Here is a 69,585-nt window from a genome sequence, read left to right on the forward strand (position 1 = left end):
TAACTGATGGTATGTTCATATTTTTCTATTATTAGTATTTAAAAAATATTTTTGTTGATTTCAGAGAGGAAGGAAGAGGGAGAGAGAGATAGAAACATCAACGATGAGAGAGAATCATTGATTGGCTGCCTCCTGCACGATCCCACTGGGGATCAAGCCGGCACCCGGGCATGTGCCCTTGATTGGAATCGAACCTGGGAGCCTTCAGTCCACAGGCCAATTCTCTATCCAATGAGCTAAACCAGTTAGGGCTATCTGTATTTCTTTAAATGTGATTTCTCTAGTTCATTGTACCTTATTTCTCTGTCTCTTCCTTAGTTCTCTGTCTCCTCTTGGGAGTTATACATTTTTACTAGGAACTCTTCTTCAGTGGGAGTTGTTTCCGTGGGAGTTGTTTCCCCGAGAATTAAGTTGACTGGTCTGCGTAGGTCCCCCTGTTGTGAGTCAAGAGTTTGGCTATTATATGAACAGCACCGAGCATTCAGATAAAACCAGAAATGGGGTGAAAAAATGATCAAATGAATGTGCCAAGGCCGAAAGGGTTTCAGTTTGATTAGTTCTGATTTTTTGCATGTCTTCATGCAAATTCATACAACACATTGAGCAAGGTTTGAGGTGGGTTTCCTTGCCTTTTTGCTGCCTCCCTGGCCTAGAGGGCAGGAAATTCTAGTTTCCAGTGTATGGCCTGGCTCTCACGTTTATGAAAGGGCCCATTTCAAGGGGCTGATGTTGCCTGGGACTCTGAGCTCTACTCCCAACCCTGGTCTCCGGAGGGAACTCCTCTATAGGTCACTGGGTTTAGCTCTTGCTCACTACACTGATTTTGAATATTGTACTCATTTCTCCTATCTGGGGATTTCCATTCTTAATTTCAAGTTCAATGGTGTATTTAAAAAATTTAATTTGGATTTATTGTATGATTTTGTGTGGGAAAGGGAACTTCAAAAGTCAGTATAGTCTACTGTGTTGACTTTTATAGTCTACTGGGTAGTAATAAGAGGTTCATCATATTGCTTCTCAAGGAACACATTTTTCTGAATTACAGATAGTCTTTCACTTTTCATGAATGTATTATTTATCCCATGCTTTGTTCCAAAACAGAATGTTAGATGTTAGTGTATGAATTTATGATCTCCTTATTTGATTATAAGGTATGTCAATAAGGCATGGAGCATGTTATTTTGATTTGTATACTCCAGAACTTCAGATGCAACACCAGCTTAATATGCATTGAATAAGGATTTGTTGAAAAGGACACAAGGGAGCTTTCTAAAGTTTTCCTAAGAACTGGTATTTACTAAGTTCAAATTCTTTAAAATACAACTTAAGACAGAATTTCTCCATTTTTATTTGATTTCAAGACAACTGTTAAATATTTAAGTATGCAAAGACTCTCTCAAATAGCAGCTATTTAACATCCCTTCCCACCCCCACCCCTGAAATTAATCTGATAGGAAAATCTCAATAAGAAATAAGTAGCCATGTTTCAATGAGCTAAAAGTGGAAAGAGACAAATTAGACCCAATCCTTTGAAATTGTTTCATTGATCATAATTCAGATAAAAAGATGTATAGAGAAATATGTCCCGAGCTTTAGCAAACGGCATAAGAAACAAAGCCTTGTGAATGGGAGTAGGGGATCAGGAAGGAGTGAGTGGTGGCATTCTTGGGAGTCTGTTATGGGGCCACCCAGGGGCGACCTCAGGATCTGGAGCCAGGGCAGAGTGGGGTGCAGGGGGAGGGACCCCTTTTGTAAGGAGGAGGTGACGGCTGTTGGAGCTCTGAGCACTCCCCACACTTGTTGGTTGCAGCTCCACCAAGGGCAGTGTTCCTCTGAGGGCTTCTGTAGCCAGGGATGGAAGGGGCCTGGTTGACCACCCAGCTGGAGACTTCAGGAGGGTTAGAAGCACTCCATTTCTCCTCACTTTAAGAAAACCCCTAGAGACGCTTAGCTGGAAATGTATGCAGTTGGATGGCCTCAGACTTCCCGAAAGGAGGAGGAACTTCTTGCTTTCTGCCAACGAATAGATCATTTGGAAAACCCGAGGCTCTGAATAGTCAGAGGATTCTCCTAAGGAGGGGACACGGAGAGTGAGGGATGCATGACACTCATTTGAAAAACTTGGGGGCCACAGCAGGGGAATAATTTATTTGGGGACCTGATTTCTACATCAGGATCTTAGGAAATCTCTGTGCAACAAGTTCCAGGGTCGCCAGAACTGGTTTGGCTCAATGGATAGAGCGTCGGCTTGGGGACTGAAAGGTCCCAGGTTCGATTCCGGTCAAGGGCATGTACCTTGGTTGCGGGCATATCCCCAGTAGGGGGGGTGCAAGAGGCAGCTGATCGATGACTCTCTCTCATTGGTGTTTCTAATTCTCTATCTCTCTCCCTTCCTCTCTGTATAAAATCAATAAAAATATATTTAAAAAAAAAAAAAAAGTTCCAGGGTCGCTGGAGAAGCAAGCAGTAAGGGGTGAGGGCAGGTTTGGGAGTGAGGTGGTCTCAGAACAGACTTGGTGGGTCTTGCTGCCAAGCTGAGGACAGAAGCAATGTTCCAGCCGCTGGCCTTGTCCTCCTTCAGAGAGGGAGTCTCAAAGAGCCCAGGAAGATAATACCCAGCAGTGTATTTTAAAAAGCTAAACTCACCCCAAATAGCTGTCATTTCCATGGAATTTTTAAATCTCGAGTAGAGTTTACTAAGAAAGAGGGAAAGCAGCAATAATGACTGCTCTCCAGAGAGAGATGGAGCTGAGTCGATCCGTTTGGCACTTGTGAACCAGATTGGCTATGCTGGCAAACAAAACGTTAAACCAAAAGAAAGAAGGGATTGTGGCAATTACTACCTTTCTAGTTTTCTTAATCAAAAGTGGTCTTAGGTATCCTGTAAAGAGAGGATTAAACATTTAAAATGTTTAAATCTGTGGATAGAGCATTGGCCTGCGGACTGAAGGGTCCCAGGTTTGATTCTGGTCAAGGGCATGTACCTTGGTTGCGGGCACATCCCCAGTAGGAGTGTGCAGGAGGCAGCTGATCAAAGTTTCTCTCTCATTGATGTTTCTAACTCTCTATTCCTCTCTCTCTTCCTCTCTGTAAAAAAAAAAAAAAAAAAAAAAAAAAAAAAAAAAAAAAAAATCAATAATATATATCTATATTTTTAAATGTTCCAGTTCTGCTTTCTTTGTTTTAAAAAATCACTGCTTCAGAGTACTCTAAGAGAGAGAGAGGGAGAGAGAGAGAATTCTCTCTTGGAAAAACATATGCCAAGTTTGCTTCATTACTTTTTCAGCAGGGATTGCTCATATTATCATCATTCTAGTTCCAGGGACTTTTTAAAGGGAAGGTCAGGAGCTCATTTTTAGCTTTTGACTAAACTGTAGTAGAATCGGCACTAATGCTGGAAGAAACCTTTGAGGTTCTTCACTTGAATTCGTTCAGTTCTCAGGTGAGGATATGAAGGTCCTGAGGGTAGGTATTAAGGTGATCATAAAAGTCAGTGACAGCTATGGCTGGAATCTGATTTCCTGACACCCAGCCTGGTGTCCGTTCTAGACACAACTCAAAAGTCCCGGGCAGGAGAACATGCTCAGAGTTGGCCTGTCTGTGAAAAACAATTAAGATAATATTTACCTGGGTTGGGAAGTCACGTGTCCAGACATAATGGAACCTTTCCAGGGGCAGGAAAAATGTTGATCAGGCTGTTCTTATTTATAACCTGCGATTGGAAGAAAGAAGGTCTGGGTACTCTTTAGGCCTTATGTCTATACTAAAATAAAAATCTGTCATTAGTTTTGAGTGTGCCTGGTTACCGGCACAAGTAATTTCAATCCCCTCATTTTTAGTCATAATGATACCATTGTAATGAGCTAATCTTATATAATAAGAGAGGAATATGCTAATTACCCTTTATGCCCTGAGGTGTAATGACTGTAACAACCTGATCACAAATCAACAGGAGGGTGGGGTGGGGAGCTATAAGAGGGGGCAGGGCAGAAACCTACGAGGGGTGGTCAGTGGGGAGAGGGGACCAGGGGGAGCTAGAGGAGGGCGGGGCAGTGGTGGGAGAGCTACTGGGGAACTACTGGTGCATAAATTCGGGCACAGGGCTACTAGTTAGTAGTAATAGGAAAGGAGCAAAAGGAAGGCCAAGCATTGTAGGCATGTCATTTGGGCAGCTTTATCAGGAATCCACTGCAACTTTACCCTCCCCAGGAACCACAGGTCCATTCCCTGCTGAGCTGGTGGAAGGGACTAGACAAAGGGGAGATAACCACATGTGCAGTGAAGTTGAGGTGATACAGGAAAGGTGCCTGTCAATCAAACCTCGAAAGGAGATCATTGGCCAGAGTGGATGGGCCCCACTGCAAGTCGATGAAAATGTGGGGACACATAGTCACCCAGACAAAGGAGTTTGTTCTCTTGGCTCTTGTGCGGCTCCCTTGCATTCACCCCTGTCTCCTCCATAGCCCTGTGGTCCTAGAGACAGAATGGCCCGTGGCCATGAGCCCCCACATGCAATGGATTGATACCCTGCAACTGGAAACACAAACTAAACTGGCCTGATGCTTGCTGGGTTGGACTGTACCCCAGCATGGAACAGAAACTGGGCAATGACTTTTTAAAATATATATATTTTTATTGATTTCAGAGAGGAAGTGAGAGGGAGAGATAGAAACATTAATGATGAGATAGAAACTTTGATTGGCTGCCTCCTGCACGTCTCTTACCGGGATTGAGCTCACAACCCCAGCATGTGCCCTTGACTGGAATTGAACCTGGGACTCATCAGTCCTCAGGCCAATGCTCTATCCACTGAGCCAAACCAACTAGGGCTGGGCAACGGCTTTAATCCTCCCTCTGCTGAAGCCACAGCTGCACTTCTTCCATAGGGGGGGCAGAGGGAAATGGGGCCTTGGAAACTCAGGGATTTAACTCCACCCAAATAAAGGGCACTCATTCTCCCTTGCCAGTCTCAAAAAATTATTTTTCTCCTGTCATTGCAAGAATCCCACTTCCCCACCTCCCACCCCATGCCCAACCCTCGAGCAAACGGTGGGGAAAGGGAGAACTCACCACCAATAATAATACTAGCTGACAAGGAACACTGCGTTTGAGATTACAGCTTTGGGTTTTACAACCCATATTTTCAAGTGGAGAACATGGGATGATGGTGATGGAGGGCAGGAAGCAGAAATTGAGAAACTGGGGTTCCAATTCAGTAGCTCTTTCACATAGAGTATATAATCAGAAATAGAGTATATAATCAGAAAATATAATCAGAAAATTTCTCAGGTACCCAAGAGTTAGTGGACTTCCAAGTGGATTTGGCGTCTACTTCTTCAGACGTTACAGAACCCTGACAGGAACGGAAAAAATGTAAGGCCTTTTATCTCTGTCCTCCATCCTGCTGTCTCATGATTTTCTACAAGTCACAACTCCTTTGAGGGAACTAGTGTGACTAAAAAAGTGACGTGTAGGAAGAGGAAAAAAAAAAAGAGCTTTTTAAAGAAAAAGAACCTGATACAACTTGGTCTCTGCCTCTCACATGCCGGTGCCTAATGCAATCAACAAATACAGACAATTAGCTTGCTATTTTTTTTCCCTTTATTATTTTATTATAGACAAATGTTTGTTGAACTATATTGCATCTTCTCCTGGACATTCTTCTAATTCATGGCAGAAGTCTTACCTTAGCAATAATTCACCCATTAGTGTTTTAAGAAAATGGCTGTAGAAAAAGACCGGCAAGATAGAAACATATATAGTTGTATAATTGTATGTCTTTGAAGCCTCTCAAATTTCTGGATATTTTTTTTTTGATGGTCAGTTTAATTCAGCCTAAAGTATAAGCTTTTATGAAGTAGTCTTCGATCTTACTACCCCACATACTTCTCACACTCAGGAACCTTTTGCTATCTTTATTATATAATTTTATAATAACTTATGTTCCTATTGGATGTATTTATACAAATATTAGGTCACTTATTCATCATAACTGCATATGGGGAAGGTCTTATAAAAAGCCCTGGATTTGGAATCCGGGCATCTAAGATAAATTTTCATCTCTGCCATGTACCTGTTTATTGAAGTATTTCTTCATCATAAGACAGATGCATAAAACACATATCCTCTGGCAAAGTTGTGAGAAGGGTTAAGAAGGCCATGTGTATAAAGGAAGTTTAGGTCTAGGCAGAGCTAATATAAAGGCCATCAAGTTAATTGACTCCATCACATACATAAGAACTGGAAGCACCTTCAAGATATGTTTTTAAATTAGAATTTTAGATTTAAAAATCTTGTTAATATTTCAAAACCTTGATACTAGTAATTTGAATGGAGACCAGTAAAATTTTAATAAAGTTACCATGTAACAGCAAATATTATTTCCTCCCTGTGTGACAGCATGATAAATTGTGGACACCGTGATGACATGTACCAGTAGCAACCACAGTAATTCCTGTTTATACAGTACTCCAGATGTCTCAGTGTGATGGTGACTTTACTTATTGTACAAATTCTTGAAGTATATTTCCACCACTAGATGGAGACATACTCATAACTGGTCAAAGTTCACTTGTTTAAAAGAAAGAAACTATTCACCCTCCAATAATTGCATATGGGACAATATGTGTCCATTAGCAATACGTTCTGATAAATTTGCCAACCTGATGAATCAAAATTAACTTATAATTTATATTTGAATAAATTTGAATACCTTTGATTTTGAACCTCTTCATACTTTTATGGACTACATGCAGTATTCCCACTGTAATTGCCTATTTGTATTATTTATCCAATTTCTTATTTATCTGTTTCTTTTCAATGTGTAGAAAGAAATAATTTTATAATAGGTATTAACTTGCTGTCTGCTATATTGGTTGCAAATATTTTTTTTCTCTGATTTACATTTATAGTGAGCTGCCATTTATAATTTGTTATTGATTTTTAGAGAAAGAGCAGGAAGGAGAGAGAGAGAATGTCAATTTGTTGTTCCACCAATTTATGCATTCACTGGTTGTTTCTTGTATGTGCCCTGACCAGGATCCAACCTGCAACCTTAAGAGTCAGGGGTCTTCAAACTACGGCCCGGGGGCCACATGCAGCCCCCAGGGGAGTCTGATCCTGTCCGCCAGGTTTTTTGGGCAGTGAGTGCAGCCAAGGTGTTACAGTAGGAATTAGTAGTTCATATAGTCTGGCCCTCAAGCTCTCTGAGGGACCGTGATCTGGCCCCCACTTTAAAAAGTTTGAGGACCCCTGCAAGAGTATGGGAATGACACTCTAACCAACTGAGCTACCAGGACATGCCATCTATAGTTTGTAGTGTGATCAAATATTTTATAGTTTGGGGGATTCTGATATTGTTTATTTAATTTTTATTCTCAACTTTTATTATATAAACATCATGTAATCATAAAATAATACATGTATATTTAAATTTTAGATATTTAATCCACCCGGGTTTTAGTTATGTGCCAGTAAATGGTGTGATGGGGCAATATTTTTTCTTTCAGAACCACATACATTTATGCTGGTCTCATTTTTAAAATGCTGTATTCTACTGAATTGAGATGTCAAGTTCATTCAAAATTAAGTTTGTAGTCCAGCCAGCATGGCTCAGTGGTTGAGCATTGACCTATGAACCAGAAGGTCGTGGTTTGATTCCCAGTCAGGGTACTTGCCTGGGTTTTGGGCTCAATCCCCAGTGCAGGAGAGTGTAAGAGGCTGCTGATCAATGATTTTCTCTCATCATTGATGTTTCTATTTCTCTTTCCCCCTCCTTTCCTATAACAGAGGTCAGCAAACCATGACTTGCAAGTGACATGCGGCTCTTTGGCCCCTTGAGTGTTTTAATGCCACTTCTTCAAAATAGACTTGCCCAGGCCGAAAACCAACTTCTGCGCATGGACCACGAAGTTTTAACTCTCCGATTGAGCGTAGCTCCTGCAATCCTGGGGTGAAGATAAACAGTTTCACTTGTTCCCCTTTTGAAACATCATAGATCATTAATCTAGGTAATGTCTAATTTTCCTGAAACCTAAGCACAACCCAGTGCTTTTTGTTTCAACAGCTTTTTCACAATGAATACTCCTATTGTCTTGATTTGGACTTATTTTTCCTACAGTAAGTAATTCTGTTTTCTTAGCAAGTAGTGCAGAATATTGTCCATTATACTAGTAAGTCACCAGCTTAGTGAGAGCCCATTGTCTCTGAGGGGGCTTTTGGGAGGGGAAAGCCTGCCTTGACTCCTGAAGACAGGCCAGCCTGGTACCATGCATATCTTGCCATCTCTCCTACAAAGCCTTTCAGAACCGTAACATAAAAGTCACCCTCTAGTAACATACCCCCTGAAAGTACTAGCTTCTGATTGGTTGCTGTAATAATGTGAGCCCCTGTTATGATATTTAAATTCATATATTCTGCTAAGCCAGCATGGCTAAGGGTGAACCTGAGAGGGGGCCAAGAAGGAGAAAAGACAGACATGAGAAGAGATCTGGGTCTGGAGAGATAGCAACAGCGCCATGGACTACAAGCCGTGTCTTTATTGTATAGCAGATGTCACGAGGCCAAGTAAGGGCATGGGCAAGATGTTTACAACATTCTCGGGGGGTTAGAATCTACTCAACTACATACACCTGAACTCTATCAAGCCCACATCACTCAGGCACGTGGGGCCACGTGTTCAGACCATAGGTTCAAGCCCACAACCATAGCTGTTGGCTATAATTGTGCTAGGAGGGCTTCGTCCTCCAAGCTGGGACTTGCACGTGGCCATGGGAGGCCTGTGCTCTCTCATCAGTCTGAGGCTTGCACCTGTCCAAACACTGTAGCCACTCCCCACAATATACACTCCATATACACTGAGTGGCCAGATTATTATAATCTATGAATGCATAATAATCTGGCCACTCAGTGTATGTGTATCTCAAATGAGTACCAAAAGTATTCTAGACTTTTGCTGGAGACCAACCACCTATGTGCCCTGAGCTTTCTATCAGCCAGTGCAAAGGGGAAAACCAAGCAGGTGCATAATTTATAGTATCTTTGATATCAAATAAATGAGGTACTCAAGAGAAGTACACTGAGTGGCCAGATTATTATGCATTCAGAGATCATAATAATCTGGCCGCTCAGTGTATATGTCTTATCAAAGATTAAAAATACTTGTTTTGCCAAAGCGGGTTTGGCTCAGTGGTAGAGCGTCAGTCTGCGGACTGAAAGGTCCCAGGTTCGATTCGGGGCAAGGGCATGTACTTTGGTTGCGGGCATATCCCCCGTAGGGGGTGTGCAAGAGGCAGCTGGTCGATGTTTCTCTCTCATCGACATTTCTAGCTCTCTATCTCTCTCCCTCCCTTCCTCTCTGTAAAAAATCAATAAAATATATATATTAAAAAAAAGACTTTCCTTTAAATAAATAAATAAATAAAATACTTGTTTTATTTTTAAGGAAGGGCTTTGAAATTTTCTCTTTTGCCCCCAATTATTCAAAAGATGAAGTAAAACCTATAACTTTGTTGGACTCTTTATTCAAACAGAGAATTACAAGTCCTTGACTCTTAAAGGAATGCCTGTTAGGAGAGTGAATGATTAAGCTGAGGTGGGGGGTTAGGCTGACAGGCAGGGAGGTTACCCTCCATCTGCGGCTCAGAGGGAGAGCTGCTGCCATCTGCTGTCACTGCAGTCCCACCCCAGGATCCAGATTCTTTTTTCTCTAACGACAGGAGGGAGTCTGCAGGCCCTTACACTGCAGGAAGGGTGACTAAGTCTGGAACCTACTGTGCTTCTGCTCTGACGGCTCACCCTGCGGGACCTGACCGAAGGCAGGCAGAGGTTCTTACGCTGCCAGTGAACTGAGGGCCCAGCAGAGGGAGGCTTGGTTTTGCAACGTGAGAGGAACATATCTGTACAGGGACCTGTGCCCGCCCCAGATTCTCTCCTCAGTAACAGGCTGCCCCCTGGAGGGCACATAGGCAGCGTGACCTGCGCTCCCCAAGCTCACTGGGGCCCTGATGGGCACCCTGCCCTGGTTCAGAGTGGCCTGTCTCTTTCCTTTCTCGACTTCGGACAAAAAGGACAGCCACAGCCTCCCCTCTGCCCACGCAGGTGATGAGATTCTGCCACTGAAGATGATGAGGTGTTTTTTTTCTCCCTGAATGAAAGCCCATGAATTAAAAGATGGGGAATGTGAAGTCCAAGTACAAGCTAAGAGCCCTAAATGGGCACTGAAGATAACCCTGATATATTCGGAATAGAACTCGGTTTCTATGGGTGAAAACTGGATCAAGACAAGTTTATGTACCTAATTCTTTGCTAGAAAGATAATACTGTCTTTCGTGTGCAATGGAATTCCCACAGAATTAATATAAAAAGACCACCAACTGACCAACTGCAACATACATCTGAAAGAAGTCTCTAAGATACTCCAAAAAAAAACAAAAAACGGATAAACAATCAAGATAGCATCCCTAATATTTTACATGTGCTATCTCTGAAATAAAATCAATAAAACAGTACTAATAAAACTTTTCTAGATTCAAAGGAATTGCAAGTACAACCCTGGCTGGTGTGGCTCAGTTGGTTGAGCATCATCCCATACATGAAACAGCAGCCGACACATGGTCAGGGCACATGCCTAGGTAGCAGGTTTCATCCTGGTTGGGGTGTGTAACAGGATGAGGAAAAGTGAAATCTATGATTTAACGTCCTCAGCATCCCTGTTGAATTACAACATAGAGGAACAGAGTATGTTAAATAGCAACAGCGCAATAATTAATAGTCATGAAAAGGCCCAAGGAGAAAAACGAACACAGGAGGCATGGGGCCTGAACTGTTTTCTGTAGTAAAAAGAAAACATTAAAACATATAAACGCTCAGAGAAAAACTTGCACTATTCGGAACAGCCAAAATGTGGAAACAACCCACATGTCCCTCAACATTAAGATGGTGAATGGATAAACAAAATGTGGTATATCCATACAAGAGACTATTACTAAACCGTAAAAACAAATACAGTACTAATACAGGCCCCAAATTAGATGAACCTCAAAAACATTATGCTAAGTACAAGAAGCCAATACAAGTTCCCTATGTTAAAAAAGGCCAAAATCATATGAATGCAGATAAATAACTTTAGAAACATGCCTTATTTTGTTTACTTATGTTTAATTTCAATGAACACATGGTGTATTATGTGCCAGACACTATTTTAAGCATTCTACAAATATTGACATTCTGCTATAATTTTTGTAGACTAAGAAACAGAGAGGTTAAGTACCTTTCACAAATCACAGTGCTAAAGATCTCAGTATACTTCCAGTTTAAAAATTAATATATATAAAGTGTACCTTTAAAATGTAAGGTGAATTTACTAATAATTCTATAAACTAACAATACGGTGAATACTATATTTAGCCATAGTATTAACTCAAAACTGCCATCACAAATATCATTTATGACCAAGTGGCTGATAAGGGTACTAATACCATCATCAGGGCCCCACCCTTGTGAACTCATCTAACCTTAATTATTTCCCAGTGGCCCCATTTCAAAACCCATAACATAGGGAGTTAAATAATATAAAGCACAGATTTCTGTGGTTAAGCAAGCATAATTTTTTACAAGAAGTAAACATTGGTCTCAAGTGTAAAGAGAAGATAATCTTTGTACCCAAAGTACAAGTCTTATAGAACTTACCTTGGGAAAATATTATTCAACTTCATGATAACAGTATGAAAAGTAATTATAAATCCTATAAGAAAGCCCCATTATTATTTCAAGAAAACTGTTAAATATTTCTTTTTAGCTTTTACCCTTACCTAAGAGATATTAAAATATAAAGGTTAACTCAATGTACTGTATTGTCAAAATTCAATATTTCTTAATATTTAAGATTCCTGCTATTATAAACCTGTGTCCATTGTTTCTAACTTTTAATTTGATCAAGGTGCAGTAAAATATTTATAATTTTTATTTCTACACTAAGCAAATGACATACTGAGGTACTCTCTCCAATTCTTTCCTACCTTGAACATGTGATGCTCTTTGCAGTGGCCATTTCTGCCATGTGACCCTCCTCTATTTGTCCTTTCTTAGTTCACATCATGTCCCTGCCCAACATTCGTCCACTTAGCAAAGGCAGCTGAGGCATCCTTGGTACTCTGCACAGGTGACTACTATAACATAACTCCACATTCTTTCTCTCAATAAGTATATAATTTGGATCTTTCTGTGGTAGAATGTAAGCAACTTGAGTTCAGACAATGTGTCATTGTCATCTTGGTAATGCCAGCCAGTAGCATGTGGAAACTTGCACATAGTAGGCTCACAGGTATGTTCCTGAAAAACTGAATCAGTGTCCTTGCTACTACCCCAGAAAACACCAGATTGTCACAGAGTAGGTAGGGCAGGCCCTCCTAGTTAACAAACAAATGAATTAGTAGGTGGATATATACTTATTATTCAAGGTACTTTTAGGAGAGTTAAATGAATTATCAAATATTAGAAACTATTAGCAAATTATTGTTAAGTCTTGTTACTGGTACTGATTGTGGTTAGGTAAAAAAAATAATATATATGTTGTTAAAAACACATATTGAAGTATTTACAGTGAAATGCCATGGTGCATATGAAAGTTAGTTTAAAATACTTCAACAAGAAAGCAGATAGCCAAAAGGATCTCTTTGTGAACTACTTATGGGAGGCAGAAAGGGAATATCGTATTTAAAGAAAAACTATATTTAAGAAAGTAAATTTCAAATATTACATGAAACCAAAAAATGTGATCAATTATTTATTTCATTCAGGGAAAATAAATTTTTCTTTACATATCTTCTTGAACTTTTTTCGTTATACATGTAAAACCAGTGTTCACACTAATATATTATAAATAAATAATCTTAATATCACAACAAAAATAAGATGTATAATTTAGAATCACTTCAGAAATATAGAACCTTTTTCATGTTTATCTTATATCAGCTCTCCTAAGAGTAAAATTAAAATTGTCACCGATTCATCTTAAATGGAGCTAAATTCTTGTTAATTATCTGTACTTACATAAGAAAGAAATATTATTTCTTCCTTCTATACTTCTCCTTTGCCACTAACAATTCAAGAAATGACGCTCTGAGTCATTGACATGCTTTTCATTTAAGACATTTGCCAACCCATTCAAGCTCATTTGAATGGAATAAGGAAAGATAAAAATGCCTGAGAGTCAAGAAGGATTATTTTATAATGTGGTTCATCTCTCTGTGGCAATTTTCCTCAGAAGAGACCGGGCAGTGTTTTGTTTTTTGTTTTTTCATTTGTTTTCAATATCCAATTAGTGTTTTTAATTTGTAATATTTTTGTAAGTAAAAATAACATTAAAAATCTAATGGGGAAAAATAACTTATTTCCTCTCATTCATGCTCATAAATATCTACACTTTTAGATGCATAAATCACTCTCAATCTTGTGAGTTCTTCTATTTTCAAGAGGCTTAGAAACGTTGAGAATGCGATTCCAGGATAAATTAGTTTCTTCTTCTTCATTGACATTCTTGAGCACCTTAAAGTCACTGATAACATGCAAGGTGAAGAGCACTACTGCATATATTGTGTCCGTGCTTCCAGGAACTTATAAAAACTAGGATATTCTGTGTACTCGTAATGCACTTTCTTCTTATCTCTTCTTTGGCTAAGTCAGGTAGCCAGTGGCTACCAGCATCATAAACAAAACTGTCAATGTCATAAATGTGTGCCCTGAAAGTTAAAAATAAAAAGTTAAAATCAAAGTAATTTTACTTACTGGTGATAAACATGTAAAGTTATGATATGATAAACAATAGAATATTTGGGGGGTCAAACAATGCAAAATTGGTAAGTTATACAGAATAGACAACCTCAGCCAAGATAAAAGAGCTATCTTATAAGATCCATAAACAGGACTTATAAAATATACTGTACACCCAATTTTAATATTTTCTAAACATTGGAAACTCTGAAAGCCATCAAGCAAAAAAGAGAAACAAATACAATAAAGCCCATAATCTCATGATGCAAATAGTTAAATAAAGGCATTCTCATTTGTAGACCTAATGTATCAACCTTTTGTGTGTTTTTTCTCCCGAAATATTTATGTCATTGCTAGCATCTAATCATTACAACAAACTGAGTGCAAAACACAGAATGAGATGATGAGCATATTGCTGAAGTGTTAAGAACTGATGACATGGTCATACTAATGAGAGATTCCATGCTAGTCAATCATTCAAAAACAGAGAAAGAGTGCTGACAATAATAGAGGTTAAAGCCTCTATTATCTTTGATTAGTACCGGACAAACCCTGAGCCGACAGTATTGATGGACATTCTGCAAGAAATGCGACTTTATAGAACTATATACCTTTTGTCATTTACCAGAAGGTCATACTTCTGAGGCATCAACAGTTTCTGCTAAATTATGAAACATAGCATTGGGTGCTTTGTTGTTCTCATGGAGGTGATAAATGCTGAATAGTAGAGAGGGAAAACACTAATTGAATTATATAATTCTAACCTGAATCAAAAAGTACCAGCAGTTGCTTACAACCACATCCTCTTTAAGAGCTCAAAGGTATGGTACACACCTAACACTTCTAAAAGAAGTAAATCTTTCATTGGCAAACACAAGAATCATCAGGGGAAGGTAGAATATCACCTTCAGACTCATGAACTCTTTGCCCTGTCCTCATTAAGATCAAATTTTTAATTACATTGATATGAAAGTTTTAGAAGTGATATAAATTAGGAGAATAACCGGGAATGAGTAAAGTTAGCTCTCCCTCAAACAAAACAAAAAACAAAAAAAAGCAATTTTTTTTCTTAGGTTTTTTTTTTTTTGCCTGAATTTCCTCTGATTTGGAAAGAGAGGAATTAGGAAAACAGACCCTCTTCTATGGTTCAAGACTTGTCATCCTATCAAAAATATCATGGCCAATTACTTTGCCAAAGTAAAGAAACTAGCTAAGAGCTGGAGCAACCTGTACGCTCACCACTTTCCACCTATCTCACCTGGCTTTGAAAGGTAACCCATACACTAGGCAGAGCATAAGGTGGCTAGTTTTCTTTTTTTTCCAGAGCAGTTTTGCTGGGGCATTTGTATCAACTCATGTTAATGACTTAGACTTGTGTTTGGCCGGGCTTTAAGGCCCATTCTTAAAAAGTTCCTGAAAATCTTGAGGAGAAAGTTATATTTTACTACTCTGTGTACGATAGCCTCAAGCCCACTTTATGAATAGGAAAACCTATTTTAGAAATCCAGGACCTAATGATCTGATATTTGGCTAAAATACTGAACCATTTAGTGATTTAAGGAACATTCATACTTTTACTTTAGCTTATAATAGGCTTCACTCTACTACTTAGCGATATTTGTTAATTTAAGGAGAAAGGAAAGTGTTACATGAGGTAAAAAGTAGATAGCTCACATCTGTCAAAGAATGAAGACAGGCAATTTAGTAACATAAATACAGTTGTTCTTAATTAGTGAATGAAAATGGAGGCATTAGGGAAGTACAGAAATGACTCAAGAGTTTATAGGAATTCCATAATTAGTTTTCTGAACAATAAAATCTACACGATAACAGAAGGTCCTTTTATTTATTTGTGTTTATGTTTTTAAGGTATCATGCGTGTTTAATAAGGCTTAAGGAGCTAAAAAACCTCCTGTTTCTCCGACAGACCTTTGCGCATGATGTTTCCTCGGCCCTGAGGGACAGAAGAGGGTCAATGTAAGTAGTTATTTGTCTGCAGAAGATGCCAGAGCCAACCATGACAATCTACTTCATATAGGAATGTTTAAGGCAGGCCAGATGTTTCAGACCAGACTGTGGTTTTCTCCCCTTATGTGCTACTATTTTACCATCCGAAGGCCACCTATGTGCCAAGTGAGGTTCTGACTTCTTTACAGGTGGAAACTGATTTGATCCTTACTACAATCCCATAAGGAAGGCTCTCTATTTCCCCCATTTTACAGATGGGAAAGCTGAAGCACAGAGAGGTGAAGTTGCTTACAGTGACATGGCACATGGACAGCAGGCACAGGATGGAACCATGCAGGCAGATGCCAGAGCCTGCCATCTTTGGCTGAACCGGCATGCATCAATAAATGCAACTCAAAGACAGGCCTAATTATAGGAGGTTTAATACTATGTTAGGGGTTGGCTTCTTCCCCCCCTCACCCCCCCTCCCCCCGATTTCTTTGGTTTTGTGCAACACACATGCTAGTATGCTACCATAAATTGTACTAAGGGAAAGGTAAATCGATTAATAAACTGCAAAGTGAGATTTTGGCTTTCAAATAATTTTCCTTTGAAATGTGGTTAATGCTTTTAAATATATTGAGAAATTTAAAAAAAAGGCACAAAGTGTGTTAAGGAAAGGTAGCCATTATAGACAAAAAGAATAAAGAGATAGCATGTCTAAAAAGACAATTAAGTGAGGAAAATTATCTATTCATGATAAAATATCAAGTTTTACTGGAAAGAAGCTAAGAGCAAATGTTTTAGTCATCAGAATTTCTGCTCACCCTGTTCTTCCAAAGTTCTCGTAAATTTTGGTTAGAATTACAATAGCAATTATTATAGCACCAACAGTAAGTCCTTGAGAGGAGGAAAAACATGGTAACACAGTTAATAAACATATAATCAATTATATATACAGTGTAATTTCATAAGGACATTGTGAGGCAATAATGTGAGGCAAATTAAGCAAAATATAGAAGACAGAAATTATGTTTTTGCATATGGCTTCTATTGTTACAAGTCTGAGAGTAAAAATTGCATATTAGTTACCCTTTGTTCTGTTTTCTTTCAAAGAAAAATGAAATAAAATATTACAAATAAAGTATTATAGTGATGAAATAAAATTAGTTTGATAAGTTTAAGAAGATTATTAAGTATTTAATCCCATCATGCTTAATTTTAAATGATTTGACCATTGATCTTTCATATCGATATATACATTTCCTCCCCACTCCACCCTCCAAAGTCCTTGAACTCTACTCTTCTGATTTGTACTACAAAGGAAAGTAGAAATGATACTCAAAAAGCAAACTGAAGCTACTGTGTCTACTGAGTGTATCTGGTTCCAAATCAGCAATATATAAATATCACACAATTGCACTACCATGTGGACAAATGATTTAAAAAAACAAACCAAAACAGTTATTTCCACCACAGGTAAGTTTTTATAATACTTCACCCAGTCAATTTCTTTAACTTATGCCCTAGCACCATATCACTTTCATTAAAAAAAAATCATAGCTCCTCAACATTTTTTGAGTTTTTTCCCCCCCTTCATCACATTTCATTAATCCCATTATTTTCAAACGTAGCAAAAACCTCCATTTTCAATTTGAATGATAAATTAATATAAAAATGTAGAGTAATCCAAAATAGCTAGATGATGATGGAAGCAAAAGCCTATTTCTAGAACTCGAATTAGTACATATATGTAATTCTAGAAGAAACCATGAGAAGGTTGATGGCTTAACAACAACAACAAAAAAAACAGAGCAAAACACAGAAGTTTGAGAAACAAATCTACATAAATGATTGCTTCATAAATTGACAATGGAGTATTATCTCACAAATTGGAAAGAAGGAAAAGAATTTAAGGTATAATGTCAATAATTTATGATGTTAAAATCCACTTGGTACCTACAGAAAACTATCCCAAAGGTGAGTCAGAATCAATTTAATATTTATGCAACTTGTGATAAGTGAAACTATGGATTATTAATAAAATTATGATTGTGATTTCAGTGTTCCTAGTCATTAATGGAAGAGCTCTGAGGTAGGAAAATTACCTAAGTTTAAAAGTGATTTTCTCCAAGAAAAGGTAGTGTTTTAGTAATGTCCCTGGATGTATCAATAGAAATATTTTTACACTGCTTAAAATGTTGCAAAGCAGTTTGCCACCCGTTACCTCATTTGATCAGCTCCAATAACTAGCACAGTGCTTGAAAAATAGTAGAAAGTGCTTATAAATATTTATTAAATTGTACTGAATGATATTACTTTTTCCAGATGAGCAAATTGAAGCCATATACAGAGTATCACCTTTATTTTTAAAAAAATCCAAATCAGAATTCATTTCATTAACACAAGTATCATTTCATTAGCACAAGATGTTATGTTAATGAAATGATACTAGTCTTAGTTTCTGAAGAAATATGGGTTCACCCAGTCACTTCAAAAGGTCCCATTTACATCTAATAAAGTAGAAACATATTTCTTATGCTTTAAAATATAAGAAAGTTGTGGACAGATTCAGTTCTTGCTTACAATCTTATATAACAGAATAAAAGGATTGAAATTGTGGAAAAGTGATATCACACTGGAAAGAGACTTTTGCCAAAGAGAAAAGAATATGTTTGAGTAAACCTTCAATTTTCAGATTTGTAAGTCAGGTTTCAGCACACCTTCTTCAGCAACATTTACAGGATCTTACTATTAGCACTGGATTTTCTGTGCCTCTCTATTTCTTCAAAAATGCTAAGAAAAATCCACACACTTTCCTTTGCAGACCAAAAAGATCACTGAAAAATTATATGATTATCTGACTTCTTAACTTTGAATGGCAAGTAGGCAATTGAAGTCACTTTATAATTGGATTTAAATTTGTCATGCACAGACAGGTGTTAAGACACAAAAAAAGGGAACCCTAATACACTGCTGGTGGGAATGCAGACTGGTGCAGCCACTGTGGAAAACAATTTGGAGTTTTCTCAAAAATTCAAAATGGAACTCCCCTTTGACCCAGTGATCCCACTCCTAGAAATATACCCTAAGAATCCTGAAACACCAGTTAGAAAGAATATATATACCCCTATGTTCATAGCAGCACTACTTACAATAGCTAATATCTGGAAACAGCCCAAGTGCCCATCAGTAGATAAAATGGATAAAAAAAAAACTGTGGTGCATTTCCACAATGGAATACTATCCTATATAATAAAACCCTAATAAGTAAATCGACCAAACAGAATGACCAGTCGCTATGACGTGCACTGACTATCAGATGCTTAATGCAAGAGCTGCCCCCCTGGTGGTCAGTGTGTTTCCACATGGGGAGCTCCACTCAGCCAGAAGCCAGGCTCATGGCTGGTGAGCATAGCAGCATTGGTGGGAGACTCTTCCACCTCCATAGCAGTGCTAAGGACTCTTTGGGGAAGCAGGCCTAAGCCAGCAGGTGGACATCCCCCATGGGTTCCTAGACTACGAAAGGGTTCAGGTCGGGCTTAGGGACACCCCTCCACCACCAGTGCACGATCTCGTACACTGGGCCTCTAGTACAGCTACAAAATGCAAAAGGTTAGGGACAAAGAGAGAATCTTAAAAGCAACAAGAAAAAAGCAATTAATTATCACTCCTATGATACTGTCAGCTGATTACTCAACAGAAACTTTGAGGCCAGAAGATAGTGGCAAGAAACATTCAAAGTGATGAAAAGCAAGGACGTACCAACAAGATTATTCTACACTTCAAAGTAACCATTTAGAATAAAAGGATATATAATGAGTTTCCCAAACAAGAAAAGCTAAAGGAGTTCCCCACCACCAAACCCATATTACAAAAAATTTTAAAGTGTTTTCTTTAAGAAGAAAAAAAGATAAAGATATAAAGAATAAAATGGCAATAAATACATATCTATCACCAATTACTTTAAATGCAAATGGATTAAATGCTCCAATGAAAAGACATATGAAGGCTGAACGGGTAACAAAACAAGATCCTTACGATGCAGACAGACTGAAAGTAAAGGGATAGAAAAAAAGATATTTTATAAAAATGGAAACAAACAAAAAAGCTGGGGTAACAATAATTATACTAGGCAAAATAGATTTTAAAACATAGGTTATATAACAAAAAATAAACAAAGAAAGACCCAGTAATTCCATGTCTGGATATTTATCTGAAGAAACCCAAAGCACTAAGTGAAAAAGACATATACATCCATGTGTTCATTACAGTATTATTTACAATAGCCAAGATGTGCAAGCAAACTAAGTGTTGATTAATAGATGAATAACTAAAAAAGTGGAATATGACTCAGCCATATAAAGTAATGAAATCTTGCCATTGTGCCGAGTGAAATAAGTCAAAAGAAGGTGGATGCCATATGATTTCACTTATATATAGAATCTAAAAAACTAAACAAATGAACAAGCAGAACAGAAATAGACTCATAGATACAGAGAACTTTTGATAGTTGCCATGGGAGGAGGGGTGTTTGGAGAAATGGATAAAAAGGTGATGTGATTGAAAAGTATAAATTGGTAGTTTCAGAATAGTCAATAAAGTCAATAATATTGTAATAACTATGTATGTTGTCAGATGTGTATTAGATTTATCAAAGTGATCACTTAGTAAGTTATGTAATGTCTAAATACTGGTTGTATACCTGAAACTAATATAATATTATATGTCAACTGCAAATGAAAAGTAAGAAAAACAATGATTTAAAATAAATGTCACTCTAGATAAATTTTTTTCAGGTTTATATTTTACAAATATAGGATCACAAATAAAAATATTACTACAAGTCTGATTTAAAAGAGAAGAAATTCCTCTTTACTTTTGAGAATGATTTAGAATTACAATTAACTCTAAAATAAGCTTTCTGGGAAATCACATAATATATATTTTAGGAATTTCAAGAGAAAATAATAAGCATTTCAAACCTTTATTGAACAACACTGAGCAGATGAAAAACATCTCATCTATTAAACACATCACTGTTGTCAACATTAAATCATGAAATCATAACATTCATTTATAATACATTTTATTTCTATTTAAAATATAAAATAAACAAATTGAATTCTGACAGAATTTTTCAAAATAAATCTTTTAGTTTTAAACTTTAGGAGACATTTATTCAAAATATAAAAGAACTAACAAATTATTTAAAAAAATAATTTTACAATACCTGTTTTCAGATTTATAGTCCCTTGGCTAATTCATACATACATAAAACAGAAGCCTCCAGATTATAAGGACACTAGAGGCCCGGTGCACAAAATTTGTGCATAGGGGTATGTGTTCCTCAGCCCATCCTGCACCCTCTCCAATCTGGGACCCCTTGAGGGGTCACAATCCAGGACTGCTGGCTCCCAACTGCTCGCCTGACTGCCTTCTTGATTGCCCCTAACTGTTTCTGCCTGACAGCCTGATTACCCCCTAACCACTCCTCTGCCAGCCTGATTGATGCCAAACTGCTCCCCTGCCTGCCTGTTTGCCCCTAACTGCCCTCTCCTGCAGTCCTGGTCTCCCCCAACTGCTCTCCCCTGCAGGCCTGGGTCCTCCCCAACTGCCCTTCCCTGCAGGCATGGTTACCTCCAACTTCCCTCCTCTGCTGGCCTGGACATCCCTAACTGCCCTGTTCTGCAGGCTTGATTGCCCTCAACTGCCCTCCCTTGCAGGCCTGGTCCCTCCCAACTGCCCTCCCCTGCTGGCCATCTTGTAGCAGCCTTCTTGTGTCCATATGGGGCAGCCATCTTTGTGTGTTGGAGTGATGGTCAATTTGCATATTACTCTTTTATTAGATAGGATAATTTTAAAATATACTTTTATTTTTAAAACAGTGTATTTTCTATTGAATGTTACCTATCAATATGCAAGTTTAACTGTATTGCCTCTTAACAAACATTTCTCTTAGCATCTTCTTTGGAAGTTTATTAATCTTATTGTTGATATATAAGATTAAATATATTTATGGATAAAATAAAGGACTTGGACCAAATGCAAAAATAAATTGCAGCACAGATAGATGTTTTTGTCCTCATGCCTAATGCAACAGGATATTTTTTTTTTAAATAATTTTGCTTTCAATCACTGATAGGGAAGGGAAAAGAAAGAACATGTAATCAAAGGTAGCACTCTTTTGTTTTATTTGAGTGTAGGACAGAAATCTAGAAATGGTCAAGAAGTAATTTCTTGAAGAGGTCAGCAGAGTCGGGGAAGGGGACATATGTAATACTTTCAACCATAAAGATTAAAAATAACAACAAGAAGTCATTTTTGATTAATTGTAAAATTCTCGAGAAACTGTATTATTAACAATCTTTTCTTGTCATTCTTTGGACCCTAGAATGATACCTAAAAACAATAGGCATGTAATAACATTTGATTGCTTGGCCCAATGATTTGAAGTGCTCATAATATTGCTTTGGAACAAGAACATGGTTGGGAATAGTACTTAGAAACATACCGAGTACTTAATGGTATCCAAAAACTTGATAAATTTACCTGTTTTCTCTTTGAAATCCTTATACACAGACTTTTAACAGTATGCCCAAGACAGTTATAACACAATATTCTCATCCAGTAACAGTGATGACAATCAATTTTAACTGTCAAGGAGTCAGACTTACCAGATGCAATGACAGGCACCCCTAAAAAAGAAGAAAATTAAAAAAGATCACTAAAGTTATTTATTTGCTACAAATTTAATATATATAAACTGAACTTGAAAACTCAAAAGTAACTCATATTTCCATAACTGAAAGAAATAATTACAAATAAATTTATGAAAACAATTACACATTATGAACAATCAAATAAAATACACACCAGTGTCTATATCTATTCAGCAAGTTAACATTATAAACAGTAAACATGATAAAGAGTTACTGAATACTGGAACTAATACCGTGTGAATTTGGCTATATGATTTGAAGACAAGAAACAAGTTCAGAAGCTTAAATAGTAACTACTGATCTAATCCTATGGTCAAGAAACTATCAGAAACTGAAGTTTTTTTCAGCAGACGTTATCAAAACTTAAATTACTATATGAGCTTATTATTTAAACCTTTCAATGAATACAAGTGAGGCATTGCAAAAATTACTTTCAAATAAATATATTTGTAATAATTAATACATTGCTCTCTTCAATAAATGGTCCGGGAAAATTGGAAGTCTCATGCAAAAGAATGAAACCAGATTACAGTTTGTCCCATGTTAAAAAATTAATTTTAAATGGATCACAAAATAAAATAAAATAAAATAAAATAAAATAAAATGGATCACATACCTAAATATAAGATCTGAAGCAATAAATTACATAGAAGAAAACATAGGTACCAAACTTATAGACCTTGATCGTAGAGAATGTTTTATGAACTTGACCCCAAAGGTTATGGAAGTGAATGTAAAAATAAATGAATGGGACTACATTAAACTAAAAAGCTTCTGCACAGCAAAACAAACAAACAAACAAACAAACAAAACACACACACACACAACAAAACAAAACAAAACAAAACAAAAAGCACAGCAAAACAAAGGCAGCCAACCAAATGGGAGATATATGCAAACAATAACTCCAACAAAGGTTTAATATCTGAGATATATTTTTTTTAAATGCACAAAACTCAATATCAAACAAACAAACAAAAAAACCCAACCCAATTAAAAAATGGGCAGAGGATCTGAATGGACACCTCCTCCAAGAAAACATACCAACAGCCAACAGATATATGAAAATATGTTCAACCTCACTAGCAAATAGAGAAATGCAAATCAAAATTACAATGAGATGCCACCTCACATTTTTTTTTAGAATGGCCACTATCAACAAAACAAGTAATAACAAGTTCTGGAGAGGTTGTGGAGAAAAGGGGACCCTCATTCACTACTGGTGGGAAATATACTGGTACAGGCGACCCTGGAAAACAGTATGGCAGCTACTCAAAAAATCAAGGCTAGAGCTGCCATATGACCCAGCAATTTTTCTTCTGGATTTATACCCCCAAAACTTGAAAACAGGTATGCAACCCTATATTCATTGCAACATTATTCACAATGGGCAAGTCATAGAGATAGCCAATGTGTCCTGTGATAGAGGATTGAAAAAGGAAGATGTGGCACATATAAACAGCTCATAGAACACTACTCAGCCATAAAAAATTTAAAAAAAATGAAATATTGCCATTTGTGATGACATGCATGAATCTTGAGAATATTGTGCTAAGTGAAATAAATCAAGCAGAAAAAAACTAAGAACCATATGATTTCAGTCATTTGTGGGATATAAATCTGATACTCATGAACACAAACAGCAGTGTGGTGGTTGCCAGATCAAAGGGTGTGGGTGGAGTGAAGGGATCCTAATATATGGTGATGGCATGTGATTTGACTTTGGGTGGTGGGCACCCAGTGCAGTTTTCAGATCATGTAACGGAAATCTTCACCTGAAACCTATACGATCCTATTAAACAATGTCACCTCAATAAATGTAATGTTTTTAAAAAGTTATTAAACCACACATGAATGTGTTCTTCCTGGGCGTTAACTTCAATAAAAATGTTAAAGTAATGTTTTTTAAATTTATCTCCTGGCTCAGTTCTATTGAGATTGCCCAAGGAACAACATAAAACAAAACAAAATAGGCATCCCTATTGGAGAAGAATGTGTATAAAAATGGCTGTCCATTAGGCAAGATGTAGGACAAGACGACATCCTAGTGGTCTAAAGCAGCATTAATTAGCAAGATGGGTTTCATAAGGTCACTCAACAGGCAGTTCTAAAGTCAACAGCATATTCTACTTCCAGTGCCTTTGTTTAAGGAGCCCTGCATTCATATGAGCTATGTCAAAGAACTGTGTTTTCAGTTCCTTAGAAGATACTGTTGATTTGCTTTACCAAATTAGCAACTCTAGGGAATCTGGAGAGATCTTTTAGCATGCTTGAGGGATGGGTCTCTAACCATGAACCAGACCCAGAAAACAACTTCAAGGATGGCATTATAGTTGGTTCTTTGAAGAGTCTTGAAAAATTCAACGACTCCCTAAAGAAAACAGAATTTTTTCACCAACCTTAACTTAGCATTGTTTTAATGGGGTCACACCATTTTCTATATTATTGCAAAATGTTTCCTTTTTTTTTTTTTTTTTTAAGATCTGCCCTACCACAATCCAAGTCTGCCTCTGAAGAAAGTCTAAAATGTTAGTATGCAAACACCTCTGACTACAGCAAATCCTAGAATATGTAATTATTCAAGTTGACATTTTCCACCCATCGCACATTGGACCCACGTACACTCTGGAACCTGAGTAGTGTCAGCTCACCTGCTGTAAGGAATCCACTTCCTTTAGAGGTGCTTTGTCGCGTGAAAACAATTTGATTCTGGGTTACTGCAATATGAGCAGAGGTCAATCTTTGGGTTGTATAGTGGCCCTTAGTCATTGGGGCATGTACAGTAGAGAATTTTTGTGTTACTGGAAGACTCTGTGCATAGGAAGCTTTTGCTGTTGTGAAGCTCTGGGATTTTGATGTGGCTTGTGTAGCAGAAGCATTTGTCATGAGGAGAGTCTGGACTGTGAGTTGGGTCTCTGTCGATAGAGCCTTTGAGACAGAAGTTTTGACTATGGTGGCTGAGTCACTGACTGCGAAAGGTTTCTGAGAAGTTGGTGGGGCATCTGTAGCTAGAACAGGTAAAGTGTCTTTCTGAGGTGATAGGAGCGCTTTTGTAGTTGAAGAACTTCTTGTAGTGAGATTCTGAAAAGTTGGTGTGCCTTCCGTAGATGGGACATTTACTGTGGTGGGTTTTTGAGAAGTAGATGGGGCTTCCGTAGCTGGAATAGTTGCTGTGGTGTGTTTTTGAGGAGCAGATGGGGATTTTGTAGCTGGAAAAGTTACTGTGGTGTGTTTTTGAGGAGCAGATGGGGATTTTGTAGCTGGAATAGTTACTGTGGTGAGTTTTTGAGGAGCAGATGGGGATTTTGTAGCTGGAATAGTTACTGTGGTGAGTTTTTGAGGAGCAGATGGGGATTTTGTAGCTGGAACATGTATGGTGGTGGATTTTTGAAGAGTAGATGGGGATTTTGTAGCTTTAACATTTATGATGGTGGGTTTTTGAGGAACAGATGGGGCCTTTGTAGCTGGAACATTTATGGTGGTGCGTTTTTGAGAAGCAGATGGGAACTCTGTACCTGTAACATCTACAGAGGAGGTTCTTTGAGTAGTTGACTGGGTTCTGGTACTTGGAACATGCGTTGTGCTGGGTTTCTGAGTAGTTGTAGGAATTTCTGTGGAGGAAAAATGTTTTTAAAACATTAGCAAAGGTATGCTCTTAAGATTTAGGAACCAACTGCTAACTCAACGACTCCTCTTTCTCGCCCCACAAGCACACCTAAACATGACAATTAGTCATCCAAGTCTTGTGTATTTCCCAAGGATCTAAAATGCTACACTGTTTTTTGCTTCCACATAAATTATACCTGTAGGCAACTAAGTACACCAAAGCAGTACTGAGGTACTTAAACTGTTCTCTGCATGGAAAAAGGAAACGGAAGTCCAAGTTCCAGTGACCTCATTCTGTGACACACCCCAGACAAACATATTTTCTCTCTTACATCGCATCTATAGCTAGAACAGGTAAGGTGTCTTTCTGAGGTATTAGTAGGGCTATTGTAATTGAAGAATTTCTTGTAGTGAGATTCTGAAGAGTTGGTGTTCCTTACGTAGCTGGAACATTTACTGTAGTGGGTTTTTGTGGAGCAGGTGGGGCTTCCGTAGCTGGAACATTTATGGTGGTGGTATATATATATATATATATATATATATATATATATATATATATATATATATATTACAGAGAAGAAGGGAGAGAGATAGAGAGTAGAGAGTTAGAAACATCGATGAGGATGAGTCATCGATCAGCTGCCTCTTGCATGCCCCCTACTGGGGATGTGCCTGCAACCTAGGTACATGCCCTTGACCGGAATCGAACCTGGGACCTTTCAGTCTGCAGGCCGACACTCTATCCACTGAGGCAAAATGGTTTCGGCACTGTGGTGGGTTTTTGAGGAGCTGATGGGAACTCTGTACCTGTAACATCTACAGAGGAGGTTCTTTGAGTAGTTGACTGGGTTCTGGTACTTGGAACATGCGTTGTGCTGGGTTTCTGAGTAGTTGTAGGAATTTCTGTGGAGGAAAAATGTTTTTAAAACATTAGCAAAGGCATGCTCTTAAGATTTAGGAACCAACTGCTAACTCAATGACTCCTCTTTCTTGCCCCACAAGCACACCTAAACATGACAATTAGTCATCCAAGTCTTGTGTATTTCCCAAGGATCTAAAATGCTACACTGTTTTTTGCTTCCACATAAATTATACCTGTAGGCAACTAAGTACACCAAAGCAGTACTGAGGTACTTAAACTGTTCTCTGTGTGGAGAAAGGAAACGGAAGTCCGAGTTCCAGTGACCTCATTCTGTGACACACCCCAGACAAACATATTTTCTCTCCTACATCGTCTTCCTTTGCTCATGCCGAGACCAAAGAGCAGCAGGATGCAAACACTGGACCAATAGAGAGAATCACAACAGAGACCATCACAGAGGTCTGTTTTCTGCAGCTCTCCTGACATGGTAGTGACCTTGAAATGTCTCTTGCTTCACTTCTTTTTGGAAGTAATAAAGCCAGGCAGAATAAAACAACTCCCCTTTTTTCTCTTCTTGTGCTGGTTACCAACTTTACACACATTCGATTAGTTCCTCTTTGGATTTTAGGTGAGCTAACCAATGTGTGAAGCACAACTTCAGTTAAGACCTTATGCTGAGAAGCACACACACAACAACACAGTAAAATGTTATGTCTTCAAGACCATTTAACTGTTTGTTTTTGTAAATATATTTTTGATAGTATTACAAATATCTCCTATTTTCTCTCCATTTTACCCCCTCCTCCTAACCCCTCCCTCCTCCCAGGTCTATACCACTCTACTGTCTGTGTCCATGGGCTATGCACATAAGTATATAAGTTTGTGGTTTATCTCTTCTTGTCCCCCAAACCCCACATCGAGGTATGTCAGTCTGTCCCATGCTTCCCTGCTCCCGGTCTTATTTTGCTGGCCAATTCCTTTGAGTCTGCAGGCCAACGCTCTATCCACTGAGCCAAACCAGTTAAGGCACTAGCCAATTCCTTTTGTTCAATTAGATTCCACAAATAAGTGAGCTCATGTGTAGTTGTCTTTCTCCCTTTGGCTTATTTCACTTAGCATAATATTTTCCAGATTGCATATGCAAATGCCCTCTTAAGGCGGAACCGAATAGTGTTTAGGCCTGTTTCACAGCGTCCTAGAGACCAAATTCCCTAATCCCTCTGAACTTCAGTTTCCGCATATAAAATGAGGGTGAAAGCAGAGCAGCTGTGTGACCTCACTGTAAGGGATGAGGGAAATAATTTGGGTAAGTTATTTCCCACAGTCGGTCCCTGAAGCCACATCTTACATCATCTAGCACTGCTACTGCCAACAGCATCGGCACACATCCTGCTCTAGACACTCAGATGTTATGTCATGTATCGCTACATCCTTTACCTGCCTCATAGGATGCTATTTCAGGGGTGGGGAACCTTCTGCCTGCAGGCCGTATAAGGCCCAAAAAAAATTGGTTTGGTCCCGCCAAGGCATTAGGGGTGAGTTAATATAGCAGGCTAATTTTAAAGCTGTTCAAATATAGCAGGCTAATTTTAAAGTTGATAATATTGTGTGGCCCATGAACGATGTTATAAATATCCAAATGGCTCTTGACAGTAAAAGGTTCCCCACCCCTGCCAGGGATAACAAGTAAAATACATAGCAGGTGACACGGCACTCAGCAGGCACCCAGAAAATGATAGGTTTTATAATTAGGGTAAGTAAACTTTTCACATGGACTTTTCATCTAAGGCCATCATTTGTACAATTTGTTTTGTGCTTCCAAGTTCTCCTTTTTGATCCAAAGGACTTTGTAATACTGCAGTTTAAATCTCCTGGAAATTACTTTTCTAGTTATCTTTTTATTGGAGGTCTACTTTCATTCCACAGGGGTCAGAAAGCATGCTCAGAGTAACTTCAATCTTCTTAAATGCATGGTGTTTTAGAGTCCGGGATATTGTCAATATTTTGTGTATATTTAAAAACAACACTTTTAGGGTTCAATAGATTTATCTGTTTGGTTTTTTTTTTTTTAAGTTTAATTGTTGGTCGTGTCTTCTATATTCTGATCTGTGGTTACCTATTGAGAGAAAGATGCGGGATTCTCAAACTATAACTGTGGAGTTGTCTATTTTTCTTTCTCCCCATCTCTGCTATATATAGACTGAAGCTATTTTTTTCAAGAGCACATAGAGTTCAGATTGGGACATACTCTGGTGGAACTGACCTCTTTATGATGATTAACTCTTTGATTTTAAAGTATGCTTGGATACTAATAGAGTGGCACCAGCTTTTTATTTTCTGGTAACTGTTTGTATAGCATATTTTTTCCATCCTTAATTTTCACCTGTTCAGTCTTCTGATCATTAAACTGTAGCTCTTATAAATAGAAAATAGTTAACTTGCTGAAACCGGTTTGGCTCAATGGATAGAGCGTCGGATTGGGGACTGAAGGGACCTGGGTTCGATTCCGGTCAGGGGCATGTACCTTGGTTGCGGGCATATCCCCAGTAGGGGTGTGCAAGAGGCAGCTGATCGATGACTCTCTCTCATCGATGTTTCTAGCTTTCTATCTCTCTCCCTTCCTCTCTGTACAAAATCAATAAAATATATTTAAAAAAAAGAAAGAAAGAAAATAGTTAACTTGTACTTTATTAATCTAGTCTGACAATATTAGTCAAATCACAATGATCAAACACATTACTATCAGTATTCTATTCCATCCATCTATGTTATGTTTTCCTTTTTAAATTGATTTTTTAGAGAGAAAGAGGAGGAGAGAGAGAGAAGGAGAGAAACATAGATTTGTTTTTGCACTTATGAATGCATTCATTGGTTGATTCGTGTATGTACCCTGACTGGGGATCAAACCTGCAACCTTGGTGTATCATGCTTTAATCCACGGAGCTACCTGGCCAGGACTTATTTTATGTTTCTTTTTGTCACTCCCCCGTTCTTGCTGCTTTTTGGATTCCTTATCATTCCTTTGTTAGTTTGTCATTTTTATATTCTTTTATCATTATTTTCAAGACAACCCTAGATATGACAGTATTAGACTGTAAGTCAATTAGGCAGATTAACTCTCTGACCACTTTTTAGTACTGCTGGAACCTGGGAACCTTTACATTGAAGTGACCCCTTCCTGTCTTTTGGGTTATTGCTATTGTATGTCTGTATTCTACATACAATTCAAACCCCACAAGATGCTGCATTTATTCTCTCAGTATTTATTTACTCTTGTCACTGTTCTTCGTATTCCCTTGTATTTTCATGTTTTACTTTTTTTGTGTGACTCTGTGCTTTTATTATTTGTTTGAGTTTCCAACTAATCTTAAAATGTATATGGAATCACAAAAGACCCTAAATAACCAAAGAAATTTTGAGAAAGAACAAGGTGGGAGGTATCACACTCTCTGATATAAAACTATACTATAAATTTATAATAACCAAACAATGCGTTCTGGCCTAAAAACAGATATATAGAGTGATGGACTACAATGGAGAGCCCAAAAGTAAATCCTCGTTAATACAGTGAATTAATTTACAAAAGGAGGCAAGGATATACAATTGGTTAAAGAGAGTCTGTTCATTTTGTATAGGTCCAGAGACACAGAAGCATGGAACAGACTGTTAAATCTCAGAGGGAAGGCAGGGCTGGGTGGGTGGATGGGAAGAGATAAACCAAAGAACTTGTATGCATATATGCACAACCCATGGACAGACAATATGGTGGTGAAGGCCTGGGGGGAGGAGACAGGGGAGGACTAGAAGAGGTCAATAGGGGAAAAAGAAGGGGACATCTATAATTATTTCAACAATAAAGATTAAAACTAAATAAAAATAAAGGCAGTCTGTTCAATAGTGCTAGAGGGAAACCTGAAAAGATACATGCAAAAAATAATAATAAAACTGGATCACTTTCTTATGTCATATACAAAAGCAAACTCAAGACGGATTGAAGACTTATGCATAAGACTTGAAACTATAAGACTTACAGGACAAAACATAAGCAGTGAACTCTTTGACACTGTTCTTAACAATATCTTTTTGGATATGTCTCCTTAGGCAAGGGAAAAAAACAAAACAATAAAGCAAATATGGCTACATCAAACTAAAATATTGTTGCACAGCAAAGGAAACCATTGACAAAATGAAAAGACAACCCAGTGAATGGGAGAAGATACCAGCAATTGATTCATCCAATAAAGGTTGAATATTCAAAAATAAATTATAAACTCATACAACTTAACACCAAAAAAACAAACAATCCAATTAAATAATAGGCAAAGGACCTAGATAGAAACTTCTCCAAAGAGGACATACAGATCGCCAACATACATGTAAAAAAGATGCTCAACATCACTGTTCATCAGGAAAATGCAAATTAAAACCACAATGAGATATTATCTCACAATGGTCAGAATGACTATCATCATTAAACCAACAAATAACAAGTGCTAAAAAAAACAGTGCTGGAGAAGTGTGGAAAAAAAGGGAACCCTTGTGCACTGTTGGTAGGATTATAAATTAATGCAGCAACTTTGGAAAACAGTAGGGAGATTCATCAAACAATTAAAAACAGATCTGTCATATGATCCAGCAATTCCATTTCTGAATATTTATCTGAAGAAAAATAAAACATTAATTTGAAAAGGTATATGCACCTTTATGTTTATTGCATCATAACTAGTAATAACCAAGATATAGAAGCAACCTAAGTGTCCATTAACCTAGGTGAATAGACTAAAAAAGATGTGATGTGTGTGTGTACATGAACATGAATATTATTTAGCCATAAAAATATCTTGCCATTTGCCACAGCATGGATGGACCTAGAGGGCATTATGCTAAGTAAAGTAAGTCAGACAGAGAAAGACAAAGGCCATATGATTTCACTTATATGTGGAATCTGAAAAACAAAACAAAACAAATGGATAAACAAAACAGAAACAAACCAATAGATATAGAGAACAAAATGATGGTTGCCAAAAGAAAGTGGATAGGGATGGGAATAATTTTAAAATTAAAAAAAAATAGAAATAGGAAACTTAAGCTAATTCACTAAAAACATGGGGCAGCCAAAACCGGTTTGGCTCAGTGGTAGAGCGTAGATCTGCGGACTGAAAGGTCCTGGGTTCGATTCCGGTCAAGGGCATGTACCTTGGTTGCGGGCATATCCCCAGTAGGGAGTGTGCAAGAGGCAGCTGATCGATGACTCTCTCTCATCGATGTTTCTAACTCTCTCTATCCCTCTCCCTTCCTCTCTGTAAAAAAATCAATAAAATATATTAAAAACAAACCAAAAAAAAAAAAACATGGGGCATATATGTAGGTATATAAATGTTTATATACATAAGTATATAAAACTACCTTTTTAGAACCCTCTGAAAATCTGATGAAAAATTGTGTTCCCCAGAAAAATGCAAATATGCTTATGTACAATTCTAGAGTGCACCTACACAAAACTAGACGGGATAGCCTCCTGCACACCTAGGCTCCATTAGAACCCTATGAAACCGTCATTGTAAGTGCAGTCCCTCATTGACTGGAATGTCATTAGCAGCACAGGACTGCAATAAGATTTAGAACACACGCATAAAACAAACATTACACATCACCACCGTTTGTCCACCAACCAGATCTGAAATATCATGGCTGACATGTACACATAAGGAACTATTTGACATTGAAATTGGGACTCAAAAGAACTATTGGCCCAGAAAGGAACTCATTACAGACTGATTCATTTGCCTCTCAGCATAACCATTATGGCTTGTCTCAGTTTAGGTTCTTACAAGGGTATTTCTTAGATCACATGATCTCACACATCTAGAGGAAATGATGAACAACATAGACTGATGAATAAAAACAGACCCAGAGAAAGAGAAGCAGCGAACAGCCTTTCAAACCTCAGAGGGAAAGTAGGAGAGCGTGGGAGTAAAGGGGAAGAGATCAACCAAAGGACTTGTGTGCATTCATATGGGCCTGGCCAGTGGCCATGGACAACGGGGGTGGGAGGGGGAGGGAGGTGAGGGCATATGTAGGGAGGGGTTTGGGATGGGATTGGGGGACAATATCACAATGAGGACAATTATGTGATACCATAATCAATAAAAAAAAATTACAATTAAGTTTGTGTGTGTTATCTATCAAACAGGTTCTGGAAAAAGTAAAGGGGTTCAGGGGCCAAAATATAGGACAGAGACTTTAGAGAGTAAATGGAACTTCAGTTTAAACCCAAGATGTACCCTTATTCTAAGACAGAACTGAGAAAAGGGCATTGCTTTGGGGAAATGATATCAAATAAAAGACACTGGGTATTCAAATAGCATACTTGGGAAATAGGAATAGATCATTGGGATAGACCAAAAGATCTTAAATGTCCCACTTTGATTCTGACATTTAGAATACAAATCTTTAAGCATGTACTGACTCACAGCCTTTTATTTAAAGCAAATCTTATTGAGTGGCTGAGTTTGTAAAACATATATAAGCAGAATTACTCTAGTTATATTATAAACAGAGGCCTGCCCCTAGTAGATGCCCCAATAAAAGCTTCAGTGATTCCACATTCTATAAAGCCATGATGTTGTTCCTCTCTTTTATTTAAGCAGGAAAGTAATGTGATCCCATGTGGACATCAAATTATATTCAACAAATGTCCTTATAAACCCAGAGAATACTAACAACTTTATAAATTCATTTTAGGCCATTAATCAAAGCAAGGAGCAAATCAGGAGTAATCTGATTTACACTAGGCTATGGTATGTGATGACCACCATAACACCATCAGTTCAGTTCACACATTTTCTGAGCACCTAATACACACCAGGCATTGTTCTGCATATAGAAGTTCAAAACAGAATAAGGTATCATTCCTATGTCTTCAAATATAGGAGGGAAAGAGATTTAAAGATAGAATTTCAATTGGATTAACACAAAAGCATGCACAGTGGTGTGGAAAGAGAGAAGGACAGTTAACCAGCTTGGAAGGTCAGACAAAGCTTCTAGAAACACAATCAGAGCAGACTCATACGAAGAAGGAAAAAAACACACTCAATCAACCAAGCAAAGAAAGAACAACATGAAGAGCATGAGGTACACAGAAAACTATTGTAGTCTGTGTGGGTAGAGCATAAAGTACAAGGGCCCGACACGAGAGTGGAGAAGTAGGTAGACCATGCCTAGCCTGTACATTATACCAAGAAGTTTGGAGTTTGTAAGTGACGAGGAGACACTAAGAAGCTACGTTGAGGAGTACATGAGACTTGGTTGGAAAGTTTGTAAGGAGGACATTCGAGAAAAGGGAAGTGTGCTGAAGGTGGCCTGTTTATGGCACCCCTAATTATTCCTTGATTTTTCCAAACAAGTCTGTGCATGTGCAGGCCCCCAGGTGTTTACAGGAATCTTTATGCTTAATCCTTGGGTGTCCTTGCTTAAAGGACACTGCAAACACATATTCTCCCAAGATTACTTACCCTACTGGCTGTTTCTAAAAGATAAACTTTATCTCAAACTACTGTCATAATAAAAGCTTAACAAGGCAGGTGATCGAGGCTGTCTGGTTCCTTCGGCAGGCAGTCCCTTAGCCCTCTCTTTCACAGCAATCCTGGGTCAGAGTAATCATTCACCTGTCACTCAGGGTCTGCTGGCCAGCCCCAACAAGCTATAAACGAAAGACAAGTCATGTTCGTGTTTCAGATGGATAACTCCGGGTAGAGTGTAGATGAAACAGTAATAGAGTACAAGAATGAAGGGGGAGGCCATTGCAATCAGTATAACCTTTGAACTTAGGCAAGTGGAACTCCTGCCCTAGCTCCCATACTTTAAAAGGCGATGCTCGGCCCTCCTCTGGGAGTGCCTCTCTCCCACTAGATGAGGGATTTTCAGGGCTGACAAGATGAGTCCATTGAGGGCTCCTCCCCCATCCTATTTTGTCTGACTGGTAGGAGAAATGGCAACATAATAAATGACCAACCACAACACAAATTTTAGTGTTGTTGTTGTTTTTTTAAAAATATATTTTATTGATTTTTTACATAGAGGAAGGGAGAGAGATAGAGAGCTAGAAACGTCGAGGAGAGAGAAACATCGACCAGCTGCCTCTTGCACACCCCCACCAGGGATGTACCCGCAACCAACGTACATGCCCCTGACCGGAATCGAACCCGGGACTCCTCAGTCCGCAGACCGACGCTCTACCACTGAGCCAAACAGGTTTTTGCTTTAGTTTGTTTTTAATGCTTTATCTCCAAAGGTAATAAATTACAAAAACATGGTTGCACCCACAACTGAGGCGAAGTTCCCATAAGGAGCCTTAACGAGCAATCAGCAGGGACCTGAGGCTATGCCCTTCCCTACCCCCATGGGGCTTGGCAGGGGACATCAGGCCGCACCCCACACCCTAGTGTTAGGCTGGGGGACCTCAGACTGCATCTCCCACCCCAGTGCCAGGCCAGGGGACCTGAGGCCATGCCCCCAGCCCAGCAGGGCTTGACAGGGGACCTCAAGGTGCACTTCCTGTCCTGGTGTTAGGCTAGGGATCTCAGGCTGCTGCCCCAGCTCCAGGCCAGGGGACCTCAGGCTGCACCCCCCCACCAGGTGGGGCTTGACAGGGTACTCAAGCTAAGCTCCCCACCCCAGTACCAGGCCAAGGGACCTGAGGCTGTGACCCTGCCTGGCTGGGCTAGACAGGGGACATCAGGCCATGCCCCCCACCCAGTGGACTTGATGGGGGACTTCAAGGTGTACCCCCAGTGCTGGATGAGGGTAACTCGGGCCGTGCCCCCACCCAGAGGGGCTTGACTGGGGACCTGAAGCTGCATGCTTCCCCTTCCAGTGTTGGGCCAGACAACCTGAGGCTGCACCCACCCCCCCACCTGGCAGGACTTGAAGAGGGAACTCAGGCCATGCCCACCCCCCGCAACAGGGCTTGACAGGGGATCTCAGGCAGTGTCGCACAACTAGCAGGGCTTGATGGAGGACCACAAGGCACACCCCTGCCTCGGTCTTGGCTGGGGGACCTTAGGCCATGCCCCCTGTCCTGGCGCTGGGCCAGGGTACCTGAGGGTATGCTCCTGTCCAGTGGGGCTTGACAAGGGTGGGACTGGCCAGGTCTGGATCTAGCTCAATTGGGGCGTGGGGGACCTGGGTCTGGGTCTCATGCGATTTTGAGGTGCATGTGGGTGTGCAGGGACTTGACTCTGGGTCCCATGGTGTGCCCCAGACTCTGACAGGAGGAAGGTTTTCATATACATTTTACTAATTTTTTTCATCTCTGACATTTCTATTATAGAGAAAAGGCAAATAGCAATATTAAATTATTTCCTCTAATTAATCCCTTTTTAATGTGCATGAATTTCATGCACCAGGCCACTAGTTACAAATAAAAGTCTTTAAATTAGCTCAGACACACATTAGAAGGTAAGGGTACTACAAATATACACTGTGAATAATTCTTAATGCACAGAAAGTAATTTGTCGTTGATAGTTTAGCCCCACAATGTGAGTGCTTAGATTTTTTCAGTCTTACCTTGACACTCTGGAAATGGATTTTCCCAAATCATATCATCTCCTTCATAATCACAGTAAGTAGAATTTACACCAACTAATTTGTACCTAAACAATGAGAGGATGAGAAAAGTTGTGTTCTCTTAAATTCTCCAGAATACCATCTTAAAATATTCACTCTACCAGGAGATGGAGACAAAATAATAGTTGATAAAAGTTCATATGGTACCGTATTTCCGGCGTATAAGATAACTTTTGAAATGAAAAAGTCAACCGAAAATCGGGGGCAAAAGACCAAAATTGCACAAAAATTACCTGCAGATCTTGATGGCAAAGTAAGTCTTTTCTTTGAAGTGGGGAGTAGTCTTATACAGCGAATATAGGCCTAAACCTAGATTTAAACTGTAAAATTAGGGGGTCGTCTTATACGCCAGAAAATATGTAGTTTAAAGAAAAAATTAAATTTAAAAAAGTGACATCCAAAAGATAATTATAAAACATGCAAAACATTTCTTATTTGGGTGGGCCATAATTTAGAAAATATTAAAGTGTTTTAAAAGACTTTCAATTTATATTGGTGCTTGAATATTTTCTATTCTGAATTCTCAAAGATCAATACAGGCTTTATAGAATAATAGAATATAATTATACCTAAAGGGTTCAAAGTACCCCCAGATTTGATATTAATGATTTAAATATCTGTTTATAGTACAGGAGATAAGTGATGCTGACATTATTTTATAAAAAATGGACAAACACACAGAGTAAAATATCATAATTCAATTTGCAGATATTAAATAAGAAAATGAATATAAAGTTTTCAGCAGTATCTGAGACACTGATAATACTCAATGAGTGAGGCCCTTTTCTCTACATAGAGAACTTATAATAGACCTTAGGTCAGATGATATTGTAACACTAGGACTACATGTTTTTAACATAAGGTATTTTATAACAGATTGGTTGCATATAAAAACATATTAATATGATCCCACTCATTTGTGGAATATAATGAACATACACTGATGAACAAAAACAGATCCAGAGAAAGAGAAGCATTGATCAGACCTCAGAGGTAAGGGGGAGAGATCAACCAAAGGACTGTATACATGCATATAAGTCTAATCAATGAACACAGACACCAGGGGAGTGAGGGCATGAGTTGGGAGGTGGAAGTGGGGGGCAATGGGGTGATAAGGACACATATGTAATACCTTAATCAATAAAGAAAAATAAATACATGCTAAAAACACATGCAAATTTATTATTTAGGTAAATTAAAGACTGATTTCATTTAACTCTGAGATTTAATTTCTGTAAGTAATTTCCTTTACTAATGACATTTAAATTTTTATAATGAACCATATGTACTCAAACCTAAAAATTTCGAGGATTTGGTTGTATAAAACATCTTCCTTTCTTAGCCCATTTTACTACATTTAACTTGGATAAGCTCATGAGGAAAACTTTTGAGCAGAAGGATTGCTTTATTGCTACTAGCTTGTGAACACTATCCACACTTCTAAAAATCTCCATCTTAAATTCTAATTTGTGTTTTCACTTGTTAAATAGAGATTGGTTAGTATGCAAAAACTTACCCTGGGTCACATGAGAAGTAGATTTCTGAGGTGAATAATATGTCAGTTGGTATAGTGATATGACCATTTTCTATTTTTCCAGGATCAGGACATGATTTTTCTAGAAGACAGTAGAAATTTTTTTTTTTATTATTAAGTTATTAGGCTCATCTACACAAATTCATCATCTGAAGCACTGGTAATCTCTTATCCTGAGACTGATTAAATCCTACAATTATTTTATAAGTTTCAAAGAAGCAGCCTATTTAGGAGTATATACTTTTTTCATTTCACTTAAGGTAATCTTAAACTAAGTGTGAAATCTGTGCATCAATTATTATTCTTATCTCTCTCAAGTATTTAGTTTGCCTAATTATAATAAAGCTAGAGGCCAGGTGCATGAAAATTGTGCACGGGTAGGGTCCCTAGACCTGGCTGGCCATCAGGGCCTTCCAGCTGCTGATCAGGGCTTTCCTTCATTTTGTGCCATCCCCTGGTGGCCAGTGCATGTTATAGCAAGCGAGTGAACTCCCTGTCAAACTTCCGAGGGGACACTTTGCATATTAGCCTTTTATGTATATAGATGACTCTAATCATTCTTTTTTTTTTTTTTAAATCATTCCAAATAACAATATATACACACAGACTTCAAGCATGAATAGAAGATTAAATACTATTTCCCCAAATACCATACATTTTGGAATATTCTTTAAAATTATACTCACTATAGCAAAATACTTCCGATTTGCTCCATGTATAATCCTGAAGGCAAGTTACGTTCCCTGATATGGAATGGTTCCTTGCGAAGCCCGGATTACACTCATATTCCACAACGTAACCCGCTGGGTGGTAACTCACTGGGATGTAAATATCTTTCTTATGTGCATAAGGTACTCTGGGTGTAGTCCCACAGCTACCTAAAAACATTACCAAACCAACAACAACAAAGAGTCATATCACTTTATTTCATAATCTATATTTAATTATTGGAACCATCTGTCTTCACATCCCCTCCTTTTTGCATACTTCTTTGTACACATTTGGCACTTAAGTTATATGAATATCAATAGGGCATTTATAGGGTATCAAGCATATTCAAATATATGCTTTTGTTTCCTAATGACTAAGGCCTGTGAAGTAGATTGAGCACATAGGTGTCACTTAGGCCCACAATTCGAAGAATATAACCCGTGTAAGTTGCATGGCACAGTTCTGGCACCAACTCAATACATGCAGGTTCCCTTGCCCTGTGCCCCCTGTAGCACCGGGGTAGATGACATATTCACACCCCCTGGCTAATGTCAGGGGCAATGACAGAGTATCAACAAAAGCTAATATTTATGGGATCTTCTAAACATTTTCTGCAAGCAAACTCATTCAATCCCACAGCAACCTCCGGGGGCAAGGCTCAGAGGAGCCGATGTGTACATTGCAGTGTTTATAAACTTGAGCCATCTGGGCAAACAGGAATTGATGGAGGCACGGGACCATTGGATTTATTGTTCAAACACTCAAGTTTGAACCTGGGCTCTTCTGCGTGAGAACTGTGGGTGTTAAGGGAGTTAACTTTTCAGGACCTGTTTCCTCAACTGTGAAATGATGGAGTTGTCTGGAGGATTAAAGGAAGTAATAGAGGTGGTAGAGTAACAGTATTACATGTTACTGCCTTCTATCACAGATAAGTTAAAAAAAAAAAAAAAAAGTTGCCGAAACCGGTGTAGCTCAGTGGATAGAGCATCAGCCTATGGATTGAAGGGTCCCAGGTTCGGGCATGTACCTTGGCTGCGGGCACATCTCCAGTAGGGGTGTGCAAGAGGCAGCTGACTGATGATTCTCTCTCATCGATGTTTCTGGCTCTCTAGCCCTCTCTCTTCCTCTCTGTAAAAATAATCAATAAAATATATATTTTTTAAAAGTTAAAGCCCATTTAAAAAAAATATTGTGGTGGCAGTTTCTATGTATGCTGTCGCTTCCAATGCTCCAAACTTGTTCAATGGCAGAAATCAAATCTTATCTTTATACCTTCTTGTCTATGTCAAAATTACGATTGGGCCGTATATAGGTTTTGAGGTACAGGTAAGAGACATCTTAAAAATACCACCCCAGTGTTATACTTGATAAGTCCTTCTTTAGGAAATCTATACCATGTGTCTCACTGTAATTACCCAACATGCTCCTATTTAAGTTATTCCCTAAACAACAAGAGTAACTACTGGTTATTTTCTGTTAGTCAGTTCAGGAGATACAGTGTGGGGAGCGGGACGGGCTGTTAATGAAGATGTAGGATCTAGTCCCGGAAGTAACACCATTAACTAGCTGGAGTGTGAAGTGCTAACACGTATATCCTGGGGTGTAACAATGCCAGGAAAGTACCAATTGCCAGTCACTGGGAAGAGGGATATATTTTAACTTAACATATTCCATTCCCATAACTTTTTTTTTTAAATATATGCTTTTAAAAAATATTTTTAGAGAGAGGAGAAGGGAGAGGGACAGAGAGAGAAACACCAATGAGAGAGAAACAAATGGAATGAGCTGCCTCCTGCACGTGCCCTACTGGAATTGAACCTGCAACCCTGGCATGTGCCCCCACTGGGAATCCAACCAGCTACCTCTTGGTGCATGGGAGGAAGCGCAAACCATTGAGCAACACAGGTCAGGGGCCCCATCACTTTTCTGAAAAGAAAGGAAGAACTTACGTTGGCAAAATACTTCGGGCTTTGACCATTGATCGTTCGGAAGACAGTGCACTACGTTTACCTTTCCAATAATTTTCACAAAACCGGGATTGCAATAGTATCCTACTACGGTTCCTACAGGAAAAATCGTACGATTTTCCAACAGTACTGTAGCATTAGGCATATCTGGGGGGAAACCACAGTCACCTAGAGATGAAAAAAAAAAGAAACTCAAGAAAAGACCATGTTTCCATTGAGAGCAAAAGGGAAGCAGCCATGCCTTTTGACACACATTTTGATCCAGTGCCGACTGGCTTCCAATCTTGACAATGGATTCAAGGCTAACATAAGGCGAGAATGAACCCCTCCCCTCCCATTATTTTGTGAGGTGGTTTAGTATTTCCCTGCACTTAGATACGGTTGCTATGCACACCATGAAGACTGAGGCCAGGAGGGGAGATGTGCAATTACTGGTGTGGCCCCAGGTGCTGCACAGCCCTGGACTCTGGTGCGGGGCCAGCGTGGTGGGTTATCTGGCCTCCCGCCCTGAAAGATGTTGGGGGGTTAACAGGCCCCCCTAGCCCAGCACTGCCTTCCTGCTTCCCAGTGTCCGGCTGCTCTGCACACTCAGCTGCTGCTGTCTCAGCAACTCGCGCCTCACTCCTAAAGCCGTGCCATTTGGGGTCGCCGCCCAGCAAGACCCCTAATTGCTGGTTAGCAGCAGAGATCCTCTTCCTGTCCCACGAGATAAGGCCAGTAGGAGCCCTGATCTTTATTTTATTTTATTTTATTTTATTTTATTTTATTATTTTTATTTGTCAGTTTTAACATGTGTGATTTATTTTTCAGAATTAGCTGGGTCATCAAACTTCTCTGTTTAAAGACTAAAAATATTGAGCAAGTATGTCACCCCTTAGTTTTTCACCAAGGAATCTAGTTTATCAGACATCAAAAGTGAGTTTTGTGTCATGAAGAAAAACTTAACATATTGATAGTCATGGTACAGTAAACAAACAAACAATAACCTGATTGGATAAATTTAGTGTTTTCAATTGTTGTTGTTGATCCTCACCCAATGTTATTTTTTCTTTTTTTATGGATCACGGTATCACACAATGGTCCTCATCCCCCCCATTCTCCCTCCAAACTCCTCCCCGCGTATGCCCTCACCCCCCTGTTGTCTGTGCCCATTGGTTAGGCTCATATGCATGCACACAAGTCCTCTGGCTGATCTCTCCCCTTTCCCCCCACCCTCCCCTGCCTTCCCTCTGAGGTTTGAGAGTCTTGATCGCTGCTTCCCTGTCTCCGGGTCAGTTTTTGTTCATTATTTCCCCTAGATGCGTGAGATCGTGTGATACAAAAGTAGAGGATTACAGGGAACCAGGACCCATGCCCACACACATCCCTCACCTTCCCAGAACCCCAACTTCTTGGTTGCCAGCCTCCGCCCCCTCCAACTCTCCTCCCTTCCCCCCCCCCCCCCCCCACACACACACACTCAGGCTCAGGGTTCCCCCCGCTGGGCTGGGTCCCCCACTTACCCCGCGCAGCGTGTGGGCACCATAGCAACCGCAACAGCAACAGCCCCAGCGAAGGGGCCAGCCGGGCGGGGAGGCGCAGCGCGGCGGGGGCGCCCCTCCGGGCGGGACGCATGGCGCGGCCACGGGGACCCAGCGCCGGCGCTCAGCAGCCTCCACCCAGAGATCCGAGAGATTCGAGAGACCCGGCGGGTTGCAGCGTGGATCGGTAGGCAGCAGCGGATCGTCCTTGTCCTGCAAATCAATTTAAATGAGCGCCCTGGGTGGTTCAGGGCTCTGAATCACCAAAGGGTGGGGCCGGGGGCGGCGGAGCAGGGGGTTTGCTCGCCCCAGGTGCTGGGCGGAGTGAGGGCGGGGGCGCCAGCGTCACCGGCCCCCCGGGGACCCCTGTCTGTGGACCTGGGGTCCTGGGCCCGGAGCCCAGCTCTCTGGGACAGTTTTTTCTCTTTGCTGCTGGGGTGGGGCCTGCGACGAGCAGCCGTCTGGAAAAAAAAAAAGCGAAGACCTGCTTTCTAGGTAAACACAAATATTGGGGGGCACAGAGGAGATGGGGTGTGTTCCAAGTGGTCAGGCTTGGCGCACCAGGAACCTGATGAGAGGACCTCAGGCGCCGGGGCTGCCAGGCTGAGCGGCAGGAGCCGGGGATTGCGAGGCTTGGAGCTGAGTAGTGTCCCCCACCCCGACCCTGCCACCCCCGACCCCCTCCCAGGGACGCGGTGCCTGCTGCCAGGGGGCCTGTCCGATGCCAAGCAGAGGACGCGAGAGAAAAGGGCGCGGTAAGTAGTCTTCCAGGGCGCTGGGCAATGGGAAAATGCAAGTATGAAAGGAGGTGAAAAGCAGGTGGAGCAACACGGGGGAGGGACTGTTGCTCATACCAGGTCTGGGCGGAACCGCTGCCAGCGCTCTCGGTGAATTCCACTCTGGGACTAATCTAGTCTGACTGCTGGGAGAAATTCACAGTAGGTTGGGGCGGAGTGGAACAGGACACCACAAACACCAAGCGCCAGAAAGCAAGATGATAGGGCAGTGGGTTTTAAAAGAAAGGTTTGCTAGAAAGTTTTAAGTCTATGTCCGTGGGTTGGGTGGCTGGCCATACACTGGAATGAATCACAGGAGTTTTTTGTTTTTTTTTTTTTTTTAAATCCAAATGTCCCAGCAACACCTCAACTGGGTTACATGAGAATGGCCGGGGCATCAGGACTAGTGAAAGGGCTTCGGGGAAGTAGTTCCACTGTGCAGCCGTGTGGAGGATAGTGATTTGGACGGTACTGGCCGCAGCACAGAGTCCCTCAGCCCAGCGCTGTGCCTGTCAGGCACTAAACGACATCAGTGGCAAGGCCAGATGCTCACACGCGTGGGCAGTAACCTCAAGAACGTGTTTCCCTTCAGTAACTTCCTCAGTCTGGTTAGCAGAGTCCTAGCCTGGCTTTCCTGTGTGCGCCTCAAACACCTTGGGAGTATGCCTTAGTCCAGGGGTCCTCAAACTTTTTAAAGTGGGGGCCAGATCACGGTCCCTCAGAGAGCTGGAGGGCCGGACTATATGAACTACTAATTCCTACTGTAACACCTCGGCTGCGCTCACTGCCCAAAAAACCGAGTCTGCGGGCCGCATGTGGCCCGCGGGCCGTAGTTTGAAGACCCCTGCGTCCCTGGACCAGCAGTGGGGCTACCTGTTGCATCTTGTCCTGATATTCCTCCTGAGATGCTTCTTGATTGTTCCTTGTGGGTCAGAAGGAGCTTTATAAAGAGGAAAACACCACTTTCCAACAGGAGCGCTTTTCTCTGACTCCTGCTTACTTACACTGAACAGAAGCCTGGGTCAGCCAGTCCTGGAACTGATCCTTTAGGGATTCCAGGCAAGGAACTCCTGTAATCGTTCATAAAAACCTGTCACTATGAAAACATGCTAGAATATAGAAGTTGGGCTTTTAAAACCATCTAGTGTGACTCTCACATTTTATATTAAACCGCCTTACTTTTACTTTCATATTCTATATAATAAAAGCCTAATATGCAAATTGCCCGTTCGACCAGGGGGTGGGGCTGGGCTGGCCAACTGCAGTGAGGGAGACCCAGGCTGGCATCTGGCAGCCATTTGGGTCCCTACCAATGCTCGTATTTCATGCACTGGGCCTCTAGTTTGATATAAAAGCACTAAGTTTATCAGGGTCCAGCTGTGTTTGAGAAGTAATACCAGGGCTTCATTTATTCTCCCTAAGCGCCCCCAGAACCTTGCCCACCACACCCTTCTGCCAGGCCAGTATGGGCAGGTAGTCCTTGTTTCTGCTTGAGCTCATAGAACTGGTGTGAAAGGCAATGTAGCACCATGACAAGGAGCTGAAGGTCAAGATCAGTCATGGAGCTGCCAGACTTAAATTTAGAGGTATGTATTTATTAAGTGAATATAATCGGGTTTTTTAATCCAGAAAAGAAAAAAAAAATGAACTTTGCAAAGTGTCACAAAAAAAAATTATCTCTGTCACCCAGCAACATTGAATTCTTTAAGCATTCACTTTCCAAAACACATGGTTCTAGATAATACATTGAAAAAAAGGAACTTTTATGAGAAATAACTGGCTGATTCTTAGTAACACTTCAGGCCATTTCCAAAATTTCAACATTCTGAGGGCAAAGAAGAGAAATCCACTATTCCTTTACTTAATTCAGAAAAAGTTCCTAGGATGAAAATGTATGCATGATTAAGAAACACTAAATATACAAATGTGTAACTTGTTAAATTACTTTAAATAATGACCTCAAATTGCTGTGGTTTCAGTCATTTCCTATAATACGTTTACCTTGTCATCGACACAACTTCATGAACTGGGAATAAGTGCCCACATTTCATAGATGAGGAAACAAGCGGAGAGTTAATTAACCAAAATCTGAGCGGCTCAGTAAGTGACCAGGCCAGAATCTAAATCCAATTTGTTTGATTCCAAACCTAAACTTAACCTCTTTTATTCTACCACACTGCATTCTTTTTTACTGCAGGCGGTCAGCAAAGGTATCTTCTGCATGGAGGCCACAGAATTAGGTATTTTGGGATGTTGATTTGAGAACCAAGCTCCTTTTGGTGTCAACAATACGTAGACCTGAGTCTTCAGACTTAATCTACCAGAAGCTAGTTAATCGTTCTAAGCCCAGTCACCTTATCCCTCAGGGTTCCAGTTCCATGTTGGTTAAGAAAGACTTTAGAACTAAAATAATCTCTGTAGAGTTTTCCAATTCCAAACGGATAAAATTAGGTTAAAAAATTAATAATAGAAAGCAGGTCTATGCTTTTGGCAGAAAAGAGTTAACACAGCTTTCACCCCTGTCTCAGGAACCATACAGGGACCACATCAAAGACTTTTAATAAATTGGAGATCATCTAGTATTTAAAAGCATAGTAAGGAAGGGGCCCATACTTGCATTCAGGAATCTCTAATTGTGATATATTATATAAGAAACTGTGATGTTCAAGAAATGTATATTGAGTCATCCAGACAATCTAAATATATTTCTTATGTATATTTGGTTTTTGTCCACAATTCCTGGCTCACAGTTCTCAGGAACTCTTGGAATTTTCTAAGCATTGAGACTGAAAAAGTTGTTTTCTTAAAAAAAAAATATTTTAAATATATTCTTATTTATTTCAGAGAGGGAGAGAGAGGGAGAGACATCAATGATGAGAGAGAATCATGGATCAGCTGCTCCCAGCATACACCACACTGGGGATAGAGCTTAACACCCTGGCAGGTACCCTGACCAGGAATCAAACCATAATTCATAGTTCAACACTCAACCACTGAGCCATGCCTGCCAGGCCTGAAAAGGTTGTTTTTCTGTTATGTTAAAGGAGGCAACTTTTGGACTTCCCAAAGGAATGGGGGCTGATTGGCAATGGAACCAACCATGTCATTAGAGAGTTAGAATTTTAAGTCCATCCTGGACCTCCAGGAAAGAGAGGTTAGAGGTTAAATTGATTCCCAATGGCAATTAGTTTATCAGTCAGAACTTCAATGAAGCCAACATAAAAACTCAAGAAGTTGGGTCCGGGAAGGTTCTGGGTTGGTGAACGTGTTGTTGCCAGGAGAGTGGTGCACCTGGAGAGGGCATGGGAGTTTACCCCTCTTCCCCCTCTATCCCATACTTCATGCATGTCTGCCTTCTACAATAGCTGTTGCTGAGTTATAGCCTCTTACAATCAACCAGTGATCTAATAACTAACAGGTTTCCCTGAGTTCTGTGACCCGATCTAGCAAATGAATTGAACCCACAGACGGAGATGTGGGAACCTCTGACTTACAACCAGTTGATTGTGCTTCTAAGCACAGGTAACCACCTGGAAGCGGCATTCTCAAGTGGAGGGTTTGCTGGAACCTCCAATCTGTGGCCAGTTGGCCAGAAGCACAGAAGCCCGGGCTTGCTGCTGTCATCTGAAGTGTGTGTGTTTGCAGGGAAGGCCAGTCTTGTAGGACTGAATCCTGAACCGGTGGATTTCGATGCCATCTTTGTCTCTAGGTAAACAGTGTCAGAATGGACGTGACTTCTTGGACACCCTGCTGGTGTGCAAAAATTGTTTTTTGTTTGTTTGTTTTTTGGGGGAGGCGTTCTTGTAGGACTAAATTCTTAACCTGTGTGATACCATGCTATCTCAGGTAGTGTCAGAGTGCTGAGAATTATTTATTGGTGTTGATATAAACTGATATAAATCCCCCCTCAGGGAATTTACTTTTAATAAGTTCTACCAGGGAGGTAGAATAAATGGGACAAATGTTATGGAAATGCCTCAACCAATGTAGTGTGGGTGTGTGTTCAGAAAAGAGAGAGAGAAACCTGGCCAATAAGGGTGGAAGAGGCTCAATTCATGGTCTAGTGGCTTGGCTAAATAATGACAAATATGTCAATGCAATAGGGAAAGTAGGAAAAGGAGGAAGAATGGCATGGCAAAGGCACAACTATGAAAGCCATTTGTGTTTCCAGGCCGGTTCTTATCAAAGAAATTTGGATGGAAAAACCTACAGAATTTGGTGACTGATTAGATAAGGAACAAGAAAAAAGGCGGTAAGATGACTCAGAATTTTGGGGGGTGTGCCCTATTTTGAAATGTGTCTGCGTGGTTGTTGTTTATTTAAAGTGGCTTAGCAGCCGAAACCGGTTTGGCTCAGTGGATAGAACTTCGGTCTGTGGACTGAAAGGTCCCAGGTTCCATTCCGGTCAAGGGCATGTACATTGGTTGCAGGCACATCCTCGGTAGGGGGTGTGCAGGAGGCAGCTGATTGATGTTTCTCTCTCATCGATGTTTCTGGCTTTCTATCTGTAAAAAATCAATAAAATATATTTTAAAAAAATAAAGTGGCTTAGCAGAGTGTCTGTGTGGAGATGCACAGATGAGGTGGAAATGTTGGAGGAGACATGGCTGAAAACGAGGTAACCAAGGGAGAAAGTTAAACAAAACTCTAAGAGGCCCACGGGGTGAGCCCTGGGGACCCCCAAATTAGAGTACAATGAAGGGGAAGGAGAAGGTAGTGGAAAGAGAAGAGGATAATGTGATTTCCTGTAAATCCATGGATACAAAACTGTGAGCCAAATAGTATCACCCACCAGGTAGGTGAGGTGGCTGGTGTTTAGGAACACTGTGTAACCAGCCCCAACCACGTGGCTTGTGAGGGGTGAGCTGGGGCTTGGATTGTAACCTCTCTGTTACACTGTCTGACATCACCTCCTCCCCACATCAGATCCAGTACCTTCCTCTATGCTTCCCAAGTCCTGCGTGTGCCTGTCAGTTCCTCAGTCTGAGCCTTAAACTCTGAGGAATCAGTCTAGTTCGTATTTTCAATCATTACTCGGTCAAACATCATTCTCGGGGAATCTTCAAGTGGCCAGGAAAATGTCTTATTGAGGTATTTTTTCATGTAGCTGCAAAGGAGAGCAATTGTGTTTTGCAAAATAAGTGGCTTGTTTTCTATTGTAAAAAGAAATGAAAACAAATGAGCAGACTCCTATTTCTTTTTTTCAATTACAGTTGACATCCTCTATTCTATAATATTAGTTTCAGCTGTACAGTATAGGGGTGAGAGATTTATATGATTGGCAAAGTAATCTCCTATTTCTAATAAAGGAATTTTATTCTCCAGGAACTCACTAATCAAGGCATCCGTCGAGTATAGAATGTCTTTCTTTTTGTCACTAGATGAACGTTTAGCAATACCTAGCTAACATGGCCTAGCACCACGTGACAGTGTAACCCGACATGATGGCTCCTGCCCTGCCTCTAGCTTCCCCATGTTCGTAAGGAAAGGCTCAGCAGCCACATGGAAGTGTAATGTTTGACTCGGGTGAATGAGCATTTCTTTGCCAAACCCGGATATTCTGAGACGACAGTGAATTTTCACCTAAGAGGCAGGGACCAGGAAAGTTGTGGTGTGTGAATGTGTGACTATGTGTGTGAGTATATGTATGTGTGTGGTGTATGTATGAATATATATGTGTGTGTGAGTATGTGACTGTGTGTATGTGAGCGCTGTATGTGTGTGTGTGTGTGAGAGAGAGAGAGAGAGAGAGAGAGACAAAGAAAGAGAAAGAGAAAGAGATGGGAGACAGCATACTACAGAGACAGTGGGAAGGTTTGGGAGTCAAACTGACAGGCTCACATGCTTTTCCATTGCTCCCTTTCTGTGCAGACTGATTGTCAACTACTTTGTGCCTTTAATTCCACATTTATACTGGTGAAACAAGTCTGACCACATTACCTACTTCACAGAGTTTGGTGAAGGATATATGAAATAATGCATGTAAACCATTTGGTATGTTGCTTGACCCACAGAAAATATCTCTATATATAAAAGCCTAAGCGACCAGAATGACTGGTCGCTATGATGCGCACTGATCACCAGGGGGCAGACATTCAATGCAGGAGCTGGCTCCTGGTGGTCTGTGTGCTCCCACAGCCAACCTTCCCCGGCCAGCCAACCTCCCACAGTTCCTCCCCAAAGCCAGCAGGCCCTGACCAGCTAATCAGGGCCAGGCCCCAGATTGGGATGGGGAACCGGGGGTGGGTGCCTGTGGACACAGCCCCTTTCCCAGGGGTTCGAGGGCTTGCTCCCTCCTCAGGGCCAGTGGCCACCCTCCCATGCTCTGTCTCTCCCCACAGCTGGCAGGCCCTGATTGGCCCACCACCTGCCCACCGCAGTGGCAGCTCAGCAGCAAGGGAAGAAGGAGCGGGAAGGGGGGAAACCCTGTGGTGGCGAGATGCTGATGATGGTGCTGTCGGCATTGGGCATCTGTTCCTTCTGCACCCAGCCTGGCAACCATTGCCTCCTTTCTGGCCCAGTCCTTATCAGCCCTGATCACTAGCCAAGCATAGGGACCCCACTCGTGCATGAATTTTGTGCACTGGGCCTCTAGTTCAATAAATCTATACTAATATAAGGGTAATATGCTAATTAGATCAGGTCAACCAGACATCTTCCAGACGTCTGACTTCCTTCCAGACAAAGCCATGGTGGTAGGGGCTAAGGCAATTAGGGGCAAGATCAGGCTGGTAGGAGTTTAGGGGTAATATCAGGCTGGCAGGGGAGGGCCATTGGGAGCAATCAGGCCAGCAAGGGAGGGCAATTGGGGGCATTAGGCAGGAGGGCAGGTAAGTGGTTAGGAGCCAGTGGTCCTGGATTGTGAGAGGAATGTCTGACTGCTGGTCAGTTGGACATCTCCCAAAGGGTCCCAGATTGGAGAAGGTGTAGGCCAGGCTCTGGGAGACCCCCACATGATTTTCATGTACTGGGACTCTAATATTAGAAAAAATTTATGGTAATGACTGACATGAATGAATCATTCATATACCAGGACTTGCCTACTTTTCATCTATAAAAGAGGACATGCCAGGACATGGAATTAGAAAAAAATCTACAAAACAAATATAAAGTATTCAAAGGAGATGCTAATAGTGTTGAATTAATTCAGTATTCTTTCCCCACCCATTAGAATTTGGTTGTTGTTGTTGTTTTGTATGTTTTGTTTTTTGGCAAAAATTAGGTCATTTACAAAGATTCAGTATTTTTAAACCTTGGCCCTTTCCCCTACCCCTACTGTAGTCCCATCTGCATTTTGTTTGCCTTGATTTATGATCTTGCCAACGAATAAGCAGAATTACAATCTGAGCTCATTAGAATTGTGCAAGGGTGATGACAGCAACAATTTAGATGTGTCTAGGACTTCATTGCTCTGGGGTGTAACCCTCAGATCCACTCTGTGAAGTAAGTGTTCCGAATTTCCAAGATTACTTAACTAGTCCCAGAGCATACATCTGGTAACCATCAGGGTAAAGCAAGCCCAATTCATTTGCCTGCAGACTTTGTGCTTACGTCCTGGCTACCACTCACTCTTCACAGTACACTGCCAAGTCAATAGCTGACTCCTGCAGGCACCAGAATTATCCCTCTACTCTAAGTCTCCCTGGGTATTACCTGGCTCAGGTATCTTTTTAATATTGTCTACTGTTTCCATTAATTCAGAATTTTAAAACAACAACATGATGAATGAAGAGAACAATTACACCGATGCTTTGTTCATGTCTGCAGTTAAATAGAGATAACATATAAATAGACTTAAGTGCAGAATAACAACATAAATATAGATCTAACTGGGCTGTGCTTCTGATGTTAATTATCAAACCTGACTTGTGCCTCCTTAGATGTTTTTTATGTCGTGTTATTTCCCAGGTGTCATTATCAGCTGTCCCTCGGGGCAACAGGGTGGTTATACAACAGTCTTTTTTTTTTTTTTCCTTCACTAAGGTTTTGCAGAGAACTATCTCATCCAATGTTTTAAAAAGTTATGTTTAAACTGAATATTTATTTCATATGCTTTTGTTGTTTGTTTGTGTTTTTTTTTGTTTTTGTTTTTTGAAGATTTATACCTGGAAAAATAGCCCAAGGAGATAATCCACGATACAGGAAAAGGATTTAAGCAGAAATATATTACATTAATGTAAAAAGAAAATGTATAATGTATGAATATCCAACTATCTCTGGTTAAATAATATTCTCATATTACTAAATGCTATGCAATTATTAAAAGTCACATGTACAAATACATTTGTAATAGAATATGAACTATTTTATTAAGATCTTGATTATTTAAGCAAGATGAAAATTATAAAATCTATACATAAGACAATAATCAACCTATGTATTAACATGGAAACAAAATTATACTTAAAAGAGATGGAAAAAATAACCCAAAATGTCAACTAAATCTGGAGTGGGGTGAAGTTAGCTTATTTTTTCTTTTTCCTATTTTTATTCATTTTCCATATAGAGCAAAAATACTTCTTATTCTAGAGATCTTTATTTCATTTTAAAAGAAATTCTATTAGCTGACTCTGTTCGTAATTACTAAACATTTTATTATTCTGGGTTATCTAGTGATTTAAACTTACTTTAAAAAACACACAGATATTCTACTTGAACTTTTTGCAGTTTAATTCCATTTTAATCACATCTGTTTCATCCTTTCTACATTGATAATCTTCCTTCCTGGTAGAGAAGACAAAATCCAACCTTTCTTTTCATGTCTCAGTGATCCTTCCCACCCAGAGCTCAGCCCTCTCTTCCCACTCTCACTCATCCCAGTCTCGATCCTAATAACTCTCATCCAGGCTGTCCCCACCAGCTCTTCCCACCTTGTCTTCTCCTGTCAACTGATTACAAGTACAATATCCAGATGAAGCTCCACATGCTCAACAATCATGTATTGTTTCCACCTGATAAACCAGTCTTCTTACTCTGTCATCAAGGCCCTTTGTCATTTCACCTGAACCTCTCCCTGCCTTCCTCTCACCGGTCTTATTTGTGGATAAACACAATTGCTAAGGGTTAACTTGCCTCCCTGCTGACCTCTGGCATATAATTTCTCTTGACTCACTCAAAAGGAAACACCTCCCCACCTAGCATGGTCCAAGTTCATTAGTCCTTCCTTAGCTGAGGTTTTGCTTTTCAGTTTTATCTTTCCATTTAATTTAGGCTCAACCCAAAACTATTACATGGAAAATTCTAGGAAGAAATAAGTCACCAGTTTTAAATTGCCCACCATTTTGAGTAGCGTGATGAAACCCAATGTCATTCTGCTTCCTTTGCCCAGGATGTGAATCACCTTTGTCCAGTGTATCCGCACTGTCTACACTACTCACCTGTTAGTCGCTTAGTCAATCGAGGTATCAAGCAAGATGAACATTGTAAATTCTATATGTAAGATAATAATCAATCTGACTATGCATTAACATGGAAATAAAGTTATAGTTAACAGAAATAGAAAAAATAAACCATCTCTTGCTTAGACTGTGGAGGTATCCCAGTGCTCGTGTTTTAGTAACTCTGACAATAACCCAATGCTACATCACAATGCCTACATCATTCACCTCTATCACCTCATCACGGAGGCATTGTGTCACCTCACCTCATCACAAGAACCAGGGTGGGTACAGTACAGTGAGGGATTTTGAGGGAGACCACATTTACATAACTTTTATCGCACCATGTGGTTATAATGATCCTATTTTATTACTAGTTGTTTTTAATCTCTTGCTGTGCTTAATTCATAAATTAAACTTTATCATAGGTATGTATGCGTAAGGAAAAAACATAAGACAGAGAGAGTTTCCTCTGGGGGCTGCATGCTCTCCACCACTCCGCTGTCTTTCTTCAACTTCTATCTCACTTATTTTTTGTTTGTTTGTTTTTTCAGCAAAGATGATTTTCAAAATAGCAGGAAAAAATGAAAGGGAAAAACATTTTCATTTGTGTCTGCTTCATCTCAGGCCTTTCAGACGGAGCATCAGAGCTCTGTGCCCTCTAAGATCTGCTTTCATGGCCTTGGGGAAAACGTAGACACTGACTTTCAAATTATATTTTCAACCTGAACTCTCTTCTGAGTTCCAGACTCACATAACCATCCACTTACAGAGACCGCTTCTGGGAGTTCTCAGAGCCATCGCAAACCCATCCTGTAAAAGTGATACGTTCATCTCCCTCCCTAACCAGTCATCGCTGCTGCTTCTTCCTCCAACCAAAATTCCATCTCTTCTAGTGTTTCTAATCATAGTTAATGGCACTGTAAGACACCAGGTACATTTGGGTCAGATCCTTGAGGTCATTCTAGAATTCCTCTACTCAACTCTCATTTTCAACATACATTTCACTCATCAAGTCTGATGGATTCTACCTTCTAAACATCTTCTATTTTCTTTTTCTATATCATAAGTTTTTTCTTTCATAATCATCTTTTCAGTGATCATTTAGCCTTGAGTTTCCCGGACCATTACCCCCCTCTATTCTCAATTCATATTGCCATCTAAAAATATTTCTTCTAAATCCTATAGAACCTTTCTATGGATTAAAATCCAAACTCCTTATCATAACATTCAAGGCCCTTGAGGATCTGCTTCCTCTATAGTATAGAGTCTATACCTTCCCATTGATACCTCTTGCTTCTTGCCTCCGCATACCCTCCATTAAAGCCTGGCTGAACTAGCTATTCTTTCCTACCTGCTATGTTCTTTTTCACTGCAACTGCTAGGCCCTTTTCCTACGTCTCTTACTCCAATACAGGTGAACTATCGTCATCCTCCCCACAAAGACATTCATAACCCTTTGTACGGTATTCTATTACAGCCCTTCACAAAGACCTGTCATCATTTGTTTAAGTCACTAGACCATGGCCTCTCAAAGACAGGGATTAGGAGTGAATCAGCTTTATGTTTACCTACCAGTGCATGACATAAAAGATTGTAGTCAATGCACATGAATAAGTTGATAAGTGAAGCTGTCAAGGGCAGTGACTTGGTTCAACACTCTTTCCACTTTATTAGCCTGTTCCGGGGTTGGTACACAGTAACTCTCATCTCATGGGCTTTTAATAAAAAAAACCCTCACGTCACTTAACTGTAGATCTATCATTCAAGGTCTCTCAATGCTTCCTAGAAATTGTGAGTCACAAGGATCTGGGTATGGCACATTACATGCTCTGTCATAGTACATTACAGAGCTGTCCAAGCCAGTAAGATATTCTACCAGTTACAGAACAGAACAAGGCAGAGCCTAAAACTATGATAAACTAAGGGGCAGAAAACATGACTTAGAGAAAATATACAAACAAATAGCATGTCATTTGCAAGATGTTTATTCGTTTTCTATTCATTTATTATATATTTTTATTGATTTCAGAGAGAAAGGGAGAGGAAGAGGGAGAAGGAGAGGGAGACTAACACCAATGAGAGACAATCATTGATCGGCTGCCTCCTACACACCTTCTACTAGGAATCGAGCCTGCAACCCGAGCATCTGCCCTTGACTGGAATCAAACCTAGGACCCCTCAGTCTGCAGGCCAACACTCTACCCGGGGAACCAAACCAACTAGGGCTTATTTCCTACTTAAAAGTTTGTAAAAGAAAAATTTTACAAGTGCCAAGCCCTCCTCACTGATTCTGTGGTTTCTATTAGAAAATGATATGTTTGTCCCATGATGCTGATTTCTTTCACTCTCTTATAAAAAAAAAATGGCCCTGCCCCTGTGGAGATGGTTCTACTTAGCAATATTATTCCATGCCTTCTGCTTTCTGTCAACTACTCGCCTCTCTTCACCACTGCTCTTAATTCATTGGAGACTTGGAATCCTCTTTTTTTCCACCCTCACATTTTTAGGATGATATCATATTCATGTCTGATACTCTAGACATTTATTTCCAATGACTTCTCTACTTTAGCCAGGCATTTCCATACACACACCCTGGAACTTGTCGTCACCTGGAATTGCTCCTGCTCTGAAAATAGTTTTATACCTCAGACTCCGAACATAACCTTTAATCAGTTATTTTCTATCTCTTGTGTCCTCACTGAGACCTCTAATTTACAGATTCCTCCACTTTTATCTCTCTTTTAGCTCCTGCTTGTCTTCATTTCTTTCTTTCCTGATTGGTATTCTGTAGACCATGATTTCTCCTCTTTTTCTTTCTTAAAACAAATATTTTTATTGATTTTTTTTTTTTTTAGAGAGAGTGGAAGGAAGAGTGATGAGAGAGAAACATTGATGAGAGAGAAACATCATGGACCAGCTGCCTCCTGCAAGCCTCCCTCAGGGGATGGAGCCCACAACCCAGGCACATGCCCTGACTGTGAATTGAACCGATGGCCTCTTAGTTCCTGGCTTGATGCTCAGCTGCTGAGCTACACCACCAAGTAAAGTAAATGCCTTTACTTTCTTACCCTGTTGTTCTTCCATTTTATCTGCAGGGCCAAATATCAAAGCTGGATGAACTCCCTTGTTGCTCATCTCTAAATCTTCAGAGGATCTCCTGGAGAAAACAAGACAACACAATGGACACTAAGCCATCTGGACTGAACTTGCACTAGTGCCTATTTTCTTCATCAACTCTCTGCCATTCTCTCGCGCCTATTTCACACTTCTCCACTCTTCTCACGTATCTAGCCCTCCCGCACAACACATCTTTCCCGGACTTTCGGTAGGGAATTTTCCTTTCTCAGCAGATGTAAGGCTTCAGCCTATCCCACAAACACTCTTCAAGGTTCACTCCACCCCTGTTTCAAGAGGAGAAAGGCGTTGTCCCCCAAGTCCTGGAAGCTGCTTCCCTTCTCCTAACCTCTGCCAACTCCACCAAGGAAAAGACTCTTTGCTGCTGGCCACTGCCTAGAACACGTGCATAAAGCCTCCTCAAAATCATGCAAAGGGATGAATGTGGGGAAGGCCATTCACTATCTTTTACTTCTCCGTCCACTTATTTCCTGTATCACTATCATATAAAGCTCTCTTGACACATCTAATTTTTTTTCTGAAGAGTTGGTAAAGAGATCCTATTTTGGCCCTCGCTGGTGTGGCTCAGTTGGTTGAGAGCTGTGCTGCACACAGAAAAGTTACTGGTTCGATTCCCAATGGGGCCACACATCCAGATTGAGGGTTTGGTCCCCTGTGGGAATGCATATGGGAGGCAACTGATGAGTGTTTCTCTCTCAAACAATGTTTCTCTCTCTTCCCCTCTTCCTTCCTCTCTCTATAAAATAAATAAAGATGAGAGAGAGAGAGAGAGAGAGAGAGAGAGAGAGAGAGAGAGAGAGAGAAAGGTGGAGTGGGGGGGAGGGAGATTCTATTGTGTAAAGAGAGATTAAAAAGACAAACAAAAACAAACAACAAAAGTTTTTGGTTAAACATCATTGCAACCATAGCCCAGGAGAAGAAAAAGGTAAAATTATTCACAAGAAGCACCTGCATGGATAGACCCCATTTAATAGCATTGATTGTGCCCTGGAGGGCTACAGATCTGTCCTACTGCAGAGATCTTCCCCTTCTTCAAATGTCAGAAAGCGAATATTCACCCCAATTTAAGAAGTACTCTTGGGGTTTGTTCTGCACAGGGGTCTTCAAACTACGGCCCGCGGGCCACATGCGGCCCGCAGAGGAGTCTGATCTGGCCCGCCAGGTTTTTTGGGCAGTGAGCGCAGCTGAGGTGTTTCAGTAGGAATTATTAGTTCATATAGTCCGGCCCTCCAGCTCTCTGAGGGACCGTGATCTGGCCCCCACTTTAAAAAATTTGAGGACCCCTGGTGGGATCCGTCAGCCCTCCCCGCTCCAGTCTGTAGGTTTGGAAATGACCAGAAGCAATGATCAGGTCCAGCAGGGAAGGGGAGTATCTGTTTTGCTCTCTTTAAAATTTAAGACCTGTTATATCGCTTGAGAGATGGTAAGATTTTAATAAATATTGGAAGCAATAGAAGAGAGAGAAAAGGAAGAAGATGTAAACAAAGACCACCCTGATGTGGATTTTGGCTAAGTTGTATAATGGGTATGTTTAATTTTCTTCTGACAAAGCAATCTCTGACTTCATGTCTTTTTCCTTAGCCTCTCATTTAGACCCTTTGGAGTTTAATCTTTCATCAGCAATGTCCATTTACTCTTCTCTGGAAGTTCTGGGTCCACTTACACTGAGCTAAATAAATGCAGATCATGTCATGTATCCGTCATCGCTGCAGTGCTGTGTTCCTGACTTTCCCCCATAAACCTATATTTCATAGCAAGTTAACACATATGTTAGCAACAGGAACCAAGTCCATGTTACTATCCCTCAAAATTTATGTGGGCTACTCCGTCCCTATTATCAGAGACAAATACATCCTCATTAACAAAGCTTAAAATTTTGAGAGGGGGCGTGTTTTACCCATAGGTAAGCTAGCAGGGAAGGGCGAGTAGGAGTTGGCAACAGAGTCACAAATGGTAATAGAACCCTCAGCTTTGGACTCCTGCTTGCTCTGAGTGAAGCCCAGAAACTCCCACAGCGGCCTCCCAAAACCCGTACAAAAATAAACAGCTTTTTAACTCAGGGGAACCAGCTCAGCCCAGCTCTGGAGGAGACAGAGACCCAGGAAGTCATCTTCTTTGAAGAAGGATTTCCCTTCAAGATTTGAACTTTTCAACATCTCTATTCTCTGATTTTAAAAAGATGTTTCATGCCACTGTTGGTCTCTTTTGGCCTCAGTTCCGCACACATGGCCCTGTGTTTGCTCCATGTCATAACAATTAATGTGACACTGTTTTCACCTCCTCGGTAGGCGAGATTTTAAAATTTTAATATATAAATACGTAAAGTCAACATACAAGTTGCGCATGCTGTTATGAAAAGGTGCTGTTAGATTTATTGGGGAACTAATAAATCTAACAGCACCTACACTATCTAACGTGAATCAAGGAGTTTCTTGGGAGTGGCAGATCTCAGACTAAGTTTTATAGTCCCTCCATTAGTTGCTATCAGTCGGAACAAGTGGCTTCCAACCGATTACAACAATCCTGTTTGAATGTCAAAATATGGATCCTTGTACACAGAGTAGTTTTATTTTTTAGAATCTTTTGATTAAAAATACATAATGATAATAAAGCTGCCATCAATTCAGAAATACTTCAACGTTTATTTTAGTTGAATGAATAGCATCTATGTACGTTTATAAATATTACTTTGTTAATCTGTTTTATTGAAAATGGCTTCAGCAAGCACCATGTTCCATCAGCATTCTTAAAAGATCTATAGCCCCTCATGTGGACTCACTTTTCATTCCTGCCAAGCTGCCCCTCTCCTGCCTTCAGGCCTCACTTCCCCTCTGAGAGGTTCCCAGTGTCCTTTATCCCAAGTCCAAAACCACATTCTCCCTCAGCAGTTTTCATTGTGTTTCAATACGTTTTTCCTCCAAGGAATTTCTCATGACCATTCTCCAGTATGTTCTTTTAGATTCCACTAGTTCAGATTTGATACACTTTATTGATCTCCTATTTTGTGCCAAACACTACGTGAGGCACATGCAGGCTTAATTACATTTAATCGTCACAATAACACTTTGAGGTGTTATTATTATCACCACTTTACATCAGAAAAAAATTCGTGACTTGGTCAGACTACAGTTTTTAATTAAAAGAACCTATATCCTACAAATATCTCAAGGCCTCTAATGTTTCCACTGTTTAGATTGCTCTTAACATTGATATGGACCATGTAACATCCCTCTGTACCTTCTACTCTAGGTGCAGGATGAGAGCAAGAACAACAACTTATACACATGAAGGTGCTTGTAATCTAATGAGTATAATAAAGGAGTAGATTTTTAAAAAATAATTAGCACACTTAAAAGCAATTATTTACCTTTATTTATTTTATTTTATTTTTAATAGACTTTTTATTGTTGATAGTATTACAGATATCTCCCATTCTCCCCCCTTTACCTCCCTCCTCCAAGCCCCTACCTACCTAACTCATGCCAATTACTTACTTTTAATATAAATGTAATATATCCATTTTTAAAAGTTAGGCAAGTGTATTTCACCTTAATCATGTAGTAGGGATTTATTATTAGTATACGTCCTTGACAGATTCATGAAATAAAAGCAGTCAGCACCAAATAACAGAGATGCTATAGTTATTTCAAATCCAGTGCCTGCTAAACCTTGCTAGCAATATGTTGGCCTCTGTGGAAGTCTTTGTAACCAGGCAAACATGACATTGCCATGGCATTGTCTCTTGGAACAAAATAAGGCCCCGAGGTCTTTGGGGAGCCGAAGCCACTTTGGACTTCAGATGAAATTGGAGTCGAAAGAAGTCAACCACACGGTAAACCAGAGGCCTAGCGTAGGTTCATATATACACAGAGACACCCACGAATATAACTACTTGGTTTGCACTTATATTCTAAGTGTGTAATTAGCTCTTCCGCGATGGTGTCTATTTTCTCCTCTGACAGAAGAGTACAACTTCAACTTGGTTTATTTTGAAAAGCAAGATTCTTTACTTTAGTGAAGTGGTAGAGTAAACAACTAAAAAGCAAGGAAGTAAGACCAAGAGGTGAAAAGCTTTGTTTCTTTTGGCATGGAGGAAAGCTTGAGTGTGGAGGAAGGAGATTGAGAGAAACTTGAATAAACATTAGTAAGTTCAAAGGAACTGAGTGTAATTACGACTTTGATGTCTAAAGATAGACATTGTTATTGAGACATGCGCACTCATTGCCCGGGCTCTGGAGATTGAGATGTTAAGCCCAAATGAAAACGATGCCAGTAGAAAAGCAAGAAGGTGGGGTTTTCATTTTCCTTTGAAGCAAGGTGTTCCTACTTCCTACAAACTTCTGGCTTTGGTAGAACGTCCTGGGCTGAGAAACAAGAAATGCGAGTTCTGGCCCTAACCGGTTTGGCTCAGTGGATAGAGCATTGGTCTGCGGACTGACGGGCCCCAGGTTTGATTCCCGTCAAGGGCATGTACCTTGGTTGCAGGCACATCCCCAGTGGGAGGTGTGCAAGAGGCAGCTGATCGATATTTCTCTCTCATCAATGTTTCTAGCTCTCTATCCTTCTCCCATTCTCTCTGTAAAAAATCAATAAAATATAATAAATAAATAAATAAATAAATGTGAGTTCTGGTATCAAATCTCACAGTAATGAGTAGGGTTACTTTAGGAAAGTCAAAGAATGATGGCATTGCAGCCTTGAGGGAAACTTCAGAATTTTCTTAATCACTTCATTTTACAGCAGCTGAAATGGAGCTGGGACCTATCTGTGCTTCCATTTTTCCACTCTGTCAATTGCATTCATCACTTTCCTGCCTCCATCACAGAATCATAATAAGGGTCAAATGAAATAGGAGGTTTGAATGTGGCTTACTGCTATGATCTTTCTTCCCTAGATTCCTACGCTATTTGCTGTTATTCCTACTATTTCATTTTTTCAATCACCTAGGGTTATTACACTGCATTGTCTACCTTTGGTCTTACCTTGATTTTGAAGGGTAAGTATCCTATCTGATAAAGAGGGAATATGCTAATTGACCATCACTCCATCACATAGATGGCTGCACCGGCAGCTGAGGACAAGTTCCCTTAAGGAGCCTTAACGAGCAATCAGCAGGGACCTAAGGCTACGCCCTCCCCTGCCCCCATGGGGCTTGGCAGGCAACCTCAGGCTGTGACCCGCCCCCAGCCCCCCGCCCCCCTGCCCTGGCACCAGGCAAGAGGATCTGAGGTCACACCTCCCGCCCTGTGGGGCTTGACAGGGGACCTCAAGGTGCGCTTCCCATTCTGATGCTGAGCTAGGGGACCTCAGGCTGCTCCCCCTTACCCAGTACCAGGCCAGGGGACCTCAGCCACACTCCATGCCCTAGCACTGGGCCAGGGGACCTGAAGCTGCACCCCCCTACCTGGTGGGGCTTGACAGGGGGCCTCGGGCTTTGCTCCCCACCCAGTGGGGCTTCACAGGGAACCTCAATGTGCACCCCAGTGCTGGGTCAGGGAAACTCAAGCCGCACCTTCATCCTGGCGCCGGGCCAGGGAACCTGAGACTACGACCCCTGCCTGGCGGGGCTTACAAAGGGTGGGACTTGCCGGATCTGGATCTAGCCCAATTTGGGGAGGAGGGAGGCGGCCGGGTCTGGGTCTTACATGATTTTGAGGAACATGTGTGGGGGCAGAGACTTGACTCTGGAGCCTCCTTTTAATGTGCTCGAATTTTGTGCACTGGGCCAGTAGTATAGTATATATTAAGTAAATAAATATCTGGAAACATTTTATTTTGGGGGTATATATTAACCACTGAAATTCACTCTGTGGTTACTGTGCACTGGACACTGGGCTGATGTATACAACAATCCTTAGATGTGGGTAGCATTGACTCTCCTTTCCTATCTAAAGAGGCAGAACCAGAGAGGTTAAGCTGCTGCCCAAGAATTCAACATTTAGAAGGAGTGAAACAGACTCAGATTTCTCTGGCTCCAATGCCCTTACTCCTTCCATACAAACAGGCTTGGCTAAGTTAAAAGTGTTTTTGAAATGTTACACCTGATTATGACCACCATTGTACGTCCCCCCAGGGACCTAGGAGACAAGTGTAGTGAAAATCAGGAAGAAGCAAAGGAAGAATAATCCTTTTGATGTTATTGAAACCAAATGTGAGAGAATGTGGACAACTACCCACAGGTCTCATACTTCCAATAATACTGCACAGGAAATTTCATTCCATCGTATCCACCCCTGTCCCCTTTCCTCAGCCTACCTACTGGCCTACAGTATGTTCTCCGGCTCCTTTCTTCATGTTCAAATGAGGGTGAACATTTTAAAAACGTAGATCCCTTAAGTTTAATCACTGTCTAAGTGTCTTCCATGTTATTCTCTTCAGATCCTCTTAGTTCTCTCTCTCACCCTGGCAGGGCAGTGCACTGGGCTCAGACAGGGGACTGGCTCTCAAGGCTTGACTCCATAATGAGTGGAAAGCTACAAGCCGTGCCCTTGGGAGCACTTGAACCCTGTTCTTGGCTGCTTCGCTGCTTTCAGGAAGTACTGGCCACCAAGGATACCTGGCATCAAAAACAGCTGTGGTTTTAAATGACAAATCCTCCAGGAAAAAAAACTATGTTTATACCTTTCTTGGATTTTTTTTTCCTACAACGTTAACTCCTTTTTAGCTGCTACCCTTTAAAATTACCTTTTGGAAATTTAAAATTTAAAATTCCCTTTTGGAAAAAGGCAAATTTCAACTGAAGAAAACTGTAAAGAAGAGATAATCTGAGTAGATGAAATCTCAACCCCCTATGCTTTTAATTCATTCAGTACTTACTGATTCTCTACTTGGTGCAAAGCTTTGGAGAATGAACTTTAAATTGATGGGAATATGAATTCACAAATGGATTGCCAGATGTACATCACCTGCACAGCTACATCTGGACTTACCCAGACTTCCCATTCTCCCAATTGCTATTTTCTTTTTCTTCTCTCTGTCCTATACAAACACTGGCCACTTTTGGATCTGTTGTGCCAGAAGCAATCAAAGTTTTATCATAGGAAGGTCTGAAGTGGCAAGACTATGCTGAAACGTAAGAATTTACATTATGATATAAATATACCCTTGACCCCTTTGCTTATATTAACTTTAGTTTTCTTGAGAAAACTAATACTTACTCTTTTATAAGGCCCACTTTTAAAATAAATAAATAAGCATATATATATGCATATAGATGTAGACATAGATATAATGTAGATATAGATATAAATATATAGATTTTGATATTTTGGCACTCTTCAATTTGGAACTCGCCATTGACCAATCCTCACTTATCTAGACACAAAAACCTTGAACACTTTTTTGAGGCTATTGTTCAAAATCAAGATCTGGATTAGGATATGGTAAGCCTCCTTCTCACTTTTCACAAAACATAGGCTTTCTAGAAATTTGATTATTCCTCTGCATCTCTGTTTGTCAGAATTACCTCTAATAAAGAGAAAATAATTAATGTCAAATCACACATTGCATACCGATACAGATTTTATATGATTGACTTTAAGTAAATTCTAAGGGAAAATTGGGAAGAAGTAATCATTGTATACAAATGTTCAGTGGTGAAAGATGAATAAGAGATCTACTGTATAGCGTAGATCTACTGTATAACTATAGTTAACAATTATGTATTATATTATATATTTAAAATTTTGCTTAGAGAGTAGTTCTTATGTCTGTGATCTTACCACACACACACACACACACACACACACACACACACACACACGCGTGCGCATATCCTCCCAGCACATGGATGTGTTTGTCAACCTGGAAAATCCCTGAACCCCATACTTCAGGAATTTTTTTTTTTTTCTTTCATGTGTTATTTATTTGTTCCAATTAATATACACTTATAAAGCCCCTACTATATCTCAGAAACTTTTTTTTTTAATATATTTTATTGATTTTTTTTTTTTTTGCCCCCCACCCTCCCTCCCACACATCCCCTCCCTCCCCAGAGTTTTGTGTCCATTGGTTATACTTATATGCATGTATAAAAGTCCTTCGGTTGATCTATTATCTCCCCCAGATCTTCCTCCCCTCCCCGCTGTAATTTGACAGTCTACTTGTTGATTTACTGTCTCTATATCTATCTTTTGGTTCATCAGTTTATAATGCTCTTTGTTATCCACAAATGAGTGAGGTCATGTGGTGTTTCTCTTTCATTGATTGGCTTATTTCACTCAGCATGATGTTCTCCAGTTCCATCCAGTTTGCTGCAAATGATGAGAATTCCTTATTTTTTATGGCCGCATAGTATTCCATTGTGTAGATGTACCAAAGTTTTTGGATCCAATCATCTGCTGACGGACACTTAGGCTGTTTCCAAATTCTGGCTATTGTAGATTGTGCTGCTATGAACATAGGGGTGCATATATCCTTTCTGATTGGTGTTTCTAGTTTCTTGGGATATATTCCTAGAAGTGGGATTACTGGGTCAAATGGGAGTTCCATTTTCAGTTTTTTGAGGAAACTCCACACTGTTCTCCACAGTGGTTGCACCAGTCTACATTCCCACCAGCAGTGCACGAGGGTTCCTTTTTCTCCGCAACCTCGCCAACACTTGTCGTTTGTTGATTTGTTGATGTTGGCCATTCTGACAGGTGTGAGATGGTACCGCATTGTTGTTTTGATTTGCATCTCTCGGATAATTAGTGACTTTGAGCATGTTTTCATGTGCCTTTTGGCCTTCCTTCTGTCTTCTTTTGAAAATGTTCTATTTAGGTCCATTGCCCATTTTTTAATTGGATTATTTATCTTCCTTTTATTTAGTTGTATAAGCTGTTTGTAGATGTTGGAGATTAAACCTTTATCAGTGGTATCATTTGCAAATATGTTCTCCCACACTGTGGGCTTTCTTGTTGTTTTGTTGATGGTTTCTTTTGCTGTAAAAAAGCTTTTTATTTTGATGTAGTCCCATTTGTTTATTTTCTCTTTAGCTTCCATTGCCCTAGGGGTAGTATCAGTGAAGAAGTTCTTTTGGCATACGTCTGAGATTTTGCTGCCTGTGGATGCTTCTAGTATTTTTATGGTTTCCCGTCTGATGTTTAAGTCCTGTATCCATTTTGAGTTTATTTTTGTGAATGGTGTAAGTTGGTGATCTAGTTTCATTCTTTTGCATGTGTCTGTCCAATTTTCCCAACACCATTTATTGAAGAAACTGTCTTGACTCCATTGTATATTCGTGCCTCCTTTGTCAAATATTAGTTGAGCATAGTGATATGGGTTGATATCTGGGTTCTCAATTCGATTCCATTGATCTATATGTCTGTTCTTGTGCCAGTACCAGGCTGTTTTGAGAACAGTGGCTTTGTAATATAGTTTGAAGTCTGGTATTGAGATCCCTCCTACTTTACTCTTCTTTCTCAGGATTGCTGTGGCTATTCGGGGTCTTTTATTGTTCCAAATGAACTTTTGGAGAGTTCTTTCTAGGTCGGTGAAATATGTCATTGGTATTTTAATGGGGAGTGCATTGAACCTATAGATTGCTTTAGGAAGTATGGACATTTTGATGATGTTGATCCTACCAATCCATGAACATGGTATGTTCTTCCATCTCCTTACATCTTCCTCTATCTCTTTTTTCAGTGTCGTGTAGTTTTCCCCATATAGGTCCTTTACTTCCTTAGTTAAAGTTATTCCTAGGTATCTTAATTTTTTTGGTGCGATGGTAAATGGAATTGCTTTTTTAGTCTCTGTTTCTGCAGTTTCTCTGTTGGTGTATAGAAAAGCCATGGATTTCTTGGCATTAATTTTGTATCCTGCTACATTACCAAATTCATTTATTAAGTCAATTAGTTTTTTAATGGAGTCTTTTGGGTTTTTTTATGTACAATATCATGTCATCGGCAAATAAGGATAACTTTACTTCTTCTTTTCCAATTTGGATGCCTTTTATTTCCTCCTCTTGTCTAATTGCAATGGCTAGTACTTCCAGTACTATGTCAAACAGGAGTGGCGAGAGTGGGCATCCCTGTCTTGTTCCTGTTCTTAGAGGGAATGGTTTTAGTTTTTGCCCATTGAGTATAATGTTGGCTGTGGGTTTATCATATATAGCTTTTATTATGTTGAGGTATGATCCTTGTACTCCCACCTTGTTAAGAGTTTTTATCAGAAAAGGGTGTTGGATTTTATCGAATGCTTTTTCTGCATCAATTGATATGACTATATGATTTTTATCTTTCAATTTGTTTATGTGATGTATCACGTTTATTGATTTGCGGATATTGTACCATCCTTGCATTCCTGGAATAAATCCTACTTGGTCGGGGTGTATGATCTTTGTGATGCTCTTCTGGAGTCGATTTGCTAGAATTTTGTTGAGGATTTTAGCATCTATGTTCATGAGGGATATTGGTCTGTAATTCTCTTTCATTGAGTTGTCTTTATCTGGTTTTGGTATTAGGGTGATGCTGGCTTCATAGAAGGAATTTGGAAGTGTTCCTTCCTCTTGGATTTTTTGGAATAGTCTGAGGAGGATAGTTTTTAGTTCTTCCTTGAATGTTTGGTAAAACTCTCCTGTGAAGCCATCTGGCCCTGGGCTTTTGTTTGCTGGAAGCTTTTTGATGACTGTTTCAATTTCTTCCCAAGTCACTGGTTTATTGAGATTTTTAGATTCTTCCTGATTGAGTTTTGGAAGATTATATTTTTCTAGGAATATGTCCATTTCCTCCAGGTTGTTCAGTTTGTTGGAGTAGAGTTGTTCATAGTATTTTGTAACAATCCGTTGTATTTCGGTGGGGTCTGTTGTTATTTCACCTCTTTCATTTCTGATTTTGTTTATTTGGGTCCTCTCTCTTTGTTTCTTGGTTAGTCTGGCTAGAGGTCCATCTATCTTGTTTATCCTTTCAAAGAACCAGCTCTTGGTTTTGTTGATCTTATGTATTGTTTCTTTGGTCTCTATGTCGTTTATCTGTGCTCTGATTTTTGTTATTTCCTTCCTTCTACTTACACTGGGCTTTTCTTGTTGCTCTTTTTCTAACTCTTTGAGTTGTAGAGTTAGATCATTTGTTACACTTTTTTCTAGTTTTTTGCAATAGGCTTGTAAGGATATGAACTTCCCTCTCAAAACTGCTTTTGCTGTGTCCCATAGATTTTGGATTGTTGTGTTTTCATTGTCATTTGTTTCCAGGATGTTTTTAATTTCTTCCTTGATTTCTCTGGTAACCCAGTCCTTGTTTAATAGCATGCTGTTTAGTCTCCATGTGTTTGATTTCTTTGGATTATTTTTATTGTAGTTAATTTCCAGTTTTATGCCATTATGGTCTGAGAAGATGCTTGATATGATTTCTATCTTCTTGAATTTGAAGAGACTTTGCCTATGTCCCAAAATGTGGTCTATCTTTGAGAATGTCCCATGTGCATTTGAGAAGAATGTATATTCTGTGGCTTTGGGGTGGAATGTTCTGAAGATGTCAATTAATTCCATCTGGTCTAGTGAGTCATTTAGGATTGATATTTCTTTGCTGATTTTTTGTTTGGATGATTTGTCGAAGGGTGACAGTGGGGTATTAAAATCTCCTACTATGACTGTATTGCTGTTAATCTCTCCCTTAATGTCCTCCAGCAGTGTTTTTATGTATTTGGGTGTCCCAAGTTGGGTGCATATATATTTACCAGGGTTATTTCTTCTTGTTTGATTGCTCCCTTTAGTATTATGAAGTGGCCTTCATTGTCTCTTGTTATGTCCTTCACTCTGAGATCTAATTTGTCAGATATAAGTATTGCTACCCCAGCTTTCTTTTCATTTCCATTTGCCTGGAAAACCTTTTTCCATCCCTTCACCCTCAGTCTGTGTGCATCTCTTTTTCTGAGGTGGGTTTCTTGTAGACAGCAGATGTATGGGTCTTGTTTTCTTATCCAATCTGTTACCCTATGTCTTTTGATTGGAGCATTTAAACCATTTACATTTAATGTTATTAATGATAGGTACTCATTTGATGCCATTTTTATTCTATACCCCCGTGTTCCTTCTTCGCTTCCTATTTATTTATTTTTACAGTAGACCTTTGAGCATTTCTTGCATTGCTGGTTTGGTGGAGATAAATTCCGTTAGTCTTTTTTTGTCTGTGAAGCTCCTGATTTCCCCTTCAATTTTGATTGATAGTCTTGCTGGGTACAGTATTCTTGGATTCAGACCCTTTCTTTGCATGACTTTGTATATTTCATCCCATTCCCTTCTGGCCTGATAAGTTTCTGTTGAGAAATCAGTTGTTAGTCTGATGGGGGTTCCTTTATATGTAACTTTCTGTCTCTCTCTGGCTGCTTTTAAGATTCTAACTTTGTCATTGGTGTTTGCCAATTTAATTATAATATGTCTTGGCGTCGGTCTTCTGGGATCCATTTTGCTTGGGACTCTGCGAGCATCTTGGATTTGTGTGGGTTTTTTCTTCTCTATCTCAGGAAAATTTTCTGTCATTATTTCTTGAAATACATTTTCCATGTCTACCTCGGTTTTCTTTCCTTCCGGAACCCCTATTATTCGAATATTGTTTTGTTTTGCATTGTCCCAAAGCTCCCGTAGGCTCTCCTCCTGCTTTTTAATTTTTTTTTCTAGAAGCTGCTCTAATTGGGTATTTTTTTCCATCTTGTCTTCTAGCTCACTGATGCGATCCTCTGCTTCTTCTAGTCTGCTCTTGATGCTATCTATTGAGTTCTTCATAGTAGCGATGTCATTTTTCATTTCATCTTGAGTCATCTTCATTTCCTCTTGGGTTTTTTTCATTTCCTCTTGGGTCTTACTCAAATTGTCAAATTTGTCTTCCATTCTTTTTAGCCATCTTAAGATCGTTACTCTGAATTCTTGCTCTGGTAGGTTGCTTGCCTCTATATCGTTTACTTCCTTTTCTGGTGAAGCCTGCTTTTCTTTCATATGCGGGCTGTTTTTTGGTCTCCCCATGATCTATGATGTCTGGTTGTGTAGTTCTCTCTCTCCTGCTTTGATTTAAAGGCACAAAATACAACACAACCAGGTACAACACACAAGGCACTGAATCGAAATGTGTTTGCGATATTAATAACCACCAATAAGGGTGACTAGAACCCAGCTAACAAAAACATGCAATCAAACAAAAAGCATAGGCAAATCAATCTTATAAAAGAAAAGCATACAACTTCAGTAAAGTTAACATTCAACATACAACTTCAGAGTTAGAGAGTAAGACTGTTTTGTTTTTTTTGTTTGTTTTTTTTTGTTTTTAGGACAACTGCGAGGGAGGTGTGAATGGGTTTGGAGCAGGTAGTTGGAAATTAGATATATACAAGTAGGGTGAAATTTTAGGAGGGGGTAGACAGATGGAATGGGGGAAATCTAGAGCAGGAAAGGGTTAAGATAAACAGGGTATCAAAGGAGAAGATTGGAAAGAGGGTGAGGGCATAAAGGTAGGGTTGAGATAGAATAAAGCGTTGGAGAAAGAAGGATAGATAAAGACTGTAGAACAGTAATCCTGAAATTAAAAAATATATATATATATATATATATATATATATATATATAATCAAATGGAATAAAAATAATAAAAATAAACAAAAGAAAATAAGATGAAAAAGGTAAATTAGTAGTAGTAATAATGTTGATTACATATACAATGTAATAATTATCAAGATAAAATCAAGTGAGGAAAAAGAAAAAAAATAGTTTCTTGAGTAAACGTTGCAAATAATGAAAACAAAAGTAAAAAACAAAAATTTAAAAATTAAAAAAAAATAATAATAAAATTTTAAAAATTTAATTAAAATTAGCAGTAATGAAGGTCATTCGCTTCCTCTATTGTTATGATCCAGTCCTGATTTTTAGGCAGGTTTTGCTTTGTTTTTATTACACTAGAGTCAATTTGTGAATTAGCCTCTGGGGGCAGTGTTTCTAGGTTGACTTCCCAGACTCTAAAGCCTCTCCAGCTTTTTTTTTTTTCCGTCCTCTCTGAAGCTGGAACTATGGAGGGGGGGAGGGGGCAGGTCCGAGCAACTGCAATCTCCCGGAACTCTCCGATATC

The 69,585-nt window shown here is 39.9% G+C and overlaps 1 protein-coding gene and 1 long non-coding RNA gene across 11 annotated transcripts; one reads left to right on the top strand and one right to left on the bottom strand.

Annotated features, from left to right (window-relative positions):
* Nucleotides 1–12,771: 12,771 nt before the first annotated feature.
* CD55 (CD55 molecule (Cromer blood group)) lies at nt 12,772–42,382 on the bottom strand. 10 transcript variants are annotated; one of them, XM_084865790.1, is made up of 12 exons: nt 42,250–42,382; nt 40,730–40,915; nt 38,756–38,947; nt 38,052–38,151; nt 36,476–36,561; nt 26,853–26,948; nt 25,955–26,050; nt 25,091–25,156; nt 22,395–22,415; nt 16,545–16,617; nt 14,382–14,487; nt 12,772–13,739 (listed from the first exon to the last, which is right to left on the bottom strand). In XM_084865790.1, the coding sequence occupies exons 1-11, from the start codon at nt 42,359–42,361 to the stop codon at nt 14,403–14,405; spliced, it is 1,113 nt and encodes a 370-aa protein (XP_084721916.1). In that variant the 5' UTR covers nt 42,362–42,382; the 3' UTR covers nt 12,772–13,739; nt 14,382–14,402. The 10 variants fall into 10 exon arrangements, with proteins under 10 accessions (XP_084721916.1, XP_084721911.1, XP_084721908.1 ...); XM_084865785.1 differs by adding an exon at nt 15,700–15,724 and having other exon boundaries at nt 25,091–26,050; XM_084865782.1 differs by lacking the exon at nt 25,091–25,156.
* Nucleotides 42,325–56,649, top strand: LOC311612674. Its single transcript, XR_014793329.1, has 3 exons — nt 42,325–42,454; nt 42,956–43,022; nt 55,519–56,649. It is a non-coding gene; the product is annotated as an uncharacterized lncRNA (long non-coding RNA).
* Nucleotides 56,650–69,585: the final 12,936 nt, after the last annotated feature.

The sequence above is a fragment of the Pipistrellus hanaki genome, assembly GCF_964339955.1.
Source record: "Pipistrellus hanaki genome assembly, chromosome: 18".
Lineage (NCBI taxonomy): Eukaryota > Metazoa > Chordata > Mammalia > Chiroptera > Vespertilionidae > Pipistrellus > Pipistrellus hanaki.

Excerpts from the sequence above, each read along its gene's own strand:
- CD55 (XM_084865781.1), bottom strand. The coding sequence starts at position 42,361 with ATGCGTCCCGCCCGGAGGGGCGCCCCCGCCGCGCTGCGCCTCCCCGCC. Across the intron at positions 40,916-42,249 it reads GTGCCCACACGCTGCGCGGG|GTGACTGTGGTTTCCCCCCA; the intron begins GTAAGTGGGGGA and ends TTTCATCTCTAG. Across the intron at positions 38,948-40,729 it reads GCCCGAAGTATTTTGCCAAC|GTAGCTGTGGGACTACACCC; the intron begins GTAAGTTCTTCC and ends TAATGTTTTTAG.